The sequence below is a fragment of the Coregonus lavaretus genome (genome assembly GCF_964263955.1).
Source record: "Coregonus lavaretus genome assembly, chromosome: 10".
Classification (NCBI taxonomy): Eukaryota; Metazoa; Chordata; class Actinopteri; order Salmoniformes; family Salmonidae; genus Coregonus; species Coregonus lavaretus.
This window is the reverse complement of record NC_139997.1, coordinates 42,384,648-42,456,736: the sequence shown is the minus strand read 5'-3', so window position 1 is coordinate 42,456,736 and position 72,089 is coordinate 42,384,648. Positions and strand designations below refer to the sequence as shown.

The following is a 72,089-nucleotide window of genomic DNA, read 5'->3' as shown; positions in this document are numbered from 1 at the left end:
TTCCTTCCTCGTGATGCCATCTATTTTGTGAAGTACACCAGTCTCTCCTGCAGCAAAGCACCCCCACAGCATAATGCTGCCACCCCCGTGCTTCACGGTTGGGATGGTGTTCTTCAGCTTGCAAGCCACCCACTTTTTCCTCCAAACATAACAATGGTTATTATGGCCAAACAGTTCTATTTTTGTTTCATCAGACCAGAGGACATTTCTCCAAAAAGTACAATCTTTGTCCCCATGTGCAGTTGCAAACCGTAGTCTGGCTTTTTTTATGGCGGTTTTGGAGCAGTGGCTTCATCCTTGCTGAGCGGCCTTTCAGGTTATGTCGATATAGGACTCGTTTTATTGTGGATATAGATACATTTGTACCTGTTTCCTCCAGCATCCAGCACTGAGTTTGAAGGTAGGCCTTGAAATACATCCATAGGTACACCTCCAATTGACTCAAATGATGTCAATTAGTCTATCAGAAGCTTCTAAAGCCATGACATCATTTTCTGGAATTTTCCAAGCTGTTTAAAGGCACAGTCAACTTAGTGTATGTAAACTTCTGACCCACTGGAATTGTGATAAAGTGAATTATAAGTCAAATAATCTGTCTGTAAACAATCGTTGTGTCTTGCACAAAGTAGATGTCTGTCACGTCCTGTCGTATGGAACTCTTGTATGTTGAGTCAGGGTGTGGGAATCTATGTGATGTTTTCTAGATTCGTATTTCTATGTTTGGTCGGGTGTGATTCCCAATCAGAGGCAGCTGTCGCTCGTTGTCTCTGATTGGGGATCATACTTAAGTAGCCTGTTTACCTACTATGTTTGTGGGATCTTGTTCTGTGTTAGGCTTGTATTGTGTATAGCCTTGGACTTCACGTTGGATTGGTTTGGTTTGTTGTTTTGTTTTGTTTTGTGTTTATTATTTAAATAAACATGTTTGCATACCACGCTGCACCTTGGTCTGACCCGTCTCTCAACGATCGTGACAGAAGATCCCACCAAAAACGGACCAAGCAGCGTGCCCAGGAGCAGCAGACACCCTGGACACAGGTGGGGAACAGTTTTTGGACATGGGAGGAGATTTTGGCAGGAAAAGGACCATGGGCGAAGGAGGAGGCCCAGGCAGGAGAGGAACACAGAAGGCGTCGGCCGAGGAGGAAGCCCGTGAGACAGCCCCAAGATAATTTTTGGGGGTGCTAAAAGGGTGGTCGGGGATCGATAGAGAAGAGCCCCGACCACTGCACTCGTGGGGGCTCAAGGAGGAGTCCTCACTGGAGGAGGACTGGGCGCGGAGAGTAAAGGACTGGTACAGTCGTAGACCTCCAGCGTCGGTTCCCAGTCCGGTACGGCCCGTACCTGCTCCCCGCACCAAACCAGTGGTGCGTGTCGTCAGCCCGGTACGCCCCGTACCTGCTCCCCGCACCAAGCCAGTTGTGCGTGTTCCCAGTCCAGTACGGCCCGTCCCTGCTCCTTGCACCAAACCAGTGGTGCGTGTCGCCAGCCTGGTACGCCCCGTTCCTGCTCCATGCACCAAGCCAGTGGTGCTTGTTCCCTGTCCAGTATGGCCCGTCCCTGCTCCTCGCACCAAACCAGTGGTGCGTGTCACCAGCCCGGTACGCCCCGTACCTGCTCCCCGCACCAGGCCAGTGGTGCGTGTTTCCAGTCCAGCCCGGCCCGTGCCTGCACCTCGCACCAAGCCAGTGGTGCGCGTCCCCAGTCCGGCCCGGCCCATTCCTGCTCCTCGCACCAGACCAGTGGTGCGTGTTTCCAGTCCGGCACGGCCCGTGCCCATTCCACTGGTGCCTGGTCCAGCACCAGTCAGCTGCTCCACTCCGGAGCCAGAGCAGTCCGCTCCACCGGGGTCCAGTCCAGCTCCGGTCAGCTGCTCCACTCTGGAGCCAGAGCAGTCCGCTCCACCGGGGTCCAGTCCAGCTCCGGTCAGCTGCTCCACTCCGGAGCCAGAGCAGTCCGCTCCACCGGTGCCCAGTCCAGCTCTGGTCAGCTGCTCCAGTCCAGAGCCAGAGCAGTCCGCTCCACCGGGGTCCAGTTCAGCTCTGGTCAGCGGCCCCAGTCCAGACCCAGACGTCAGCCCCTCTCCAGGTTCGGGGTCTCCCACACCAGGGTCCAGACAGGGCTTGGTGCATCATGGGAGGAAGGAGAGGGGAAGTATCGCGCCGAGGTCCAGAAAAGACCAGGGGCGCAACGGGGAGGCAGAGAGGGAGAGGTCGTCACGCCCGGAGCCGGATCCGCCTCCAAGGCGGAATGCCCACCCGGACCCTACCCTGTTATGTCAGGTTTGTGCGGTCGGAGTCTGCACCTTTGGGGGGGGGGGGGGGGGGGTACTGTCACACCCTGACGTATGGAACTCTTGTATGTTGAGTCAGGGTGTGGGAATCTATGTGTAGGATCTAGATTCGTATTTCTATGTTTGCCGCGTGTGATTCCCAATCAGAGGCAGCTGTCGCTCGTTGTCTCTGATTGGGGATCATACTTAAGTAGCCTGTTTGCCTACTATGTTTGTGGGATCTTGTTCTGTGTTAGGCTTGTATTGTGTATAGCCTTGGACTTCACGTTACGTTGTTTTGTGTTTATTATTTAAATGAATATGTTTGCATACCACGCTACACCTTGGTCTGACCCGTCTCTCAACGATCGTGACAATGTCCTAACCGACTTGCCAAAACTATAGTTTGTTAATGAGAAATTTGTGGAGTGGTTGAAAAATGAGTTTTAATGACTCCAACCTAAGTGTATGTAAACTTCTGACTTCAACTGTGTATGCATAGATTTTTATGTCAATGTCAATATTTGTTTTTTTTTGCAATGTTCACAATCTCTAAATATTTGATTACTGCTGACACTCAAAGTGTCCGTGGCAGTCATAATGTTATCAGTTGTAAATACATGGTTATTCTCATAAACCATATCTTACTGGGGTTCATCTCTAGTGCTGTCCTCAGTTCACCTCATTGCCTCTAAATTGCCTTAGTGTGATCACATGTAGTCCATGGTCCACTCATACCTCTGAGATGTCTCATGAAGATAGCTATAAATCACTAATGTCAGTAATGCCTTATTTGATGGATTTACAAAACATTAAGAACAGCTTCCTACACTGAACAAAAATATAAACGCAACATGTACAAGTGTTGGTCTCATGTTTCATGAGCTGAAATAAAAGATCCCAGAAGTTTTCCATGCACAAATTTAGTTACATCCCTTTTAGTGAGCATTTCTCTTTTGCCAAGATAATCCATCCACCTGACAGGTGTGGCATATCATATACTGATTAAACAGCATGACAATAAAAGGCCACTCTAAAATGTGCAGTTTTGTCACACAACACAATGCCACAGATGTCTCAAGTTTTGAGGGAGCATGCAATTGGCATGCTGACTGCAGGAATGTCCACTAGAGCTGTTGCCAGAGAATTTAATGTTCATTTCTCTACCATAAGCTGTCTCCAACATCGTTTTACAGAATTTGGCAGTTCGTCCAACCGGCCTCCCAACCGCAGACTACATTTAACCTCGCCAGCTCAGGACCTCCATGTCTGGCTTTTTCACCAGCAGGATCATCTGAGACCAGACACCTGGACAGCTGATGAAACTCTGGGTTTGCACAACTGAAGAATGTCTGCAAAAACTGTCATAAACCGTCTCAGGGAAGCTCATCTGCATGCTCGTCGTCCTCACCAGGGTCTTGACCTGACTGCAGTTCGGCGTTATAACCGACTTCAGTGGGAAAATGCTCACCTTCGACGGCCACTGGCATGCTGGAGTAGTGTGCTCTTCACGGATGAATCCCGGTTTCAACTTTACCGGGCAGATTGCAGACAGCGTGTATGGTGTCATGTGGGCGAGCAGTTTGCTGATGTCAACGTTGTTAACAGAGTGCCCCATGGGGCAGTGGGGTTATGGTATGGGCAGGCATAAGCTACGGACAACGAACACAATTGCATTTTATCGATGGCAATTTGAATGCACAGAGATACCGTGATGAGATCCTGAGGCCCATTATCGTGCCATTCATCCGTCGCCATCACCTCATGTTTCAGCATAATAATACATGGCCCCATGTCGCAAGGATCTGTACACAATTCCTGGAAGCTGAAAATGTCCCAGTTCTTCCATGGCCTGCATATTCACCAGACATGTCACCCATTGAGCATGTTTGGGATGCTCTGGATTGACATGTATGTATATCCAGTAACTTTGCACAGCCATTGAAGAGGAGTGGGACAACATTCCACAGCCTGATCAACTCTATGCGAAGGAGATGTGTCGCGCTGCATGAGGCATATGATGGTCACACCAGATACTGACTGTTTTTTTTTTTAAAGGTATCTGGGACCAACTGATGCATATCTGCATTCCCATTCATGTGAAATACATAGATTAGGGCCTAATTTATTTAAATTGACTGATTTCCTTTTATGAACTGTAACTCGTTAAAATCTTTGAAATTGTTGCATGTTGCGTTATATATTTTTGTTCAGTGTAATGTTGCGTTGCACCTCTCCCTTTTTGCCCTCAGAACATCCTCAATTCATCAGGGCATGGACTCTACAAGGTGTCGAAGGCGTTCCACAGGGATGCTGGCCCATATTGATTCCAATACTTCCCACAGTTGTGTCAATTTGGCTGGATGTCCTTTAGGTAGTGGACCATTCTTGATACACACGGGAAACTGTTGAGTGTGAAAAACCCAGCAGCATTGCAGTTCTTGACACAAATCGGTGCGCCTGGCACCTACTACCATATCCCGTTCAAAGACACTTAAATCTTTTGTCTTGCCCATTCACCCTCTGAATGGCACACACACACAATCCATGTCTCAATTGTCTCAAGGCTTAAAAATCCTTCTTTAACCTGTCTCCTCCCCTTCATCTACACTGATTGAAGTGGATTTAACATGTGACATCAATAAGGGATCATAGCTTTCACCTGGATTCACCTGGTCAGTCTATGTCCCTCAAACTCAACTCTGGACCTCGAAGCCAGTTTTACTCCCTTTTCTCATTGTATATATTGCTAATTTGTCTTAACAGGAAGACTCTTGATTTATTCTACAAAGTTTGCAAAAAGGAAACACACATAGTGTTTATACAGTGTCCGTTTATCAAGTAAACCCTATAAATTATGTCTCTCAACAAGCACAGCAAATCGAGTTGGCATTTTTTTCCACCTTTATTTTATTTCCCAGTTTCCTTTCATGTGCTTGAGGCACAGTGTCTCTTTGTAAACAAGTGATGTATTCCTTTGCTAAAATAAGCTGGCAAAAAGCTGCCTATATTTTAAAGGGCCTGAAATGATGTATTAAGTAATTCATATTGAAACCCTGAAGGGGAAGTCTGCCATGCTGACGATCCAAATGTTTTACTTGTTTAGGAGACAACAACAATGTTTCTTTCCCCCTCCTTAAGTGAACAAGAGGTCTTTTGATTTTTCCTTGAAGGGCCGATGGAAGTTTCTCTGGCCTATGTGGCTATGAGCTGGGAGGTCACGAGGCCCTAATGCTATTAGCATCGACTGGCTCCTCTCGCAGCGCGTCTATTAGGCCCTGATTTGATTTGTCCCTATTCATTTGCAGTCCCTGCAGCAGCAGCGACTTGGCCCTCTCCCTCTAATTGGTTCTGTCTCTGCCTGGCTGTCATTAGATTAAGTCCGACTCCCGGACACTTGTAGTCTGTGCTTGTCCGTCCATTTATACAGGCCTAATGTAACACAAAATTCATTACTGATCACATTACGCTCCAGTCCCAGACGAGAGGGCTCTCTCACACACATTAGGTGAACCCTCCGCTGATGGAGAGAGCAGGGAATTGGGTGAGAAAGCACAATGAAGAATAAAGGCATGGAAAAAGATCCAAATACAAAACACTACACGAATCAGTAGGAAAAGCACTGCCAAAGATACATTTAGAACAGTATGAAGAGTCCTAGAAACTCCTTCTCCATTTGAAATCCCAGATGACCCTTGTAGTTTCAAGTCTCAAGTTTTAATGTCACATAAAGAGGTACATTGAAATGCCTTTCTTGCAAACTCAAAATCCAACAATGCACAATCAATAACAATGTAATTCTAGAAATAACACACAATAATTATGATGAACACAATAAGTAAGTAAGTAAGTAAGCATTCTATATACAGGGTCAGTTCCAATACTATATTTACAATGTGCAGGGATACTGGAGTGATGGAGGTAGATATGTATAGGGGTAAGGTGACTAGGCAACAGGATATAAGATACAGTGAGGGAAAAAAGTATTTGATCCCCTGCTGATTTTGTACGTTTGCCCACTGACAAAGAAATGATCAGTCTATAATTTTAATGGTAGGTTTATTTGAACAGTGAGAGACAGAATAACAAGAAATAAATCCAGAAAAACGCATGTCAAAAATGTTATAAATTGATTTGCATTTTAATGAGGGAAATACGTATTTGATCCCCTCTCAATCAGAATAATTTCTGGCTCCCAGGTGTCTTTTATACAGGTAACGAGCTGAGATTAGGAGCACACTCTTAAAGGGAGTGCTCCTAATCTCAGCTTGTTACCTGTATAAAAGACACCTGTCCACAGAAGCAATCAATCAATCAGATTCCAAACTCTCCACCATGGCCAAGACCAAAGAGCTCTCCAAGGATGTCAGGGACAATATTGTAGACCTACACAAGGCTGGAATGGGCTACAAGACCAGCGCCAAGAAGCTTGGTGAGAAGGTGACAACAGCTGGTGCGATTATTCGCAAATGGAAGAAACACAAAAAAACTGTCAATCTCCCTCGGCCTGGGGCTCCATGCAAGATCTCACCTCGTGGAGTTGCAATGATCATGAGAACGGTGAGGAATCAGCCCAGAACTACACAGGAGGATCTTGTTAATGATCTCAAGGCAGCTGGGACCATAGTCACAAAGAAAACAATTGGTAACACACTACGCTGTAAAGGACTGAAATCCTGCAGCGCCCGCAACGTCCCCCTGCTCAAGAAAGCACATATACATGCCCATCTGAAGTCTGCCAATGAACATCTGAATGATTCAGAGGAGAACTGGGTGAAAGTGTTGTGGTCAGATGAGACCAAAATGGAGCTCTTTGGCATCAACTCAACTCGCCGTGTTTGGAGGAGGAGGAATGCTGCCTATGACCCCAAGAACACCATCCCCACCGTCAAACATGGAGGTGGAAACATTATGCTTTGGGGGTGTTTTTCTGCTTAGGGGACAGGACAACTTCACCGCGTCAAAGGGACGATGGACGGGGCCATGTACCGTCAAATCTTGGGTGAGAACCTCCTTCCCTCAGCCAGGGCATTGAAAATGGGTTGTGTATGGGTATTCCAGCATGACAATGACCCAAAACACACGGCCAAGGCAACAAAGGAGTGGCTCAAGAAGAAGCACATTAAGGTCCTGGAGTGGCCTAGCCAGTCTCCAGACCTTAATCCCATAGAAAATCTGTGGAGGGAGCAGAAGGTTCGAGTTGCCAAACGTCAGCCTCGAAACCTTAATGACTTGGAGAAGATCTGCAAAGAGGAGTGGGACAAGTACAAGTGCCACCAAGTACTAAGTCATGTTTTGCAGAGGAGTCAAATACTTGTTTCCCTCATTATTTTTATTTTTATTTTATTTCACCTTTATTTAACCAGGTAAGCCAGTTGAGAACAGCTTCTCATTTACAACTGCGACCTGGCCAAGATAAAGCAAAGCAGTGCGATAAAAACAACACAGTTACATATGGGGTAAAAAAACATAAAGTCAAAAATACAACAGAAAATATATATACAGTGTGTGCAAATGTAGCAAGTTATGGAGGTAAGGCAATAAATAGGCTATAGTGCAAAATAATTACAATAGTATTAACACTGGAATGCTAGATGTGCAAGAGATTATGTGCAAATAGAGATACTGGGGTGCAAAAGAGCAAAATAAATAACAATATAGGGATGAGGTAGTTGGGTGGGCTAATTTCAGATGGGCTGTGTACAGGTGCAGTGATCGGTAAGGTGCTCTGACAACTGATGCTTAAAGTTAGTGAGGGAGATAAGAGTCTCCAGCTTCAGAGATTTTTGCAATTCGTTCCAGTCATTGGCAGCAGAGAACTGGAAGGAATGGCGGCCAAAGGAGGTGTTGGCTTTGGGAATGACCAGTGAGATATACCTGCTGGAGCGTAGACTACGGGTGGGTGCTGCTATGGTGACCAATGAGATAAGATAAGGCGGGGATTTGCCTAGCAGTGATTTATAGATGGCCTGGAGCCAGTGGGTTTGACGACGAACATGTAGTGAGGACCAGCCAACAAGAGCGTACAGGTCACAGTGGTGGGTAGTGTATGGGGCTTTGGAGACAAAACGGATGGCACTGTGATAGACTACATCCAATTTGCTGAGTAGAGTGTTGGAGGCTATTTTGTAAATGACATCGCCGAAGTCAAGGATCGGTAGGATAGTCAGTTTTACGAGGGCATGTTTGGCAGCATGAATGAAGGAGGCTTTGTTGCGAAATAGGAAGCCGATTCTAGATTTAACTTTGGATTGGAGATTCTTTATGTGAGTCTGGAAGGAGAGTTTACAGTCTAACCAGACACCTAGGTATTTGTAGTTGTCCACATACTCTAGGTCAGACCCGTCGAGAGTGGTGATTCTAGTCGGGTGGGCGGGTGCCAGCAGCGTTCGATTGAAAAGCTTGCATTTAGTTTTACTATTGTTTAAGAGCAGTTGGAGGCTACTGAAGGAGTGTTGTATGGCATTGAAGCTCGTTTGGAGGTTTGTTAACACAGTGTCCAATGAAGGGCCAGATGTATACAAAATGGTGTCGTCTGCGTAGAGGTGGATCTGAGAGTCACCAGCAGCAAGAGCGACATCATTGATATACACGGAGAAAAGTGTCGGCCCAAGAATTGAACCCTGTGGCACCCCCATAGAGACTGCCATAGGTCCAGACAACAGGCCCTCCGATTTGACACACTGAACTCTATCTGAGAAGTAGTTGGTGAACCAGTCATTTGAGAAACCAAGGCTATTTAGTCTGCCAATAAGAATGCGGTGGTTGACAGAGTCGAAAGCCTTGGCCAGGTCGATGAAGACGGCTGCACAGTACTGTCTATTATCAATCGCGGTTATAATATCGTTTAGGACCTTGAGCGTGGCTGAAGTGCACCCATGACCAGCTCGGAAACCGGATTGCATAGCGGAGAAGGTACGGTGGTATTCGAAATGGTCGGTGATCTGTTTGTTAACTTGGCTTTCAAATACTTTCGAAAGGCAGGGCAGGATGGATATAGGTCTGTAGCAGTTTGGATCTAGAGTGTCACCCCCTTTGAAGAGGGGGATGACCGCGGCAGCTTTCCAATCTCTGGGGATCTCAGACGTTATGAAAGAGAGGTTGAACAGACTAGTAATAGGGGTTGCGACAATTTCGGCGGCTAGTTTTAGAAAGAAAGGGTCCAGATTGTCTAGCCCAGCTGATTTGTAGGGGTCCAGATTTTGCAGCGCTTTCAAAACATCAGCTGTCTGAATTTGTGTGAAGGAGAAGCGGGGGGGGCATGGGCAAGTTGCAGCGGAGGGTGCAGAGTTGGTGGCCGGGGTACTGGTAGCCAGATGGAAAGCATGGCCAGCTGTAGCAAAATGCTTGTTGAAATTCTCGATTATTGTAGATTTATCGGTGGTGATAGTGTTTCCTAGCCTCAGTGCAGTGGGCAACTGGGAGGAAGTGCTCTTATTCTCCATGGACTTTACAGTGTCCCAAAACTTTTTGGAGTTAGTGCTACAGGATGCAAATTTCTGTTTGAAAAAGTTAGCCTTTGCTTTCCTGACTGCTTGTGTATATTGGTTCCTAACTTCCCTGAAAAGTTGCATGTCGCGGGGGCTATTTGATGCTAATGCAGTACGCCACAGGTTGTTTTTGTGCTGGTCAAGGGCAGTCAAGTCTGAGGAGAACCAGGGGCTATATCGGTTCTTAGTTCTGTATTTTTTGAATGGGGCATGTTTATTTAAGATTGAGAGGAAATTACTTTTAAGGAACAACCAGGCATCCTCTACTGACGGAATGAGATCTATATCCATCCAGGATACCTGGGCCAGGTCAATTAGGAAGGCCTGCTCGCTAAAGTGTTTTAGGGAGCGTTTGACAGTGATGAGGGGTGGTCGTTTGACCGCGGACCCGTTACGGACGCAGGCAATAAGGCAGTGATCGCTGAGATCCTGGTTGAAGACAGCTGAGGTGTATTTAGAGGGTATGTTAGTCAGGATGATATCTATGAGGGTACCCATGTTTACGGATTTAGGGTTGTACCTGGTAGGTTCGTTGATAATTTGCGTGAGGTTGAGGGCATCTAGTTTGGATTGTAGGATGGCCGGGGTATTAAGCATATCCCAATTTAGGTCACCAAGCAGTACGAACTCTGAGGATAAATGGGGGGCAATCAATTCACATATGGTGTCCAGGGCACAGCTGGGGGCTGAGGGGGGTCTGTAGCAAGCGGCAACAGTGAGAGACTTATTTCTGGAAAGGTGGATTTTTAGAAGTAGAAGCTCAAACTGTTTGGGCACAGACCTGGATAGTATGATAGAGCTCTGCAGGCTATCTCTACAGTAGATTGCAACTCCACCCCCTTTGGCAGTTCTATCTAGACGGAAAATGTTATAGTTGGGGATGGACATTTCAGAATTTTTGGTGGCCTTCCTGAGCCAGGATTCAGACACTGCTAGAACATCAGGGTTGGCGGAGTGTGCTAACGCAGTGAATAACTCAAACTTAGGAAGTAGACTTCTGATATTTACGTGCAAGAAACCAAGACTTTTGCGATTACAGAAGTCAGCAAATGATAGCGCCTGGGGAGTAGGAGTGATACTGAGGGCTGCAGGGCCTGGGTTAGCCTCTACATCACCAGAGGAACAGAGGAGGACTAGAATAAGGATACGGCTAAAGGCTTTAAGAACTGGTCTTCTAGTGCGTTGGGTACATAGAATAAAGGGGGCAGATTTCTGGGTGTTGTAGAAAAGATTCAGGGCATGATGTACAGACAAGGATATGGAAGGATATGAGTAAAGTGGAGGTAAACCTAAGCGTTGGGTAACAATGAAAGAGATAGCATCACTGGAGGCATCAATTGAGTCGGTCTCCGCGTGTATGGGGGGTGGGACAAAGGAGCTATCTAAGGCAGGTTTAGCTGGGCAAGGGGATCTACAGTGAAATAGTACAATTAGAAATAACCGAAACAACAATAAGCTAACCATGTTTGGGCTGAGGCTAAACATAAACAGGATGTAGTACCGTAAAAAGGAACAGTCCAGCAGACATCAGCTGTATAGCTGAGTTATCATAAGGTCCGGTGAACAGCAATAGGATAGTTCGGAGGCTGCTAAAGCACTAGCGAGTAAGAGGCCACGGCTAGCGTGTGCTAGCGGGCCGGGGCTAGCAGATGGAATCTTCGTGGTCGACGTCGTAACCACATCAGACGATTTCGTCGGCAGACCAGTCGTGTAGGATCGGCGGGGCTCCGTGTCAACACTAGGTGGTCCCGTCCGGTTGACAGAGAGGTAGATAGCCGGGAGATGGGCCTAGCTCAGGATGATTAGCCAGACCACAGCGTCCATTTTGTTGCAGCTAGCTGGTAGCGATGAATCCGGAGTTAAAGGTCCAGTGATTCAGTGATTCCGGCAGAAAAACTGATATGTTCTGGGTCGATAACGCGCTGTGCAGACTGGCCGAATATCCGGTGATTAATGTCCAGTGATTAAATTAATCCCGCAGAAAAAAAATCCAATGTTCTGGGTGAAATACCGCTAACTGTGGCTAATAGCAAGTAGCTAGTTAGCTGGCTAGCTAGTTTCAACTGGAGATTCTAGATAAAAGGTAAGTCAATAATAGAATCCGTTCCACATTGAGTGAGGCGGGTTGCAGGAAAGTATATTTTGTAGAAGGATGAAAAGTCTGATAGGGAAATATGTACGAAAAATACAAAAAAACAGGGTATTTACAGGCTATTTACAGACACACGACAAAAACAGAACTGCACTACTACGCCATCTTGGAAGAGAAGCAAATCAATTTATAACATTTTTGACATGCGTTTTTTTGGATTTTTTTGTTGTTATTCTGTCTCTCACTGTTCAAATAAACCTACCATTAAAATTATAGACTGTTCATTTCTTTGTCAGTGGGCAAACGTACAAAATCAGCAGGGGATCAAATACTTTTTTCCCTCACTGTAAACAGAGTAGCAGCAGCTTGTATGTGAGTGGGTCTGCGTGTGTGTAGAGTCAGTATAAATGTATGTGAATATTATGTGTGCGTGAGCAGATGATGGCGTGTGAGTGTAGGGCCATGCATAGAGACAGGGCAAAAATAAAAGGTCAATAAGATACAATTTTAACTCAGATAGTCCGTGTAGCTACAGTTGAAGTCGGAAGTTTACATGCACCTTAGCCAAATATATTTACACTCAGTTTTTCACAATTCCTGACATTTAATCCTAGTAAAAATTCCCTGTATTAGGTCAGTTAGGATCACCACTTTATTTTAAGAATGTGAAATGTCAGAATAATAGTAGAGAGAATGAATTATTTCAACTTTTATGTCTTTCATCACATTCCCAGTAGGTCAGAAGTTTACATACACTCAATTAGTATTTGGTAGCATTGCCTTTAAATTGTTTAACTTGGGTCAAACATTTCGGGTAGCCTTCCACAAGCATCCCACAATTAGTTGGGTGAATTTTGGCCCATTCCTCCTGACAGAGCTGATGTAACTGAGTAAGGTTTGTAGGCCTCCTTGCTCGCACACGCCTTTTTAGTTCTGCCTACAGATTTTCTATAGGATTGAGGTCAGGGCTTTGTGATGGTCACTTCAATACCTTGACTTTGTTGTCCTTAAGCCATTTTGCCACAACTTTGGAAGCATGCTTTGGGGTCATTGTCTATTTGGAAGAGTAATTTGTGACCAAGCTTTAACTTCCTGACTGATGTCTTGAGATGTTGCTTCAATATATCCACATAATTTTCCTTCCTCATGATGTCATCTATTTTGTGAAGTGCACCAGTCCCTCCTGCAGCAAAGAACACCCACAGCATGATGCTGCCACCCCTGTGCTTCACGGTTGGGATGGTGTTCTTCAGCTTGCAAGCAGCCCCCTTTTTCCTCCAAACATAACGATGGTCATTATGGCCAAACAGTTCTATTTTTGTTTCATCAGACCAGAGGACATTTCTCCAAAAAGTACAATCTTTGTCCCCATGTGCAGTTGCAAACTGTAGTCTGGCTTTTTTATGCCGGTTATGGAGCAGTGGCTTCTTCCTTGCTGAGCAGCCTTTCAGATTATGTCGATATAGGACTCGTTTTACGGTGGATATAGATACCTTTCTACCTGATTCCTCCAGCATCTTCACAAGGTCCTTTGCTGTTGTTCTGGGATTGATTTGCACTTTCGCACCAAAGTACGTTCATCTCTAGGAGACAGAACGTGTCTCCTTCCTGAGCGGTATGACGGCTGCGTGGTCCAATGGTGTTTATACTTGCGTACTATTGTTTGTACAGATGAACGTGGTACCTTCAGGTGTTTGGAAATTGCTCCCAAGGATGAACCAGACTTGTGGAGGTTTACAAAAATAATTCTGAGGTCTTTGCTGATTTCTTTTGATTTTCCCATGATGTCAAGCAAAGAGACACTGAGTTTGAAGGTAGGCCTTGAAATACGTCCAGAGGTACACCTCCAATTGACTCAAATGATGTCAATTAGCCTATCAGAAGCTTCTAAAGCCATGACATCATTTTCTGGAATTTTCCAAGCTGTTTAAAGGCACAGTCAACTTAGTGTATGTAAACTTCTGATCCACTGGAATTGTGATACAGTGAATTATAAGTGAAATAATCTGTCTGTAAACAATTGTTGGAAAAATTAATTGTGTCATGCACAAAGTAGATGTCCTAACCGACTTGCCAAAACTATAGTTTGTTAACAAGACATTTGTGGAGTGGTTGAAAAACAAGTTTTAATGACTCCAACCTAAGTGTATGTAAACCTCCGACTTCAACTGTATATTGTTAGCTATTTATCAGTCTTATTGCTTGGGGATAGAAGCTGATCAAGACCCTGTTGGTGTCAGTCTTGATGCACCGGTACCGCTTGCCGTGCAGAAGCAGAAAGAATAGTCTATGGCTTGGGTGGTTGGAGTCTTTAACGATTTTCCGGGCCTTCCTTCCACACCACCTGATATACAGTGGGGGAAAAAAGTATTTAGTCAGCCACCAATTGTGCAAGTTCTCCCACTTAAAAAGATGAGAGAGGCCTGTAATTTTCATCATATGTACACGTCAACTATGACAGCCAAATTGAGAAAAGGGATATAAAAAATAGGATTTTTAATGAATTTATTTGCAAATGATGGTGGAAAATAAGTATTTGGTCACCTACAAACAAGCAAGATTTCTGGCTCTCACAGACCTGTAACTTCTTCTTTAAGAGGCTCCTCTGTCCTCCACTCGTTACCTGTATTAATGGCACCTGTTTGAACTTGTTATCAGCATAAATGACACCTGTCCACAACCTCAAACAGTCACACTCCAAACTCCACTATGGCCAAGACCAAAGAGCTGTCAAAGGACACCAGAAACAAAATTGTAGACATGCACCAGGCTGGGAAGACTGAATCTGCAATAGGTAAGCAGCTTGGTTTGAAGAAATCAACTGTGGGAGCAATTATTAGGAAATGGAAGACATACAAGACCACTGATAATCTCCCTCGATCTGGGGCTCCACGCAAGATCTCACCCCGTGGGGTCAAAATTATCACAAGAACGGTGAGCAAAAATCCCAGAACCACACGGGGGGACCTAGTGAATGACCTGCAGAGAGCTGGGACCAAAGTAACAAAGCCTACCATCAGTTACACACTACGCCGCCAGGGACTCAAATCCTGCAGTGCCAGACGTGTCCCCCTGCTTAAGCCAGTACATGTCCAGGCCCGTCTGAAGTTTGCTAGAGTGCATTTGGATGATCCAGAAGAGGATTGGGAGAATGTCATATGGTCAGATGAAACCAAAATAGAACTTTTTGGTAAAAACTCAACTCGTCGTGTTTGGAGGACAAAGAATGCTGAGTTCCATCCGAAGAACACCATACCTACTGTGAAGCATGGGGGTGGAAACATCATGCTTTGGGGCTGTCTTTTCTGCAAAGGGACCAGGACGACTGATCCGTGTAAAGGAAAGAATGAATGGGGCCATGTATCGGGAGATTTTGAGTGAAAACCTCCTTCCATCAGCAAGGGCATTGAAGATGAAACGTGGCTGGGTCTTTCAGCATGACAATGATCCCAAACACACCGTCCGGGCAACGAAGGAGTGGCTTCGTAAGAATCATTTCAAGGTCCTGGAGTGGCCTAGCCAGTCTCCAAATCTCAACCCCATAGAAAATCTTTGGAGGGAGTTGAAAGTCCGTGTTGCCCAGCGACAGCCCCAAAACATCACTGCTCTAGAGGAGATCTGCATGGAGGAATGGGCCAAAATACCAGCAACAGTGTGTGAAAACCTTGTGAAGACTTACAGAAAAAGTTTGACCTGTGTCATTGCCAACAAAGGGTATATAACAAAGTATTGAGAAACTTTTGTTATTGACCAAATACTTATTTTCCACCATAATTTGCAAATAAATTCATTAAAAATCCTACAATGTGATTTTCTGGAAAAAAAAATCTCATTTTGTCTGTCATAGTTGACGTGTACCTATGATGAAAATTACAGGCCTCTCTCATCTTTTTAAGTGGGAGAACTTGCACAATTGGTGGCTGACTAAATACTTTTTTCCCCCACTGTAGATGTCCTGGATGGCAGGGAGCTCGGCCCCAGTGATGTACTGGGCTGTCTGCGTGCGATCGAGGGCGGTGCTATTGCCATACCAGGCAGTGATAAAGCCAGTCAATATGCTCTCAATGGTACAGCTGTAGAACCTTTTGAGGATTTGAGGGCCCATGCCAAACTTTTTCAACCTCCTGAGCGGGAAGAGGCACTATCGTGCCTTCTTCACGACTGTGTATGTGTGTTTAGACCATTTTAAGTCTTTAGTGATTTGGACATCGAGGAACTTGAAGCTCTCGACCTGCTCCACTGCAGCCCCGTCGATGTGGATGGGGGCGTGCTCGCCCTCCTCGTTTCCTGTAGTCCACGATCAGCTCCATCGTCTTACTGACGTTGAGGGAGAGGTTGTTGCTCTGGCACCACACTGCCAGGTCACTGACATCCTCACTGTAGGTTGACTCATCGTCGCCGGTGGTCAGGCCTACCACCGTCGTCTCTTCAGAAAACTTGATGATGATGTTGGAGTCGTGCGTGGCCACGCAGTCGTGGGTGAACAGGGAGTACAGGAGGGGACTAAGCACACACCCCTGTGGGGCCCCAGTGATGAGAGTCAGCGTGGCAGAGGTGATGTTGCCTACCCTCACCACCTGGGGTTGGCCGGTCTGGAAGTACAGGATCCAGTTGCAGAGGGAGGTGTTCAGACCCAGAGTCCTAAGCTTGGTGACGAGCTTGAAGGGGACAATGGTGTTGAACGCTATGCTGTAGTCAATGAACAGCATTATCACATAGGTATTCCTCTTATCTAGGTGGGTGAGGGCAGTGTGGAGAGCAATTGAGATTGTGTCATCTATGGATCTGTTGGGGGGTTATGCAAATTGGAGTGGGTCTAGGGTGTCTGGGATGGTGGAGTTAATGTGTTCCATAACCAGCCTCTCAAAGCACTTCATGATTACAGAAGTGAGTGCTACAGGGTGGTAGTCATTGTAGCATTAATCCTTCGATTTCTTGGGGAGAGGAATGATGGTGGTCATCTTCAAACATGTGGGGATTACAGACTGGGACAAGGAGATGTATGCTTGCTTGTGGGTAGAATAACAGTGGTCTAAGACTTTATCACCCCTAGTGGCATTTGAGACGTGTTGATGGAAGTTGGACATCACGTGTCTTAGTAATGCGGAATTAAAATAGCTGGCAACCAGAAAAGCAGTCTCTGGATGTAGGTTTTCTTGCTTGTTTATAACTTTGTACAGTTATTTAAGTGCCAGCTTGTTATTTTTCTTGTCCTGCGGTGGGCTTTCTCTGTAATTCCCAAACCCTGGTCGAGTCTGCTTCGCGAAGTGTTCCAGGAAGTATCGCAATGTTGAGCCTCTGGGTCAATGCAAGAACATGGATTGACATGGTGAAGGTGACTGAATTACCCCGTAGGTCAGTCTGACTGTTTTCAGAGATGCCTGAGATGTCTTACTCAGCCCTGCCGGAAGTCAGTGACATGTTCCTCTTCCCCTGTCTCTGTCTGACTCTGTCCTCTAACTTCAGCAGTTGAGGGGATTGATAGCCTCTGTGGAAGGAGCTTAAAGCAGGTGGTAAGGTGCTCACTGGAAGAGGGTCTTTGCCAGAGCAGCCGGCCGATGGGTGTCCATTCCTTAACAGGATGACATCTTGTCCGAGGGTGATGACCTAGAGAGTTTGGTTTGTCTAACACACAACATAAAGTGGTGTGTGAGATCCCTCCATTCTACAGGCTTATTGAAAGAGCTTGGTGCTTGTAACACCAGGGTAGTGGGTTCGATTCCCGGGACCATCCATATGTGTCTACTAAATGGCATATATTATCTATACACTGAGTGTACAAAACATTAGGAACATCTTTCCATGACATAGACCAGGGGTATTCAACTCTTACCACACGAGGTCCGGAGCCTACTGGTTTTCTGTTCTACCTGATAAATAATTGCACCCACCTGGTGTCCCAGGTCTAAATCAGTCCCTGATTAGACAATGAGAAAAGGGAGTAGAACTGGCTTCGAGGTCCAGAGTTGAGTTTGAGGGACATCGACTGACCAGGTGAATCCAGGTGAAAGCTATGATCCCTTATTGATGTCGTGTTAAATCCACTTCAATCAGTATAGATGAAGGGGAGGAGACAGGTTAAATAAGGATTTTTAAGCCTTGAGGCAATTGAGACATGTATTGTGTATGTGTGCCCTTCAGAGGGTGAATGTGCAAGAAAAAATATTTAAGTGCATTTGAACGGGGTATGGTAGTAGGTGCCAGGCGCACCGGTTTGAGTGTGTCAAGAACTGCAACGCTGCTGGGTTTTTCATCCTCAACAGTTTCCCATGTGTATCAAGAATGGTCCCCACTCAAAGGCCATCCAGTCAACTTGACACAACTGTGGGAAGCATTCGAGTTAACATGGGCCAGCATCCCTGTGGAACGCTTTCGACACCTTGTAGCCCATGCCCCAACGAATTTAGGCTGTTCTGAGGTGAAAAGGGGGTGCAACTCAATATTAGGAAGGCGTTCCTAATGTTTTGTACACTCAGTGTATGTTAAAGAGCTCTGTTTTTCATGACTAACTATCATATTTACATTGGAGTAGGTTCATTTTAAACAGCACCAATGGGATAACATGCAGTGTTTAGTAGATTAAGCAATCAGGGGAGCTACTTGCACTGCTCCCTCTTTAATTGCCTCTCCAGAGTGTTAACAAAGGATCTAGACCCTTGTTATCCCACCCGCCGAAACAGACAGAGCCTCAGCCCAGTGGAGTGAGTGGTGCAGAGAAGGTGATGGTGCAGAGAAGATAAGCCTCACTTCCAGGGAAAACTGTAATGTAGTCCTTAAATCAGATTTCCGTCTCTGCAAGGCAGCATAATGATGCTAATTAATTTTCAATTATCAGTGCTAAACCCAACACAAATCTTTTTTAAACAGCTTGGAGACAGAGGCTAGACTAGACCCGGTCACACACACTAAATCCCACTACCATCAGAAGATTGTGCACCTATGTCACAGAGTGTGTCAGTACTGAGATGGAATGCTCTTGTTGTGTATAATGTATAATTCAATGTCCTGTGTCCAACCTCTGTTAACATGGACTAATAAGCACATGCAGGATACACACACAAACGCACACACACAAACACACACACACAAACACACACACACACGTTCAAATAATGAAAGGCAATTGTTGAGTAGAAATGTTTTTTTCAGGCATTTGAAATGCAAAAGTAAATAGTGTGTCATATATTACGAGGCCACTAAGCCACATGCAGTAATTATTAATCAAATGACCAAGTTGTTTTCCTTATGGTTTTATGATTGAGTAAAATTACTCCACATGCTGAGCCTCACTGAAGCGTAGCTCTCCTCATTGATTTGTTAGGTGCAGGCTGTGGATTTTGGAAATGTTCACTAATCACCTGATCTTATCTTGCAAGAAAACATTTCTGAATTCAAACCAAAAATATTTTGATACAGTAATGAAGAAAGTAATACATGTGTAATTCCTACTGAACTGAACCGACTGAACTCTAACTAAAGGTTGAATAACTTCTTCAGACTTCTCAGCTATGACGACTTCCTCTCTGTACACTACTAGGGGTCGTTTTAGGCTGGCCATTTAGAATCATGGGTCTAATGGGGGCCAGTTAGGGACATATAGTGCCGGGGGGGAAAGAGAGTGGAGAGAGGGAAAATTAGAAGGAGCTGTGTGAGTGGTGATGGACTGATGTGATTGGCTTTATGGATCCTGCCACTCACACCTGAGAGAGATCAGATAAGGAGGAAGGAGTATTTTCTTTCTTTTAGAAAAATATTATAATCAGAGTTCGTAATAGTTTGATTAGAGCACATTATTTCCAATTCAATTTGAATGACAAAATCAATCAATTTCTCAACTGGAATTAGTTATCCAATATTCTCTGCCACTAACATTTAGTAATATTACTGCTGGATAATCACAAATCGTATTGACTCTGATCTCTGATGTCAAGTGGCGATTTTAACATGAAAATATTGGTGGGGAAAACGCAATCAACAAATGTCATATGCATCAAAACCAGTACACTACTACACAGTACTGGATACACATTGAATGCACTAATAACCAATTCCAGAATTTAGTTTTGAGCCACACACACAAACGTTATAACATTTGGGTTATGATCAGTTTATGGCTACTTCCCATATCTTTTGCTCTTATTATACGGAAGATCACGGTAGTCGATCATACTTTTATATAATAAACTAGCTAGTAATCGGTCTGCAATATTGCCACACTGCGTACGTCTGCCTGCTTGTTACAAACGGGTCCTGTTAACAGTATGCAATGTTTATAACGCAATCCCTCACTTCATCTATTGCACAATTACAGTTACATAAAATATATTTATAACTAACCCTTCCTTTACATGTGGTTCCATGGGTATTACAGTCTGCCATCAAACATCAACAATAACACATGTAGCCTATAGGATATTATAGCTAGCCTACCTCAAAACAGATGTTAGCCACTGCTCCATGATCCACCACCAACCACACGTGTATCTTCTTTTCCAGCTTGCTTTATTTTAATGGTTGGCCATATTTTTTAGTTTTGGTGGCTAATGAGCACCGAGATGTTTTATTATTTCCTTCATAATGATAAGTTTAGAAGATTATTTGCTACGATATAGCTAAGCTAGTTGACATGTTTTAGCTAGCTAAGCTACCTAGCTTGTAGACGTGCTAACAGTGCATGTTAAACAACTAGCTAGCTATGCAGTCCAATCAAAGTTACCGGGCATAGGCATTGATTTACTGTATCTGTGGCCAATGACAATGAGCCTTCTTGGGCGGGCACTTCTACTGTAAATCAATGGCTGGCAAGCTCCCCCAGCAGGTGCTGCAGTGACGTAGTGTTCCCATGAGTGACAGCACCCTGAGCCAATCACATGCAACCAGAGGAGATCAATGACCTCTATGCTCTGTAATTTCTCTGTCTGCCCCTCCACCACAGAAAGCACTGAGCAAGGCTGAAACAGTTGCATTTTGGAGCTGCCTTACTCAATGAAAATGTACTAAAACAACAATACAATGGGAATGTCACGCCCTGGCTCTGGGAACTCTAGTATGTTGAGCCAGGGTGTGAGTTTTCATTTGTTTATGTTCTAGTTGTTGTATATCTATGTTGGCCAGGGTGGCTCCCAATCAGAGACGGCTGTAGCTCGTTGTCTCTGATTGGGAGTCATACTTAGGTAGCCGTTAGGCATTCATTATTTGTGGTTTCTTGTTCCGTGTTGGTTTGTTTATGTAACCAGGGACGTCACGTTTCGTTTTGTTGTTTTGATCATTCTAATAAATAAAATGTTCGCATTCAACGCTGCGCCTTGGTCCTCCTCTATGAATGACGATCGTGACAGAAGAAACCACCAAGATGTGACCAAGCAGCGTGTCCAGGAGCCATCGCCAGGGAGATCCCTAACAGATCTCCTTCGCCTCCTCGACTGGGTCAAGCCGAGTGAGGAAGAGAAGGGCTTGACATTGTGGCAGAAGGGCGAAAGGCTGGCGAGGGACATGGAGACCTGGTCCACGGGTAGGGGAGACGCCCAGAACATTTTTAGGGGGGGGCTAACGCCGTGGACGACGGGCCAGCAGGAGACCGCGGCAGAGCGGCCCAGTGGATTGGCAGAGGAGGCCGCCAGGTTACGGGGGCCACTGGTCGAAGAGGGGGTGGAAGATGTAGAGGCACGGCGAGAGGTACTGGCGTGTGTTGCCAGTCCGGTCCGGCCTGTTCCTGATCCCCACGTAGGGCCAGTGGTGTGTGTTCCCAGTACGGTCCGGCCTGTTCCTGCCACTCGCACCAAGTCTACGGTGCGCATCGCCAGCTCGGCCAGGCCCATTCCTGCTCCCCGCACCAAGTCAGTGGTGCGTTTCGTCAGCCCTGTCCGGCCCGTTCCTGCTCTCCGCACCAAGTCTGTGGTGCGCGTCGCCAGCCCAGTCCGGCCCATTCCTGCTCCCCGCACCAAGTCTGTGGTGCGTTTCGTCAGCCCTGTCTGGCCCGTTCCTGCTCTCCGCACCAAGTATGTGGTGCGCGTCGCCAGCCCAGTCCGGCCCATTCCTGCTCCCCGCACCAAGTCAGTGGTGCGTTTCGTCAGCCCTGTCCGGCCCGTTCCTGCTCCCCGCACCAAGTCAGTGGTGCGCGTCGTCAGCCCGGCACGGCCCGTTCCTGCTCCCCGCACCAAGTCAGTGGTGCGCTTCGTCAGCCCGGTCCGGCCCGCTCCTGCTCCCCGCACCAAGTCAGTGGTGCGTTTCGTCAGCCCGGCTCGGCCCGCTCCTGCTCCCCACACCAAGCCAGTGGTGTGCGTCGTCAGTCCGGCACGGCCCGTGCCTGTTCCACCGGTGGCGGGTCCGGCACCGGTCAGGTGCTGCGTCACGCCGGAGCTAGAGCAATCCGCTCCACCAGTGTTCAGTTCAGCTCTGGTCAGCAGGGCCAGACCGGACCAGGGGTACTTTGGGGGGTTAGAGAAGGAGTGGGGGTCATGTCCGGAGCCGGATCCGCCGCCGAGGCGGAGTGCCCACCCGGTCCCTCCCCTGTTGTATTTGGTTGGCGCGGTCGGAGTCCGTGCCTTTAGGGGGGGGTACTGTCACGCCCTGGCTCTGGGGACTCTAGTATGTTGAGCCAGGGTGTGAGTTTTCATTTGTTTATGTTCTAGTTGTTGTATATCTATGTTGGCCAGGGTGGCTCCCAATCAGAGACGGCTGTAGCTCGTTGTCTCTGATTGGGAGTCATACTTAGGTAGCCGTTAGGCATTCATTATTTGTGGTTTCTTGTTCCGTGTTGGTTTGTTTATGTAACCAGGGACGTCACGTTTCGTTTTGTTGTTTTGATCGTGTGATCATTCTAATAAATAAAATGTTCGCATTCAACGCTGCGCCTTGGTCCTCCTCTATGAATGACGATCGTGACAGGGAACGCAACCACATATGCTTTATTAGATTAAACAATTTTTTAAATAAAATGTAGTTGTTTGCTAACTGATATGATACAGTATATTATTGTGACATTAAATAACAGAATTGCATGCAAATCTCCTGCATATTGGTGGGGATTGCCACTGCTGATGTCTACATTTTCAGTGACATTGATGATTATAAAGCCAAGCATATTTCCAGTTGGCATTGCATCTCGCACGCACACTCACAGCCTTCAGAATCAAAATAGCCTGTAGCTCAGTTGGTAGAGCATGGCGCTTGCAACGCCAGGGTTGTGGGTTCGTTTCCCAAAGGGGGCCAGTATGAAAAATGTATGCACTCACTAACTGTAATTTGCTCTGGATAAGAGTGTCTGCTAAATGACTAAAATGTAATGTAAATGTAATAATCATAACCCTCTCAGTGAGATACATCCACACTGTACATCCACATGGCACTTCTAACTCTACAATGTAGCACTCAGTAAATCGTACGTTTCTGTAGCCAAGCCTTCATTGTGGAATTCTGAACTTGCTTCACATTAAAACAATTTTATGAAAACCTATTTTGTTAGTAGCCTGTAACGTAGGCCAGTGATGAAGTGTTGTTAATTTCCTTCATGTTTGAATTCGCTGCTGCTGCTCATATTCCTCCACTGAGACCAGCTGTGATTGTGTGAGTGAGTGGCTGGTTAGTATGGCCTGCCTGTCGTAACACTGGTATCCATCTCTGGTGCAGTCTACCATGGCTGGGTGCGCTTGGCTACTAGGCTCAGCCCTTGTTTCCTACAGGGGTTGTTCATTTTCCTGCCCTCGCTAGCTAGCTAGAGTAATCATACCCTTATTCCACCCATTTCTGCGCATGAGCGATACATCACACTAACAGGAGTTCTCAGCAGAGAGAGATGTTTTTCTAAGCAAGGGAATAGCAGGCCCTTTCCACACAGTGATTTTCAACCACCTAGCCGGAACGAGCATGGGGAGGTGGGGACTGTCATGTGGTGGTGTTCAGTACTGGTGCTCAGTAACCTTACAACTGACTTCCTGATTACATCGGAAGATGGACCTCAACTAGACCTGATGTGCATGGCTTAGATACACAGCATTACTGTTTACTGATATCATCACATATCTATGTTGCCATATTAGAAAAACTTTGAGGACTTGCCATGACAGAGACACAAGGCTGTAATAATATCTCCTCGGTCACATGGTGTGCAACCAGGGAGAGACACAGGGAGTCACTGGGAGAGAGAGGCACCATGACCATGATCTTAGTGCTTTAAAAGGAACATTGGTCTGAAGTGATGCTGAAAGGTTCCCTCCTCCATGTTCCTCTCATTCTAACAAAGTATTTAGATACTTTTCACTGACATATTTGTCTACCACTTCGCCCCTCAGGGGGTCTGCTTGTGGTTGCAGAGTGCACTCTAGTACTGAGAAACACAACACAGAGCTTCTAAAATAAGAATGTGAGGTGACCTTAGCACAGGCTTGGCGTGTACAAAGCTGTGAAAATCAACTCGAGAGTGTAAAAGCGGGATGCAATTATGATTTTTTTTACCCCCTTAGCACTAACCCATTCATTCCAGGGTCGCTCTCCTTTGGCGAGCTAAGAGCTTGAGCGTAATGCACAGCGACAGTGCTGTGACGATGAAAAATAATTCCTGTATGCAAGGCAGCCACTTCCCTCCCCATCCCACACCCCTCTCTGACACATCAGCCCTGCATGTCATTGTATCATTAATCCCCACTTCCCCTCTGCCACTGAGCTCACTAGCATGGGCAAAGTGACGCCTGTAGAAGGATGGAGATGGAGATTGAGTGAGAGCAGTAACCCACAGCGATCAGCTCTTCTGTGGATGACTTTAGACAGTGCACTTAATAGCATGCTTCAAGCAGATTGTAGGCTTTCAATGTCAGAGAAAAGGGAACAGAGTGTTTGTGCCTGCTAGGGTGTGTGTGTGTGTGTCTGTGTGTGTGCGTGTGTGTGTGTGTCTGTGCATGTGCCTTCTTTACAGTGCATTCATTCATTGTAGGTTTGTTTTGTTTAATGTTTCTGCTCTTACAATGTTCCCACACACAAAAACCAGCCATATGCACCATGTTACACCCAAGACTGCATGTAGGCTCTCTGCCGATACAAACCAACTCACAGCCCATTTCTCTGTGTTTACTATGAAGCATTTCAGGGTATACAACACAAAACTGTGCAACATTAATGACTGGAAGAGATAAAGGGAAGAAATTGATATGGGTATAGTTCATTATCAGGTGCTATGTGAGGGTTGATGAGAAGCTGATCAGGATTCCTATTGGTCCTGAGGGGCTGAGCTGGGTAGCAGTAGGGTTTTCATTAAAGGTAATTGAAAGCAGTTCCGGTGCTGGGGTTTGGAGTTCCGCCACCTCCAGGTGCAGTGCTGTCTGAAAGCGTGTTTTAATGACAACGATACGTTAAGCCACCAGACTTATTAATGCCCCCTACTCTGGAAGAGCTGTATCATTTCTCCCTGTTTGTTTTTCCCAGTGCCCTGGCAGCTGGGTGATGCCTCTGTGCTCCTTATGCAACATATTTTTCAGTGCGGACCCATCACACCTTTTATTTGTCTGAATTCATGTGTTTTACGCACCAGCCAAGCTTCTGGGAGAGCGCCATGGTCCCCTTTTGATTGGATCCCTGACACAGACTGCCCATTACCTCTGTCAAGGTGGGGCAACCGCTGATGCCGCCTATCACAACAGAGAGGGAGGGATCAGGAATAATAATTGTCAAGGTTATTTAACACAGGTGGCAGACTCTTACTTTTAGTTCTAATACCCCCTCTACTGGCTCTACAGCTCATGCTTTAAAACAGCTTTGGGTTTATAATACTATAGGCTACAGCACTATGGCTGCGCAGTAAGATTAACCAGAATGCATGTAACTGTTTTAGGAACACTGCCTGTCTGCAGTCTTTTCATAGTATAGTCCTATTGTTTAGTGTGCTGTAAATGTTTTATTCTGGAGCCAACTTTTCTCTGGTTATCTTAAAATAGGACGACAAAGAACTTGGTTGTAATTCTATCGAGCAGACGAGCAAAATATATGTTGGCAGGACCTTGCGTAATATAGAGGTGTGTGTGTGTGTGTGTGTGTGTGTGTGTCTGTGTGTGTGTGTGTGTGTGTGTGTGTGTGTGTGTGTGTGTGTGTGTGTGTGTGTGTGTGTGTGTGTGTGTGTGTGTGTGTGTGTGGTGTGTGTGTGTGTGTGCTTACATGCGTGTGTGCGTGTGGGAGAGGGGAGACTGACAGAGCGTAACACAGAGAGGGGGTATTTCCTTAATGAGCCCTGATTGGGTATCAGTCGTCCTGGTTGGTTAGGGCAGTGTGGTGGCAGGCAGGCAGGGCGGTGTGTTTACGTAAGAGCCCTAACCGGAGACAGCTGGGAGACAGACCATGGTGGGATTACCATTTGAACAACATAACAAATCAGAGGGGATAAGTGTGGAACTGGTGTGGGTTTCTGCCTTGGTCTCTGGTCCCCAGGGCAGCCTCTCTCTCCCCTAGTTTACCCAGGCTGAAGAGGGTGAAATTGGGCTGGGATTGGACCGCTCCCTCTCCCTCTCTCCTCATGTTGAACACTGGCGCAGAATTACTGATTAAGAGGCTCTTTGTTTTCCTTTGATCCACATTTCGTTGTGAGTTCAATGTACTGTATCTCCATCAACACAGGCCTTTGGTTTTCAGCAATATGTTCTGAATCAGCGGGTCATCTTAGTGACTACAGATTCATACACGCTCTCAAGTCACTTTCTCTGGGTTTCACTTCTTAGACTGACCAGCAGACTCTGTCTGAATCTGTCCTTACATCAGTGGCAAAAAATAAAGCTTACATCAGTGGCAAAAAACAAAGCAATTTTCTATCACGTGAAATCACAGGGTTTATATCCCTGAGCCAAAGCCAGCCTAAAGTGAGAAGAGAAAACATAAGCGGCTTACAGCTATTCACAGAGAAGCACTAAATCCATCCATATCAGGGCATTCTAGTGTGGAATAGTTTAGAAGGTACACTATATATACAAAAGTATGTGGACACCCCTTCAAATGAGTGGATTTGGCTATTTCACCCACACCCGTTGCTGAGAGGTGACTGCTGACAAAGCCATGCAATCTCCATAGACAAACATTGGCAGTAGAATGGCCTTACTTAAGAGCTCAGTGATTTTCAACGCAGCACCGTCATAGGATGCCACCTTTCCAACAAGTCAGTTCGTCAAATATCTGCCCTGCTAGATCTGACCCGGTCAACTGTAAGTGCTGTTATTGCGAAGTGGAAATGTCTACGAGCGACAACGGCTCAGCCGCAAACTGGTAGGCCACACAAGCTCACAGAACTGGACAGCCAAGTGCTGAAGCGCTTAGCACGTAAAAATCGTCTGTCGGTTTTCCACTCTCACTACCGAGTTCCAAACTGCCTCTGGAAGCAACTTCAGCACAATAACTGTTTGTCGGGAGCTTCATGAAATGGGTTTCCATGGCCGAGCAGCCACACACAAGCCTAAGATCACCATGCGCAATGCCAAGCGTCAGCTTGAGTGGTGTAAAGCTCTCCACCATTGGACTCTGGAGCAGAGGAAACACGTTCTTTCGGTGTGGAAGAACTTGACTGGCATGCACAGAGCCCTGACCTCAATCCCATCGAACACCTTTGGAATTGGAACGCCAACTGCGAGTCAGGCCTAATCACCCAACATCAGTGCCCGACTTCACTAATGGTCTTGTGGCTCAATAGAAGCAAGTCCCCGCAGCAATGTTCCAACATCTAGTGGAAAGCCTTCCCAAAAAAGTGGAGGCTGTTATAGCAGCAAAGGTGGGACCAACTCCATATTAATGCCCATGATTTTGGAATGAGGTGTTCGACGAGCAGTTGTCCACATACTTTTGATCATGTAGTGTATTTTACATTGCCATAGTCTCAACTGTTAACACTTTGCTGAAAAATGCTCAACTTAAAACATACAGTATAAATATCCTCAAATGTATAAATAGGGTGTAATGGAGAGTTTGAGAGACCTTGTGAAAATCTGTTAAATGTAGAGAGGATTGAAAATAAGCACACTTACCGTAGACACCACCAGAAAAGTTTTTTATTTTTAAGAAAAAACTATTTTGCAACTGTTCATACTGGTCTGGCATCTGAAATAGGGACAACAAGACACATGTGGGTGCATTAAGCTGCAGAAGAAAGCCTTTAGGTCTTTGGTCGAGTACATCAGCTTAAGTCCTTTAGAATAATGAGCCACACTCACATTCCTCTGGGAGCTGAAGCTCAGAGAGTAGTACTGGGGCCTGATGCTTTGGCCGGGAAAGTGATATCATTATGGATTACTCCAGATAAGTCTGCACGACCTCTGCATGTATGGAAGTTTGTGTGTGTGTGTGCGTGCGTGTGCGTGTGCGTGTGTGCGTGTGCGTGTGTGCGTTTCAATGAGAGATAAATCGAGCCAGTATAGGAAGGATGGATTAGATTAAATGACATGTCATTTGCAATAGAAAATAAAGTCCCTATTGTTGCAATGCAATATGCATGGGTATGAAGCTATCCTGTATAATGAGAAGAGAATAATGTGTACACAGTAAAACCGTCTTGATAATGACTGTAAACAGATATTGTATGTACTTGCTTTGCCTTTGATCTCCTGAGAATAAAAGGGTCCTGCTGTAGAGTTACTTCAGCTATAACTCCAGCCTGAGCTCTTTCTCTTATTTCTTATCACTGAGAGAGTCCACAGCCTTCAGATGTGATTTCTACTTTACAGTTTCGACCTCAGGATGACTCGCCTGGAGCCCTGTGTGACCTAACATTCTGCTGAATGTGTCCCAGGTGTGGACTGTGACCGGAGAGGTGAAAGCCGTGCGCCGTCGCTCAGATTGATTGCCTCCTTCCTGCTCCAGCGCACCTCTGATGTGCTGTTGGCTTGGGCTGGGGCTGGGGCTGGGGGGGCCGAAGGGGGTGGACCATCCTGCCTCAGCAGCAGTGAATGAGGAGAAGCAGACCCCATCATCATCCTGCCTCCCTTCACTTCAAACCCTACTGTACAATTTACGTCTGCCTGCCTGCCTGTCAGACATGTGGCTCTCTTTCCATCCTGAGAAAACAAACAAACACCCTTAACAGTCATCTGCACCTCATGAAACGGGAGCGGAGAGGTGCGATTAATGTCCTCCTCTACGTCCTGACCCAACCTCCCCAGCCCATACCCGTCTCATGGCTTTGATTACAAGTTATTACCCCCTGCATCTAGGGAGCCATTCGTCTTGTGCGGGACCACTGAGATCACTTCCTACCCCAAGCCTTTCCTAACATCCAACTCCCCTCCAGCTCACCAGTTCACTCTGAACTCTCTACACTGGTTTGCCAGCCAGCTAGCCCATAGTGCAGCACAGGGACAGAATACAGACTATTCAGTGAAGAAGAAAAAATAGAGAGATATCAGAAGAGGATAAAACATGGATTTGAAGGGATAGATCCCCCAAACGTAATATAAGTGTGTGTTATGTTTCCTATCACCCTGGGCAGCAGATTGTGGTATTGTGACGTTACTGGGGTTTGAAATTATGTTGAGAATTTGATATGATTTGAGCATGCAATTAAAAGCATGCTAATGGTTTCCCATTCACTCCCATTGCTTTTTGGTCATCAATGCTAATGTTAGCCGTTGGAGGCTGTAGCTGAGTAAACAAACCCAAAGCGTAGATTGCAGCGTCTCTGTTAAGGAAAGGAAACATTTAAGTAATTTTGTCATTTGAGACAACTTTGCCTTTAATATTATGAGCAAATTGTTCCCAACATCTTTACACATATTTCTGGGTCTGGAGATAATGCATTCCAACTGACAGATACTGATAGTTTCTCTCTCCAGAGCCTTTGACAAATACATATTGTTAACACACCTAAACTTAACAGCCTATATCAAACACCTTCAACAAGCGATGGAGAGAGTATATCATTTTTTAGGATCAGTGTCAGATGGTAAAGCTGGTATACCCCTCCCACCAAGGTTGGGGAGTAACCAATTACATGTGATCTGATTACAACAAAACTGTAACTAATCAATTACATTACAAGCAAATATATTGTAATCAGATTACAGATACTTTAGAAAAACCAGATGATTACTTCTTGGATTACCTTTAAATTCAGAAAGGATGTTTGTGAAAAAAAAAATATATATATTATGACACCTTTCTGAATTCTCAATGACATTCAATTCAGCATTAAAAAAAGGCAAAGGTTTAAGTTAAGGTTGTTCCCCATGAGTGAGTCCGACCACAAGTCAGAGACCACTATGATGATACAACAAACGCGTTTGATGGATCCTTTTTGTCTTTTTCTAATGCCCCTAAGTGGAAAGTAATCCAAAAGTAACTTAAAATAATCTGATTAGGTTACTGAGTTTGGGTAATAAAAAAGTTATGTTACTGATTACAATTTTGGACAGGTAACTAGTAACTATAACAGATTACATTTAGAAAGTAACCTACCCAACTCTGCCTCCCACATAGGCCAATCCCTTACCTGACCCTGATGTGAACATTCCACTGGTCAGTGTGGCAGTGTTGATGTGGGGAGATGCTGACCTTTCAGGTTATTGCATCCACCTTACAGTCCACAACACAGGAGGTTAGCTAGCCTCCCCCTCATGCTCTGCTAGGCCTTTGATCAGGGGAGAATCACTGAGCCAAAACAGACCCACGAGATGACCAACCAACACAAAGTTTGGAAAACACTGAACAACCAAGAAAACAACAAAGTACCCTGCAAAATGGTTCACATAGATTTGTAAACTTCTTTATATGATTATATGAATTATATGATTATTGCTTTACCAAATGCCAAATGAATGGGTAATGTAATGGATGTTGCGCTAAAGCAGCAGCATCAACGGCACAATTTAGTCCAAAGGCCATCACATGTGATGGTCAGATGGTTTTCATTTCATATCATATGATAAATCACACTTTGTTGACAATCATGAAGCATGCCAATAGTTAATGAAGGTTTCATGAATCATTATTAACCTGGACATGCCCTCTAGCCTGGTCCAAAGGCAGCTTCATAGTGCTTACAGCAGATCATAGAATGCCCCTAGCATGACACTGCCCTTGACACCTTCAATCACAATCAGTGTGGTAACGATGATACTGTATTTGTTGAATTTTTTAGGACATTTTTCTTTTTTAAAGTTTGTGTTTTTGGCACTTTCTGCTTGCTGTATAACCTTGTGAACAGTAATGCAGCAAAGTTAGTTCTGTATTAGGTCTAACCTCAGTGATGGTAACTCTGAGTTTAGTGTAAAAAGGCTTATATTCATTGGACAGTGATTCCTCATTAAATTAATCAGAAATTGTTATGAGTCTGCTGTTATACTGTCAGTACATATGACTTGTTTCAAGTGAGCATTGATAAAGAGACAATATAATTTCTTCAGTGAAAAAAGTTGTGTCTGTTTCAAATGATGTCTTCAAAAGAAAACCTTGAACCATATAATTAATCAGCTAAACAGACTTGTTTCTCTGCTTCAGGGTTCAATACGAGGGATTGTGGACATATAACAAAGTACAGACAAAACAACTCATTAAGTGCTCTTTTGTAGCTGGAACATAACTCATATGGGAGGCAGGATGAGAAAAAGGCCAACTGTCGTCCTGAAATGGTCTTTATTGAAGGAATGAAAAACAGATACACAAACACACACATATCCTTTGTATCAGGACTCAGTCTGTATAGTGATTCACTGTTACACAGATCTCTTAAAGCAGTGTCCTTCAGGAGTAATAGGCAAGAATATAATGTATATCTTTGGCATTACTTGACCCCTTTGGCTGGCATCATCCCTCACTGACAACAGCCTCAAAACAATATTGGTTACCATGTGTGATATTGGGCACAAATTCAGATACTGTATACATTTTTCTATGACCTTATTGAGTAGTACTATAGGCACTACACTGCTCTGTAAATATCAATTTGATATAGTTTTACAAGTATCTGGCTGGCAGTTCAGTTGTTAAGACACACCCATGGATAGTGATCAAATTGTGGCTTTCATTAGACATTGTCAGCTACAAGAAATATGTCAAAAATATGATATGTCACATTTTCAGAAATGTTATTGAATATTGACATGGCTATTTTAGAGAGATTATACAGAGTTTAGCATTAGGATAGCCTACCTGAAAAAGTCCTCCATTCCCTGGTATTTTCCATCAGTCTTCAGATGGAAATGTTTAATATTCTTGCAATTCTTGCAGTGATAGTTGGAATACTTGTTTATAGTAGATTAATATATATTATTATATGTAACAAATGTTTCATAAATTATAAACTAAAAAAAACAATATTTGTATTCATAATTTATAATTTAGCTATTAAGAGAAATATCTGTTTAGAATGAGAGGCTTTAGTGTAAATGGTATACAAACCATCAATGTTTCTAATAAATATATATATAGACTAGAGCACGTGGTAGCCTATTAATTGTTGTTTCAAGTGTGTTTTTTAATTTCCAAAAAATAATAAGGTAAAATGTATCAAAGTCATGCATATTTCAATAATAATCTGGGTTTTAACTTTTAATCAACAGGCCATTTGGCATTTCTTTATTTTACATTTTTGGTGGTCATCCAGATGAATTTATCAAGTTAATTCGTTAATTGAGTTAAGTTAAAATACTTAAACCTATGTAGGCTATATCATATGTGACTGATCGTCTGCACCTATCATAGTAGTAGCACAGGTAAGCCTACAGTAAGCCGTTAAGATATCCAAGTTTGGTGAGCTGATAAGATGTGTTTCAACAATGGTGTCTTTTAGTTGTTCTACAACAATGTGTAATACGGGGGGATGTTGGATATGTAATTGTAAATAGTTAATGGCCCACTAAAATGTTGTGTCCATGCAATAGGCAGGTAGTTTGGGCGTGTGGGAAACACTGGTGTAAGATTCTCAAACAAGATCGAGCCCTGCTATACCATAACCACAAAAGTAGATTTGAAAGGTCCCTGTTGACTTTATTTTTATTATTCAAAAAAGCTGTAGCTACTGAATCAATTCTCTGTGAAGATGGCATTCAAAGCATCCACTGTGGGCCTATATTGTCATCATCAAAACGTTTTAGGTTTAAAATAAGTAAGTTGATATTAATTCCTCTAACCAATAAAACGTGTCTTTGATCAACGAACCATTTCGTGTTTTCAACCGGCTCAGTGGTGCGGCAGGTGAGTCAAGTCTTCAATTAAAGAGTGAAAGTGTATCCCTCCCTATGAAACAAAAAACGAATTGTTAGGTCAACCACTGTAAAATACATGGTGCACATAACTAGGTTATGAACATGGATATAGACAGGCCCACAATTCCACTCTAAAGGTAATGATGACTGTAAGTGGTTGCCTATAAGGCAATGCAATCATTATAAAGATGGCAATGACAGCGTCCCTGCAGGGGGCTATAGCATAGGACCGTTTTTAAGAAACAAATGACTTACCTTAGTCACTCAAATTAAATCAATATACATACTCGTTTAGTCTTAATAAAAAAAATGGTGGTGAAACATCGGATTAGATTGAAAAAACATATTTCTTCTCAATTCCCTGTCGGCCCTAAATTTGGCGCCCCCGCCTGTTACCTAAGTGAAAGGTGCTCTTCGAATTGGCCTTAATTCCCTCATCCCAGGATCCCAACGGAGCCAGTATCCTCCAGCAGACATGATTAGCCTACCTAATGATAGTCTAAGTCTTCTGCCAAGATCACCTTATGGAGTCCATGAGTGTGCAGTAATTGGCTCAGGTTAATTAGTCCATATTCCATTTCATCTCCAGCTGAAATAGCATGTAGGCTATTATGGACAAGGCATATGGAGGGTCCTATATTTAACACTTGCTTCTATAAACATGCAGTAGCGTAAATATATTTAGGCCTATTAGATAATAAGCATCCGTCTGAATAACTGATATTTAAGAAGAGTAGATCGATATGAGAAGGCATGGGGGCATCATCAGGAAAACTGTGGCAAATTTGGGTGAGGAGTGCGCGCCAACGATTGTTGCTATGAATAAGTTATGATAGTTATCAACAATCGGTTAGACTTTTTGAATTAGCGGGGGTAGGGAACTGGACGGCGGTCTCACTGACTGGGGTCAATGAGATGAGACAGCCACAACGAAGAGCAAATTGCTAAACCCCCAAAGACTGACGCGATGCAAGGGGATTAAAACCAGATTTGAACGAATTAATGAATGTCTGAATGGATGGATGGATGGATGGATGGATGGATGGATGGATGGATGAATGAACGAACGAACGCAAAGGGTGAAGTGAGGGAATTGACCATGACCAGGGGTTAGAGGGGCGAGAGGGGATTGGTTTAGTTTTTTAGGCTCGGATACTTTTTGCCTTGGCTATGTGACCCGGGAATATGAGGGACTCTGACAGGTCTTAAACGGTCTGGCGCCAAGACCTCAGTCCTCGGGATAAATATAGCCAAGGAGCAGTTGCAGAAAGTGAGAGAGATGGAAGGGGAACGATGAAAAGATTCAAGGGAAATGTAGAGCACATTTATAACAGCATATAGTATCGCAGGGGGACACACGTGTTGTATCCGATACATTTTAAATAATTTGTGTTTCTTTACTGGATATACTCCCTCATTTAAAGTGTAGGCCCTACACCACACATGTAGGCTATTTGGCAGGCTATACGCAGCTAGAACATTTGGTTCCTTGGAAGTTGTGAGAACATATGTTTTTGGTTTCACATTGGTTGTGGGAAGCAGCCATACGTTTCCTGACTAGTAAAATTGAACTTTTTCTAAATGTTCTGAGAACAGAAGTAAACATTTTGCCTGTTCTGTGAATGTTTATTTTTTAGGTTGCAGGGAGATTCTGAGATCGTTTTACTCTGGTTCCTTGAAAGTTTTCCTGGGAGGTTTTATTAACGTGTTGAAAACTGAAATTATAGGTTATTTTGAGGTTTTTAAATAATTTCCTTAAAACTTTTACTGAATGTTTCAATAACACTGCTAGCTTATTTTGGGTAAACCTTTTTGAACTTCAAGCCCAGATAAGACACATGGAAATTCATTTTCTCAGGCATTAATAATGCAAACACATTCATTTTTTATTGTGACATGGCATCAGTGAGATTTGAACCAATAATCTTTGTTTCTCTATCCATGGAATTAGTCCACTGCGCCACCAGGATGGTTTATGCATACAAAGCTGTTTAAGTCTATTCAAACATACCTCATTTAAAAGGAAACAAGCACTCATTAAGATCATGTGTGGCCAATTAGTGGGTGCGGCCAACACACCTGAACACATTAAACAAGATAGAGGATAGAGAGATTTTTGCTGATGCTGAGAACGTAATGTATAGGTTTTTAAATAACATTCTTAGAATGTTCTCTGAACGTTACTAATGTTTTCTTGTGGTTTTTATGGAAAGTTTTCTTAACGTTCTTTGAACAAGTTGAGAACAATACTTTAAATAGAACCATGAGGAAACCTGTAGGAAATATTATGCTGAAGTACTGAAATTCTCACAGAAGAATGTTGTTTCATAACGTTCTCTGGACTATTTGAGAACATTCTCAATGTCTAACCAGTTGGAGAACGTTCCTGGAACGTTACCAAAAAGGAAATTAAATGTAGCCATTTTTGAACTTTTAGGAAATGTTCTGTTAAAGTAATGAAATACCAAGAAAATAAAAATAAATTGTCAAGTTCCTTAAATGTTCTGAGAATGTTCCAGAGCCAAGCAACTATCCTGCACCATTCCCAGAAAATTGTGGGAAGGTTGTATGCAAAATAACCATCGGACAACCATGCTCTCGCCAAGCTCTAAGAAACATATGGTTCTCAGAACGTTATGTGCTAGCTGGGTAGACTATAGCACTAGTGACTTGTGCACCTAATTCTGTGTCATGTCAACAAATACAAATTGACCCACTGATTTCGCTCAACAGAAGAAATTATTTAGGTTGAAGTTGAAGTTAAAAACAAAAGTAAAGATAAATACAATGGTCCATGTGCACTCACCGAGCTAGGGCTAGGCCTATATAAAACCACAACATCAACTAGGCCTATATGCGCATAGGCTTACTGTGGAAGCCCTAAAATAAATAAATTGAGCATAATGTCTGCCTTGGTTTATGTAATTAGTTGAATGATATTTACATGGGAAATCATTATCTGCCTCCGTGTGGGTTTAACCTTTTGCATTTCAAATACTTAAAATATAAGTAGTAGTAGTCTATATGTAGCCTTCCAAATGTGTTACTGAAAAATAATAATAGCAAAATAGTGTTTTTTCTTTTACTTTATTTCAGCAACTGCGGTCAGACTGTACACTAATTGTCCATTACCATTGCTCAAACACTGCCTAATTACAACGTTCTTGGTCTGGGAATTGCAGACACAAACACCCAGAATTGGCCTCGTGATTATATGGGTTATATTGGTAGGCTTTACCTATAGGTGTGGGGACCTTAACATCAACCAACTCTATAGGCCTATGATAATCAGTGTAAAAATATTAATCATAATAAAGTATAGGCCTAATGGTTTTCAGGGGTTGTATTTTTTCGTTCTGCAAATGACGAATTTTCTTTAATGTTTGAACTTGACTGGTCGAATAGCCTATTGCATTTTGTGAATAATATGAAATTATATTCTACAGTTTACGTAGGCTATGAATGTTTGCCATGGAAACATTTTACAAGAAAATAGGCCTATATGCACCTTCAACAAGAAAATATACATTCTATCAAATAAAATAAAAATCAACAATGCCTTTCACTTTACTGACCTTACTGTTTAGTCTATTAGTCTATGATTGGTGTAGCTTCACTATTAGCGTGCTAATGTTGGTTTTATAGATAACCCGATATTGCGCATCAGAATGGCAAAAGTCCGCAGGCCATTCTGGTGTTTTTTGATAGTTCTACAAGGTTATGGCATACAAAATTACCAAATACCAAACACCTTTCAAAAATGTCAATGGACTCTTCCAGACACACCATTATCGACACCTAAGGTGTGTAGGCCTACGTTCCATATTCCACTTCTTCTCCCCTAATCGTTTGAATGATCTGTAAATGTCATATAATGTAAATGACATTACAGCATACCACTGAATATGCATTGTTAAAAGTTAAAACAACTTTTAGTAATATATTATGTGTGACTACATGTTTTCAAAATAAGATCCTCGTATAATTTTCTTCAATGCTAACAAGTGACAATTCGTTCAAGATTAGATAAACTCCAAAACAGAAAGAAAATAACAGAAAGAAAATATAATGTGAAAACATATTGCATTATAGGGTTTATGAGGGTATAATTATGAAGAGTCTCACCATTGTGACAGAGGTCCGGTGTATTCAGCTGGATTTTTGAATGTTTTAAGCTTGGCTTGAGTATGTGAACTTTACCGACGTCAGCGCGCACTAAACTTGCAACTGCACCTCTTCATTCATTCATTAAGAATTCTGCATTCGAATAAATAATTATAGCCAAACTATCGCCGATATCTGGCAAGTGCAGGAAATCCGAAGTTACAGATATATCATGGGCTGCAGCCTTAGAGGGAATGCAGAGAAGATTGGAGCACGCTGTTTGAAGATTTGGGGTTAAATATGAAGTGACAGGAAAGGGTTCTTATTGTGGGACGCCAGCAGACTGGCGCCAAGCGCTCCTTAACAAACGTAGCCCAACTCAATCAAGGATCTGCACAAGGACTTCTTAAAGGTATACACAATGGTATTTCGAGAAATTTATATTGCTACACAGGAATCACACATAACCTTTGGTAGCCGATAGTATGAAGTTTGACAAATTCACCAGGTTGCATCTTGCATAACGCACGTGCCATGTCTGATGAGCAGTAGCCTATTGAGAATCCCTACAAACGGTCAGGCATAGCCTACCATTGTCTACTCATGAACCCTTGCCGCTGTAAATAATATGATATGCTATTGTTTCGAATAGTCAATAATTTTCTGTCAATTTTGGATACATTTGATATTTAATGTATGGTAAAGAACTTTGCTGAAAAAGTAGGTTATAATACATCCATAGATTCGCAATAATAATACAAAATCGTAGGCCTATCCTTATCTTAAATCCGTCTGTTTTGAAGATGTAAGACATTCCGTTGAATTGAATAACTCTTGAATAACTCCTCGAAGGTATAAGCCCACTTCGCCTCAGCTCAGTTGTAATCGGGTGTAGCTCTTCAAATCTCTCTTCTTTCTGTGCTTTGATATGGCATCTGGAGTACATTTCCGACAACAGGGATATGATTCCATGAAACTAATGTATTTGCTAGGCTAAATGTCTAGCTGTTAAATAATACATGTGTACGTTTTGATAGGCACATATCAATAGAATAGTTATACATATGATGTTATGAATATGAATATAGCCTATCACAACGTTACAAAAGTGCAACAACAGCGCATCAAAAGACACCATAAAGTAAAAGTATTTTAAAAACACAACCGAATTCTAAGCCAGGTACCAAGGCGTTGTGTAGTAGCCTAGTCTGTTTACCAGCCAGAGAGACATTCGTTTCTAGGCCTACAAAAAGTTTTGTAGGAATAAAAGCTGCTGTTTTATAAACTCATTCATTAGTATGAATACCATTATTTCAAGTGAGGCTTTACTGGACGAATAATTTGAACCAGTCGATATTAGAAATAGGATGTATAGGCTAGTTCTTGCGTGGAGTGAAGGCTTCACAAAACGACTAAGCAGACGGAGGATCCGTCCTCTTCACCGGCCATGCAGCAAAAGCCAGCTGGTGTTCCATTCGAAGTTTGGGGGAGGGATTTCCAGATCTTTACTCTGTCATTGGTTCATATTTTATTCTGTTTACATGTTTTCTTACAGCTAATGCTTCCGACACCTTTTAGCCCCCCCTACCGATCTTGGCCGGAGCTGTCAAAACCACGCCTATAGAGCTCCACAATTGGTCCAGAAAGCGTAAAATCGGCAATCAAGCGGGCTTGGTTCATTAGTGTCTGGATCCAGGGAGGAGGGACATGTTAGGCAGTCACAATTCCAAAGTGGTCAGAGCAAGACCTCTCAATTTGAACTCAGTACACAGAACTATATCCGTGTAAAGAGTGATTTTATTTTTCCGAAAGTTACTTGGTTGGATAAGAAGTGAAGCCCAGCTCTGCTCTCGAAGTGTCGATGCCGTCTCTTTGACGGATATTATCACGGTGCTGTGTGGGAACGCAGCATCAGGAGTAGCAGTGCACTCAAGCCTCCCTCGGTCTGTTGGAGGCGTCTGAGACGCGTTCGCTCTTGGTTACGCACGCGAAACTACTTTTATATTTCTACTCGAATAAGACATCTGTCTTTTGGATACACACACACCAATACTTCTACTGAGAGTGGACATAATAGCGTATAATAATTTTACATCGATGTTTTGGATGCACAGATGAGAGATCCAGTTTACACAGGGACTGCCATGGCTTATCACCCTTTCCACGCTCACCGGCCGGCCGACTTTCCTATGTCAGCCTTCCTTGCAGCTGCACAGCCTTCCTTCTTTCATGGACTTACGCTGTCTCACGGCGCTCTTACCAAACCCCTATCCGACCATCCTCTCTCTGGAGCCGCGGAAGCGGGACTCCACGCTGCGTTGGGTCATCACCACCAAGTGGCTCATCTCCGCTCCCTCAAGAGCTTGGAGCCGGAGGAAGAGGTGGAGGACGACCCAAAAGTCACTCTGGAGGCCAAGGATTTATGGGACCAATTTCACAAAATAGGAACCGAGATGGTTATTACGAAATCAGGAAGGTAAGGACCTTTATTTACTGTTACGTGTGCATACTGCTGCATAAGTTTATTTGATTAGGAAATGGTCATATAAATGAATCACTCAAACAATAGTAATATTCTGGATCAAGCAATAGTAATCCAAAAGGTGGTGGCACTGAATATATATATATATATATATATATATATATATATATATATATATATATATATATATATATATATATATATATATATATATAGAGTGAAGTAGGTTGTAGTATATATATATATATATAGCATAGTGTTTATACATTGGGCCTTTAGACTTTAGGGCCTTTAATTACCAAATTCAATCAATCAATCAACCAATGCATGCATGTGTCGAAACAAATGTGTTTGAAGAGGGAAAAGGTTAAGTGGTTTGGTTAGGCTGTTGAACTTTTGTGCTGAATTCCAAGGCCTGCCCTTAGAATTATTGGTGTAGCCTACATCCCCCTTGGTTTCAGTGTTTTTGCATAATCTTTATCACTCTCGTTTTACTCTATTGCAGGAGGATGTTTCCCCCATTCAAAGTTCGCGTCAATGGCGTTGATAAGAAAGCCAAGTATATCCTCCTTATGGATATAGTCTCTGCTGACGACTGCCGCTACAAGTTCCACAACTCGCGTTGGATGGTAGCTGGGAAAGCTGACCCGGAGATGCCCAAACGAATGTACATCCATCCGGACAGCCCTGCCACAGGAGAGCAGTGGATGGCGAAGCCTGTTGCTTTTAATAAACTGAAGTTGACGAATAATATATCGGACAAGCATGGATTTGTAAGTATTTTGTTGATTTAATTTTATAATGTATCGATGAAAGATATGAATTAGGCTTTTTAGTCAAACCAACCTGGCTGTTGAAAATGGTTCAATGCTGATATTCCTATCAGGCCATTTTGTAGACGCAATCAATCAATGCATATTATAATGAGGTACGTATGCCTAGAATAATGCATATGTAAAGTCGTTGGAAGGTATAACACCAGTTGATCAATTATTTAACCTTCATTGATAAGCAACAACAATGAAAAGAAAATCACAAAAATATTGGTAACACTGTAGTAATCCACCATGCATCTCTAAAGGAGTTTTAAGGCTCAACAACAGTGGTTGAGATTTTATTTATTGTTTTTTTTAAAGTATTACATTCGTGGTATGTTTTGGTGCGTAGCAGAGTGTCAAAGTATGGGATTAAGTCAAGTATAGCAAGAACCAGGTCGAAGACAAGAGGACATACTTTTTCCATCTCTTGTGTTGGATTTGTGAGTCTCTTCAGGCGACCTTATACATCTTGTTTGACCTATTTTAGTACGATGCTATGCCTTGAGCTCAAGAGCAAAATTCATAGATGTTTGATCCCAAGGTGTTTCATTTCAGTACAATTTGGATAGAAATATTGCAAGAAGGGCACGTGGAAATGTTAGCAGATACTCAACGCTTACATGCAATAACAACTACGTATCCCAAATGCTTTCCAATAGGTTATTGCCCATGTCGGCATATAGGCCAGTATTTTGAATATGATTTGAATACAGTTTTGATTTTACGGCATTGTGCTAAAGTAATTCAGTTATTGCTGCCTGCTATTGTCGTTTTTCTCATGTCTAGTGCAGGTTATGCCAATCCAAATTAGTCAAGCGTTACAAGAGCTGTTAATTTCATAACCATGTTTAGGCTACACCTTTATGAAAGTCCTTGACACATTTTCAAATATGTTGCAAATGCTTCATACTTCTTTACATTAATTGACAAGTGCAATAAAACATTTTAGAAAAGTTTATATAAATGCATAATCCCACGTAACCGTTTTATATAGGACTGGCTACATGTAATAACATCAGTAATAGGCTAATGATAAGGCATAATCATAATTGTGATATATTCTTACAAATAACAAGTTCCACAATAGAAGCTGGATGGTAGGCACCTACTCGGCCCCAATGCAAAACATTCGGTCAGTCTTCATTGTCAGTAGGCTTATAAACGCTCGAAATAGTTGACCAACTTTTGTCATGCTTGTTTGTTGTCTACGTTTGTTACGTAAAATCATGGTTTAAGGAAATCATCGGCTTTTACAAATTAATAATGCATTATGAAACACAGTGTGTGTCTCTCTTTGGTGGGGTGTATAAATTCCCTGGAATAATACAATAATATATTGTCATCATCATCTCAGTTCAAACCAAAACGTGTATCACCATGATCACCTTATAACATATTTTCTGTTTCTTTGCAATCTCAGACTATCCTGAATTCGATGCATAAATACCAGCCCAGGTTTCATATCGTGAGGGCCAACGACATTCTGAAGCTCCCTTACAGCACCTTCCGGACATACGTTTTTCCAGAGACAGATTTTATAGGTGTCACTGCATATCAGAATGACAAGGTAAGCTTCACTAGAAAGTGTGTGCGTGTTGTTTCATAATTTCACAGTTGCATAAGTTCTCAAAAATCTAAATATAATGGGGATATATGCTTTAAACAGTTGGACCAGTCAGTTATCTGGACTTCGTTAGGAATCTTTACTCAATAACCTATCTTATGTTGATGTTAATTAGAGTACATGTTGAAGTGGCCTGGTGGCTTGATGGTAGGCTTGTGTAAAGTTTATGGTACAGAGTCACAATCGATTAGAAGGCACTTATCTTCACTATGTCCTCGGGCTACTGCATGGAGACTCCAAAGCAGTTCTGAACAATCAAAGCATGCAATACACTAAGGCAAAGCATGAACACAGCTTGGAAAGACTCATAGGACAGACGAAAATTAATATATGAACGGATAGTATTGTTCCTAAATGAACAAGGCCAGTATAGGTGTGCCACGAAAGTTTAAATAGTAGCATTCAGTCTCTGAGAATTACATCAGCATATAATAGTCTAAATGTTAGGTATAGCACTTTCCTTTTAGAAGAATTATGAATAATTGATCGGCTTTAGTAATTACACATCATCAACAGAGATGCTTGTCTTGCCTCTCCAGAGGGCACGAGCTAACAAGCGCAGCAGTCCCCAGCACCATACACTTGCTATTGTTACTTACAATTATTATTCCATCAATAATGCCTGTTGAATTAATGGTATTATTTTGCTCATCAATGGCATTAGTATTATTAGTGGTAGTACGCCAAGCAATTTAAGAATAGTTCATTGGTACTTTTCCATGTAATACATTTTACTATTTTAAGGATACCATTGTTGATTGCCATGCACTCTAATTTTCTCTACAGATCACACAGCTCAAAATTGATCACAACCCCTTTGCCAAAGGGTTCAGAGACACGGGAAATGGACGACGAGAAAAGAGGTATATTATTTTCTTCGATATTGAATTGAATGACCCTGAAAATATGATAATGAGTTGAGAATACTTGTCTCATTGGGATAACAACAATTAGCAGACTGAGCAATACTGTGTAGTAGACTGCTTGCATGATCAAAAGTGATTCGATCACACAATACAGATGCATTAACTAATCTCAGTTCGGTCTGCAGGAAGCAGTTAACCCTTCCATCGCTGCGCATGTATGAGAACCGGGACCTCATAGGGCACCGGGACTGTGCCGACTCGGATGACTCCTCCTGTGAACAAACCACCGGAAGGGACTCGGTTCATTCTCCACTGGGACCTGTTACCAGTCCACTGAGGTTCAACCGAACCAGTCGAGGTAAGTCCTCTCATTAAGCATGTGTTTACATTCATTTGCATGTCCACTAATTGGTCATTTTGAAGATGCCAGTAATTTAATAAGACTCGATACTGAAGGTATGTTGTTATTATGTGTCATTAAGCTGAGCAGAATGTTTTCTGGATGATTTACAATTGGATGAGAGAGAAATATAAGAAGAAAAAATAACAGAGGATAAGTGGAGAAATCTGCATGCTGTGTGATCTTAGTTGTGATAGGCTATTGGTTTAGGGACAAGTTATAAAGGTGCTGTAGAACAGGAGAAACAATAACATACAGGAAGATTTCTTTATCCAGGGTATAGTATTTCCAGGGGCGCAACTTTGTTTTTAGAAGTGGGGGGGACATAACTATATATATATATATATATATATATATATATATATATATATATATATATATATATATATATATATATTATCCAGTCAGTTAAACACTCCAAACAGCCTACCCGTTCGCTCGGAGGCGTCCACATGGTCCTAAAGCAAACCATTGGCTCGTTTTGTATCACATTCCAATGATACAACTGGGGGGGACAAAAATACAATTTCAGAATGTGGGGGGACATGTCCCCAGTGAAAGTTGTGCCCCTGCCCATATCCATTGCTCTATAAAACATGTAGGCTGGGCCTCATGCATCAGTGTGACAAATGCGCCATCTACTGACAGGTCCATAAACATTCAGCCCCTTGATTACTGTAGTATGCATGGTATTCAGATTATTATTCGATAGTTACGCATTAGATAAGCAACCAAGCACTAAACGTTGGCCTAGTTCAACTGCGGAAGCTTTATAGAACGACTTTAAACAAAATGTATGCTAACCTCACCAACGAACCATGCATTTTTACACGCGGAAGGGAAGTCGTTAGGAATGTTAACACTAAATCACGACTCCTTCCTTGAAATAATATATAAGGTAATGCTACGCATGTACTGGTTGTGATTTTAAATGGTTGTAGCACACTGGAAGCTATGCAAATGCTACTCACATAGCCTATAGTTATTTTTTCTCTGTGTCATATGGGTAGGCTATAAGTTACTGTAGGGGTTTTAATCACATTATGTTATATTCTATCATTTCATTTCGATATTTTAATGGAAGTTCGGAATAATGTTTTACAGACGACAAGAACTGCACTGACAGTGATCAGGAGCTTGACCCACAAGAGGAGCGCTCCATCGCAGCCAGCAGCCCACGGCCTGAACCAACCTCTCCTTTCAGCCCTAAAGGCGATGACAGCGTGAGAGATAGGCCACTGCTGGAAAAGAAGAGCGACTACCTGGATTCAAGGAAAGAGAGCGACTCTGTGTTCAGTATTCGAAATCTTGAAAAGGACAAGTTAGATCATAAGCACCGCAAAGAGACGGATCCTACAAAGAAAGACACGGAAAGTGGGGGCATCAGTGGGGTCAACGATGGGTTTTCTCCTCTGATGGTACAGACAGAGAGCCCATCACACTTCAGCGCGAGTCACCTGCAGAGTCTGGCCCTTTCCGGTTTCCACAGTCAACAGTTCTTTAACCCTTTGAATACGGGACAAATGTTGTTCCACCCCGGACAGTTTTCGATGGCACCAGGGGCATTCTCCAACATGGGTATGGGGCATCTGTTGGCCTCTATGTCCGGAGCTAATGGCCTGGAAAACGGAGGCCTCTCCTCTCAAAGTGCGGGCCCTAGTCCCTTCCCATTCCACCTGTCACAACACATGCTAGCGTCTCAGGTAAACATTTACTTTAACTCTAATATCTAGGCTACAGACAAGCTTGCATGAAGGTAGCAATGCATATAGACCAAATAATAGTAATGTCCTCTTAACAACGAATTAGCCTACATTATGTAGCCTATGGAACACAATAGGCTATTTCTATACGTTTTCCTGCACAAACTTCTACAATTAAAACATATTTTTAGCATCACTTTCAAGTGCATTCATAATAAATGATTTCAGTAGGCCTATGATCAATTTAATGTCGATTTATGACTATATAGTTTCACTGGAGAATGACTAAAGTCTAGTTTATTGTCTAGTTTATTGGGCTATTCAAAACAAAATTGGGATCTTGTGTATAACATTTTTGATTTAATTGAGAACATGATAATATACTTTCTTTTAATTATGGATAGATATAGGCCTACTTTTTTAATCGTAGTAGATTAGATTATTTTAATAGCCTATAACACAGTGTCGTTTAAACATCAGAAACAGAGAGACAAAAATGCAGCTAAGAATCCAAGAAGTACGACAGGCCTGGAATTCTGTTTGTATAGCATTTGTACATGTATAATAACGCGATTATTTTTTAAACACAGGGAATTTCGATGCCACCTTTTGGAGGATTGTTCCCGTATCCATACAACTACATGGCAGCTGCTGCTGCTGCGGCCTCTGCCCTCCCCAACTGCACTGCAGCCTCCACATTGGGCAGAAACCATTTCCTCACCACCTCCCGACAAAGACTGCGATTCAACCCTTATCAGATGCCCACGTCTATTCCTCCAAGCACTAACCTGCTTACAACAGGGCTGCCGGGCAGTTTAAACGCAGCATCCGACCTGTCCAAATCAGGCAGCAGAGAAACAAGTCCTGTATCCGAGCACCACAGCCACAAAGCGTCCAGCCAGACGACAGCATCCCCCAAAACATCTGTGAAGGATTCCACTAACGAACTGCTAAATATACAGAGGCTGGTCAGAGGACTGGAAAAACCCAGAGAAATGTCTCCTGCCATTGACTCTCAAAAGTGACGAAAATCACCTGTTCAATCAAGGTGTCTTTGAGGTGATTCTTTCGGGCTATACACAGTTGTGCTGAGAGTTCGATGGGTGGGTGATGTGGGCTGAAGAGGTGACCAACAGGGGAGTTCATCAAACAAGATACTATATCGGTGATATAGATCCCTTAACGTCAGTGTATAACTGTGTATGGAGAGCATCTAGGCCCCTGAAGGAAACAGAGGATATTGGTAGGCTATTGATAAGGAAAAAGCTACATCCAAAAAATACATTACAATAGATTTCAAAAGGGATGGAAAGCAACACGTCCGGTTAAACTGATTTCTGAAGCTGTTTTGGAAAAACGTTTGTAACTCATAATATGAAAGATTAATCTGATTGAATTATTTATGTTTCCAAGATCCTGTAAGTATCAAATAATATGCAACTTGTTATTAATTTATTCAAATCTGTACATTGGCGTGTATATACTACTTAGATTTCAACTTGTTGCATTTATAATTTCCCTTTTTACATGGAAATATAGGCTATTGTACATTAACACTATTTAGCGCTTGTTGTTACGAAACCGAATGAGTTTCAAATGTTTCTGATGCATTGCTGTTTATCCTGCCATTGAGATGATATATGAAGGAAATGCGTGCCACCTGCATACCTTTTTCATATGCTATTGATCAAACATTGTTATGCGATATAACGCGCAGCACTGTGCAATTGGCAGGGAAAACTCAGGTTTCTTTTTCACAAGCACTGAAGACTATCAGAGGTAGCTGAATTGGCATCTTTTGTGCTGGTTTATTCGGGTAAATTAATATGTTTTTGTTGAGTTCCTCACACTTTAAATAAAAATGAATGTGTCCTTCAGATGTTGTTTTGTATCATTTACTTTATTTGATTTGTGTATTGTTGAGCTTGCCTCGTGAAATAAGATATTTGAAAGGCTCGATTAAATAAAAACGTAATGCCTTACAGGCCCTGTTCCTTGATAATGAGAGCAAATATAATTTTTCTTTCAACGGTTTCTGCATGTAGAAATCCAATAATTTTTTATTTAAAAGCGTAAACGGAAAGGCATAGCCAGCCTAGTATCTTTATCTTTCAATAGTGTTGACAACCATAACTGCAATAGCCTATCAAAGCGAACTTCTGACAAAATATAGAGTTTAAGTGATAAGGGTTAGTTCGTTTAAACAATATTTATACTTTTTGGAACAATAAAAAATATGTTGACATTTTATTATTTTAAACCAGGTCCCTCTTTTAATGGCCAATATGTCCCTTTATTAACAGTTGGCTATAACATTCGCATGTCAGGTTCAAACCAAACCTAGGTTTCAGTTGTTTTGACATGACAGGTTTGATCAAAATCAAAATGGTGTAATCCGTATTTCTATAAAGAAAAAAATTAAAGCTTTTAATATTATGCCTTATGTGATGAGTTAGCCTAGGCAACAGATCTGCACTATTGTCTAGGCTTGATGTGTATTCCCGGCACAGGAGGTTGGTGCGACCTTAATTGGGGAATGGTATCAAATATATTCACTCCATTCCAGCGATTATTATGAGCCGTCCTCCCCTCAGCAGCCTCCACTGATTCCTGATAATACACTCCTGTCCCCTGTGGACCCACTCGTACATAAAGCATACTCCATTAAGGCTGCAAAGGCATCATTTTCCTCCTTAATTAGCTGTAATGGTGAGAAGGTCGGGGAAAAAATTGGGGAAATATGCATACTTCCTTTATAAAACACCATTTTCCACCACCATGCTAGAGTGGCTAATGCCTAGGAATGCTACTTGCTGATGTTGAGCCCTGTGTTCTGCCAGAGGTAATCAACAGACTGCTGCAACCTGATTGGCTGAATGCGATACGCAATTTCATGAATAGTCACTGAATAAACTAGCTATGAGTTGAACATATTTGGCTGCAAATGATCTAGTAGCCAATTGTTGTTGCCCATGGTGGAATCATATTTAACCCGCTGGCTCCTGAAGCCTATGTCCCCATGAGCTCCCGAGTCTAGCTAAAGTTAGCTAGCTAGCGTGACGAATTAGCAATATCCTGAATATTCATGATATTGCCCCGCCTTCCTATGAAAGGAATTCTCGCATCAAAGACTAGTGATCCTAGGCATTAGCCACTCTAGCATGGTGGTGGAAAATGTTGTTTCATAAAGAAAGTATGCATATTTTCCCATTTTGTTCCGCCTTCTCTCCATTAAAGCTAGTTAAGGAGGAAAACTATGCCTTTGCAGCCTGAATGGAGGATGCTTTATGTACGAGCCAGTCCACTGGGTACATGAGTGTGTTACCGGGAATGCACATCAAGCCTAGATGACAGTGCAGATCAAGAGCCCACTATTGGCTGCCTAGGCTAGTTATGGGCATATCGAATCAAAGATACATCTTAAAATGTCTCATCATATTCATCAAGACCTACCAATAAAATGTTCAGGAACCTTTCGTAAAAACCCAAACAAATAACATTGCACAAATCAAGTGCTGCATCGTTGTTAATAAAATAGTAGGCCCTCCGCATAAAATAAACAAATGTAAAATTATTTTACAAATGTAGGGCTAAATACTGAAATCCAATGGCTATTAAAAAGACATAGCCTAGGCTATATCATAGTTATTTTACTCTCTCACTCCAGATGCTCCCAACCATATAGCCTAAATAAACATCTCTATTCTAGCCTAGCTCAATGTTACAGTACAAAAACATTGTTGGAAAAAATTACAATTTTGACATGCAATAGCCTCTTGCTAAAATAAAATGTCTCCTGTTTTATTGTTTCGACATCTTGAGCAAACATTTCCAAACATTCTAGATATTTTATTTACCTGAAAGAAAGGAAAGTTATTTTTCTAGGGTTTTCATTATTCCCTCCATGTAATAGCCTATAATTTCTATATATTTTTATCAAACTCACGCATATTTATTTATTTGGAAAAGTTCTTGAGTTTCCGCCTTCTGCATTGTATTATTCCATATCTGTAAATGTTTATATATTCATGGATTGCACCTCTGTCACTCGGTCGCATTGTACTTGGTCGCATTGTTGCCATTGTTATCAACTTTCTACAGATGATGCAGCATATTGATGTCCAACTGATGGTTAATGCTCAGTCTTTCTGAATGGGGGCTACTGACTGTTTCGTCAAAATTACACTAGTGGCCTGGACATATGATGAGATTACTAAAGTAGACAAATAATTAGTAGAAAAAAAAACGTCTCCATCATTATGATGTTGTCAAGTTTACTTTAGAGAGATGTCAATGTTGCCATAGCTAGCAAAGTTAATCATAACTAGCTAGCAATGTCAAGCTAAAATGTCAGTGCTCTCCCGTCAATCTTAGCTAGCTAGCTAAAGTTATACCAGTGGTGTAAAAATACTTTAAAGTACTACTTAAGCAGTTTTTTGTGGGTATCAGTACTTTTACTTCCCTACATTCCTAAATAAAATAATGTACTTTTTACTCCATACATTTTCCCTGACACCCAAATGCTTAGCAGGACAGGAAAATTCACACACTTAAGAGAACATCCCTGGTCATCCTTACTGCCTCGATCTGACTGACTAACTAAACACACATGCTTCATTAAATGATGTCTGAGAGTTGGAGTGTGCCCCTGGCCAATCTGTAAATGAAACAAAAAAATGGTGCCTTAATATAAGGAATTTGAAATGATTTATAGCCTACTTTTGGTACTTACGTATATTTAGCGATTCAATTTACTTTTGATACTTAAGTATATTTAAAACCAAATACTTTGAGTTTTACTCAAGTAGTATTTTACTGTGTGACTTTCACTTTTATTTGAGTAATTTTCTATTAAGGTATCTTTACTTTTACTCAAGTATGAAAACTGGGTACATTTTCCACCACTGAGTTATAGGCTACTGCATTTAAAGTCAATCTGGCAACATCACAAGGATGACAAAAGCTTGCCCTACTAATCATTGACCTCCGTTTGAAATGTCATCATGTTTCCAAGCCACATTAATTCACTTTAGACTAATTCTTAATCAGTTCTAAAACGAACGGTTAAAACAATATTGTGAGGAAATGTGCAACCCAGGAATAGGCCTATTGGCTGTAGGCTACTCCTACAGTGAGGGAAAAAAGTATTTGATCCCCTGCTGATTTTGTATGTTTGCCCACTGACAAAGACATGATCAGTCTATAATTTTAATGGTAGGTTGATTTGAACAGTGAGAGACAGAATAACAACAAAAACATCCAGAAAAACGCATGTCAAAAATGTTATAAATTGATTTGCATTTTAATGAGGGAAATAAGTATTTGACCCCTCTGCAAAACATGACTTAATACTTGGTGGCAAAACCCGTTTTGGCAATCACAGAGGTCAGACGTTTCTTGTAGTTGGCCACCAGGTTTGCAAACATCTCAGAAGGGATTTTGTCCCACTCCTCTTTGCAGATCTTCTCCAAGTCATTAAGATTTCGATGCTGACGTTTGGCAACTCGAACCTTCAGCTCCCTCCACAGATTTTATATGGGATTAAGGTCTGGAGACTGGCTAGGCCACTCCAGGACCTTAATGTGCTTCTTCTTGAGCCACTCCTTTGTTGCCTTGGCCGTGTGTTTTGGGTCATTGTCATGCTGGAATACCCATCCACGACCCATTTTCAATGCCCTGACTGAGGGAAGGAGGTTCTCACCCAAGATCTGACGGTACATGGCCCGTCCATCGTCCCTTTGATGCTGTGAAGTTGTCCTGTCCCCTTTGCAGAAAAACACCCCCAAAGCATAATGTTTCCACCTCCATGTTTGACGGTGGGGATTGTGTTCTTGGGGTCATAGGCAGCATTCCTCCTCCTCCAAACACGGCGAGTTGAGTTGATGCCAAAGAGCTCGATTTTGGTCTCATCTGACCACAACACTTTCACCCAGTTCTCCTCTGAATTATTCAGATGTTCATTGGCAAACGTCAGACGGGCCTGTATATGTGCTTTCTTGAGCAGGGGGACCTTGCGGGCGCTGCAGGATTTCAGTCCTTCACGGCGTAGTGTGTTACCAATTGTTTTCTTTGTGACTATGGTCCCAGCTGCCTTGAGACCATTGACAAGATCCTCCCGTGTAGTTCTGGGCTGATTCCTCACCGTTCTCATGATCATTGCAACTCCACGAGGTGAGATCTTGCATGGAGCCCCAGGCCGAGGGAGATTGTGTTTCTTCCATTTGCGAATAATCGCACCAACTGTTGTCACCTTCTCACCAAGCTGCTTGGCGATGGTCTTGTAGCCCATTCCAGCCTTGTGTAGGTCTACAATCTTGTCCCTGACATCCTTGGAGAGCTCTTTGGTCTTGGCCATGGTGGAGAGTTTGGAATCTGATTGATTGATTGCTTCTGTGGGCAGGTGTCTTTTATACAGGTAACAAGCTGAGATTAGGAGCACTCCCTTTAAGAGTGTGCTCCTAATCTCAGCTCGTTACCTGTATAAAAGACACCTGGGAGCCAGAAATCTTTCTGATTGAGAGGGGGTCAAATACTTATTTCCCTCATTAAAATGCAAATCAATTTATAACATTTTTGATATGCGTTTTTCTGGATTTTTTTGTTGTTATTCTGTCTCTCACTGTTCAAATAAACCTACCATTAAAATTATAGACTGATCATTTCTTTGTCAGTGGGCAAACGTACAAAATCAGCAGGGGATCAAATACGTTTTCCCCTCACTGTATTAGTTAGGCTGTCCAGTTATTTTAAACATATTCTATTAGGCCTACTTCTATTACACACAACAACCTATTTGCACATTCCTATTTCTCAAGTTAAAACTGTAGCCTACAAATTAGAAGTCATCGTTTATATTCAAAAGTGATAGGCCTACTTATGTTCAAATAGGCCTAACGGTGTAATGCATCACTTTCTTTTTTGTCTGTAGGCCTGTAACATATTTGTATAATTGTTTTAATGTTGCAAGCACGTTGTCAAATGTTAACATAATCCTGAGCCTGATCATAAAAGTGTACAAATATGCTTGTGTGTTTGTGTGAGAGAGAGAGAGATAGAGAGAGAGAGAGAGAGGTGGTGGGGGGGGGGGGGGGGGGTTAAGCGTCGCGGCAGGGTATTTCGCAGGGACTGGGGCCTGGGAAGCCTAGCAACCCAGCAGCAGTCCTTTGTCCGGGCACCGGCGCCTGTCGCCTGCCTGCCGGCCTCACAGCCTCTACACCTGCGCACAAAGACTGACTAGTATCTGGAGTGCCACAGCTCCTAATTAGTGAGCCTTGTCGCCTTTTCCTTTTCTTTCTACAACGATAATCAGAACTCATTTTAGTTAAAGCCCATTGTTGGCCTACATTCTGTTATTTCGCAATTACAATAGAGATAATCCTCCTCCTCTTGACCCCCGAGTCATTACTAGGAGGAAAACTGTTTGTCTTACACAATTAGTCAATGACTAGTCAATTAGTACCTCACATAAATCCCCAAATGAGTAAAGGGTCATGTCTATGTCCATATGAGTATAGGGGGCAAAAATTCACACCGGTTTTCTGACCCACAAGCCTAATCGTGATACCCATGAGACCCATGCATGCTAATGCCTTCACTTGGGATTTGAGTTTTGAAATAAATGCAGATGAATTTGCTCTACTGCTATTGAGCATTGTTCTATTCTTTCATGTAGGCCATCTGCATGGAATTTGTGGTCCTGCAGACAATGAAAAAGTGCCTACAAGGAAAACAAACCTCTCTAATATTTGTATTATGCATTACAGTATTCTCAGCATGTGTTTTTGTCAGCCTGAGAATATTCATGCAGTTTCAGCTCAGGCTGGATGTTGTACAAAAGTGTTGTGTTGTGCTGGCTGGTGTTTTGCGCTCTTTTATCTCGGAAGCTTGGCTCACCCAATCTCCACTCCCAGGAGCGGCGGGTCCTGGGTGAGAGTAGGCCTATCGGGAAGGCTATAGTGTAGGCTAGACCGCGGTGGCGCACTCGACTGGAGCCAGATCTCCTGACAGAGATAACCTACACACAGGAAGCCCACAGTCGCCCTGCACGAAGATCCACTTATGCGGAGGGAAGAGAGCAAACAACTATAGGCCTACAGCTCCTTTGAACTACGATTAAATGTATCTTCCTTATAGCCTACTATGTGCATTTGTAGCATTTTAACAAACCAATCTTGTAGCCTGTACAGGATTGTTTTGCTCCTTCATGCAGAGAGGCGGCAGTTCTGGCTGTTGCCTATGCATCGCCCCCTCCTGGACCCACAATTCTTCTAGAGGTCTGTGGATAAATGATCATCATGTTTAAGACGGTATACAGACGAAGCTGTAAAGAGTATACTAGAAAATTCAACAGAACTCTAACAGCAAAGGGGATGACATGCAGTGTCGTGTATTCATGGATGCCAAGGGAAGCCAGGCTTCCCCAAATATTTTACCAATAAAACAAACAAAAATTATAAAATAATTTATGTTTCATCTCTCTCTGTGTTTTCATAATTTTCCATCAAATTGCAAGTGGCTGAATCTCACTTGAGAAATCATCTGAGGGAGGGAAGCAGCGCCCCTCTGTCTCAGTACCAAAAGAGTATAACATGTTGCCGCAGTAGCATTTGATTGATTGATGTCAGCAAGCATTTGACCTCCCTTGATTTAAAAAATTATAAAATCATTAGCCAATCAGCTTTGAGCTGAGCTCAACTGTGGGTTGTGCTGGTGCAGCAAAATGTGCCCCCAAGGGAGACCAGTTTGGATTTGGCTTCAGACCAATCAAATCACTTCCTAAGCAAAACATAATTTTCAGAAAATGGTGTCTGTTTCTGGTCCGCTTCTGTTGATGTCCTGTAGTAGCTAGATTGCTAAATTGTCCCTTTCCTAAACCATGGATAGAGATGGGGATTTGGACTTGTGGTTTTGACTTCATTCTCTGTACAGGCCAATGATTATGATGGCGATTCTGATCTAACCATAAATGAATGTGTTGTGCCACTGGCCTGAGATGATTGAAGTTCAATATGTAGCCTAGATGTAGCGTAGTAGGCTCACGTTAACTAGCCATCTAGCTAACTTAGCTGGTTTATTGTTGCCCATGCCAGGAAGTTAGGCTAGCAAGCATTTTAGCTAGGTAGCCTATGACAACAAAAACTAAAAAGTGTAGTGTATGACAGAGCTATAGATCATTTTGCCAACATGAAAGAGAGGAGGATGGCATTGGCATTCAACTAGTCTAAAAGTAGGGTGAGTAAAAAAACGTGTTTTACTTGCGTGCCTACGCACACATAAATCAGTCCATGGACAGCTACAAGATATTAACATTGATTGGACTAAATCACTAAATTGTTTTTGGTATCGTTACGTTTTTTATAGTGTATTAAACTAAGCATATATAGCCTTTTTGATTGATGTTTAAGTTTAAATGGTGCAGGAACAGTGGAGGCAGTGCTCCTGTTGTCTTCGTGCAGACTTGAGGTAACTCCATGGTTCTAAATCAGTAGTTGTTTATTTAGTAAACTGTCAAAAACATTAACTTGCTTGACCATGCTGCAGGTGATATAACTGTTTGTTACATGCAATATTTGCTTTGTGGACTTCACCGGAGAGATGTTGCTCTCGGGTTTTGTGATGAAACAAACGTATGTGTAGTTGAATTAATTCCGCCACTGTGTGACTGTAGCCTTTTTGTTGTCACAGCCTTATTGTATATCATGGTGGCGTATGAACAAATGGGTTATAGAGCAAACAATGCAATTATCACAACGCAATTATCATTGACTACAGCTCAGCGTTCAACACGATAGTGCCCTCAAATCTCATCACTAACCTAAGGTCCCTGGGACTAAACACCTCCCTCTGCAACTAGATCCTGGACTTCCTGACGGGCCGCCCCCAGGTGGTAAAGGTAGGCAAAAACACATCTGCCACGCTGATCCTCAACACGGGGGCCCCTCAGGGGTGCGTGCTTAGTCCCCTCCTGTACTCCCTGTTCACCCACGACTGCGTGGCCAAGCATGAGACTCCAACACCATCATTAAGTTTGCCGATGACACAATGGTGGTAGGCCTGATCACCAACAACAATGAGACAGCCTATAGGGAGGAGGCCAGAGACCTTGCAGTGTGGTGCCAGGACAATAACCTCTCCCTCAACGTGATCAAGACAAAGGAGCTGATCGTGGACTACAGGAAAAGGAGGGCCAAGTACGCCCCCATTCACATCGACAGGGCAGTAGTGGAAAAGGTAGAGAGCTTCAAGTTCCTTGGTGTCCACATCACCAACAAGTTATCATGGTCCAAACACACCAAGACAGTCGTGAAGAGGGCACTATCCTCAGATCCTCAAAAAGTTCTACAGCTGCACCATCGAGAGCATCCTGACTGATTGTATCACCGCCTGGTATCCAAAAAGGCTCCTTAACAGCTTCTACCTCCAAGCCATAAGACTGCTTAATAGCTAATCAAATGGCTACCCGGAATATTTTGCATTGCTGCTACTCGCTGTTTATTATCTATGCATAGTCACTTTACCCCTACCTACATGTATATATTACCTCAATTACCTCGACTAACCTGTACCCCCGCACATTGACTCGGTACCAATACCACCTGTGTATAGCCTCGTTATAGTTATTTTATTGTGTTACTTAAAAAAAAAAAAAAAGGTTAGTTTATTTAGTAAATATTTTTTGTAAACTCTTATGTTTCTTAAAACTGCATTGTTGGTTAAGGGCTTGTAAGTAAGCATTTCACGGTAAGGTATACACCTGTTGTATTCGCCTCATGTGACAAATTAAAATGTGATTTGAACATAGGTTGTAATATGGCTTTTTTATTAGCTTGCCTTGGCTTCCTCAGTGATTTTACCCACGCAATGCTACTGATGATATGTCAGATGCCTATAGGGCAACCAAATGTGAGCTACCATTAAAAAGCACTTAGGTTTTACAAAGATCCTGGCCCTCATGCCTTATGGCTACATACACAGACAGAAAGGGTGAAAAAGCTGATGTGATTCAGAGGGAGTTCATCAAAGGTAGCTCAATGTATGTGCTTTATGGCCTTGTTTCTAATATTAGCATGTAGTGTCTGTCATTGTGGCTTGACTTCTCCAGTATAGAGTCTGAGGAACGATCCCACATTATACTGTCATGTGGCCCTCAGAAAACTACTGTTAAGGCCAAAACATGTGCCTTCGAAAAGCTAAGTCAGTGCCAGACATGAAGATACAGGATTCAAATCAAATCAAATTTTCAAATCAAATCAATGTTTATTTGTCACATGCGCCAATACAAGAGGTGTAGACCTTACAAGCCCTTAACCAACAATGCAGTTTTAAGAAAGAATACCAAAAAAAATAAAGTTATAAATAATTAAAGAGCAGCAGTAAAATAACAATAGCGAGGCTTTATACAGGGGGTACTGGTACCGAGTCAATGTGCGGGGGCACCGGTTAGTCGATGTAATTGAGTGTAATATGTACATGTAGGTAGAGTTATTAAAGTGACTATGCATAGATAATAAAGGGCAATGCAAATAGTCTGGGTAGCCAGTTGATTAGATGTTCAGGAGTCTTATGGCTTCGGGATAGAAGCTGTTTAGAAGCGTCTTGGACCTAGACTTGGTGCTCCGGTACCGCTTGCCGTGCAGTAGCAGAGAGAACAGTCTATGACTAGGGTGGCTGGAGTCTTTGACCATTTTTAGGGCATTCCTCTGACACCACCTGGTATAGAGGTCCTGGATGGCAGGAAGCTTGGCCCCAGTGATGTACTGGGCCGTACGCACTACCCTCTGTAGTGATGTGAGCCATGACCAGCCTTTCAAAGCACTTCATGGCTACAGACGTGAGTGCTACTGGTCGGTAGTCATTTAGGCAGGTTACCTTAGTGTTCTTGGGCACAGGGAATATGGTGGTCTGCTTGAAACATGTTGGTATTACAGACTCAGACAGGGAGAGTTTGAAAATGTCAGTGAAGACACTTGCCAGTTGGTCAGCACATGCTCGGAGTACACATCCTGGTAATCCGTCTGGCCCTGCGGCCTTACTCACATCGGCTACGGAGAGCGTGATCACACAGTCGTCCGGAGCAGCTGATGCTCTCATGCATGTTTCAGTGTTACTTGCCTCGAAGCGAGCCTGGAAGTAATGTATCTTGTCTGGTAGGCTCGTGTCACTGGGCAGCTCGCGGCTGTGATAGTAATAGTTTGCAAGCCCTGCCACATCCAACGAGTGTCGGAGCCGGGGTAGTATGATTAAATCTTAGTCCTGTATTGACGCTTTTCCTGTTTGATGGTTCGTCGGAGGGCATAGTGGGTTTTCTTATACGCTTCCGGGTTAGAGTCCCGCTCCTTGAAAGCGGCAGCTCTACCCTTTAGCTCAGTGCGGATGTTGCCTGTAATCCATGGCTTCTGGTTAGGGTATGAACATACAGTCACTGTGGGGACGACGTCATCGATGCACTTATTGATGAAGCCAGTGACTTATGTGGTGTACTCCTCAATGCCATCGGAAGAATCCCTGAACACATTCCAGTCTGTGCTAGCAAAACAGTCCTGTAGCTTAGCATCTGCTTCATCTGACCACTTTTTTATTGACCGAGTCACTGGTGCTTCCTGCTTTAGTTTTTGCTTGTAAGCAGGAATCAGGAGGATAGAATTATCGTCAGATTTGCCAAATGGAGGACGAGGGAGATGTGGTCTAGAGTTTTTTTCCCTCTGGTTGCACATTTAACATGCTGGTAGAAATGAGGTAAAACGGATTTAAGTTTCACAAGTAATTTAAGATTCACAAGTAATGCCTCAATATCTTTGGCCATGCATGTGGGAGAAACAAGCATGATGTGCCAGGCTCATTTAAGAGGAAGGAATCGTCCTGACCCTGAGCAGCAGCATTCATGTATTATACGAGCTGTACTTGACCACACCACAGACAGAGTTCATGTCGTTAATGGGTGCTGGATACTAAGGTTTTTGGTCAGGATGAGGAGATTGTTTAGTTTGAGTGACTGTCTCTTTAGTTAACGTTCCACTCCTTGCCACTCCTTGTCATTGCCAAGCAGAGTAGGCCTACCGGGAGTGGATTAGCTAAAGAGACTGGTACCCAGGCTAGAAGTAGTTACCTTTGACAGATAAATACTTACTTTTGGTACTATATGACATATTTCACCACTCTAGCTGCAATCAGTACATTAGATACATTGTTTTTGGCACAGGTTGATCATCCCTTGTTGGTTTAAACCTACTGCCCCTGATTATCACTCCTCCACAGTTCTACCAGGTTTCGGTTGGCACTGTGCTGACAAAACTCTGGCTATGCCAAGAAAAGTCCAGTGCTATGCCTCAAAGACTCACACGCCTCCATTTCCTTGCCATCTGTGGGAACGGCTCAGTGTAACCCTCTGCCAGGGCTGGCTCTGGAGTTCCTCAGCGCCACCTTGGTGAATTACATGATCAAAAGCAAAGCTAAGGTCACAGGCACCCTCCCCCGTACTCTGTAATCATTCCCTCTATACTATGAACCGCAGAACCACTCATGCTCTATGTCTATCATTAATGGACATGTGTTCTCCATTTAAAAAAGCCTGCCTCACAATAGCCTGTCACTGAACCTTGCTGTTGGTTGCGTGACAGTGAAAAGCTGTCCTGCATGTGGATGTGCTGGTGCATGGTGCAACACTGGGACTCTGTAATCAGAGATGCAGTCTAAAGAGCATTGCAGACAGAGACTGGCAGCAGACAGCACAGAGGCCTGTGGAGAGCTGTAGAGAGAGTTGCTGGGCAACCGCTGGAGAGGAAGTCTCCACTCTGAGGCCCACTGGTCTTACGCACACACACACCAAGACACACACCAACACACACAGGCACACACACTTTACTCCAGGATGCACCAAAGTATAACAATTCTGGATCATATGTTTTTATAGAATATGTAGCATAAATTGGCATGTTCTCCAGTAACGGTGAGACTCTAAATTCTATATTTACTGTATGTGCAACAGAGCCGCCCAGAAAGGGGGGCAGTCTGCCTTCTCAGAGACACCCTGGGATTGCTGTCCAAAGGCATCATGTCAGAGGAGAGCTCATTAGGTCCATAGCCCTTCCAGCCCCGAGGCTTGGTCAACTGTCAACTTCACTGGAGTGCCTGAGAGATGATAAGGGTGAGTAATGAGGGCAAAGGGGCAGCTAGGCCCCCCACCTCACCCACCCCACCTCACTTCACCCCACTATGGCTACTCAGGCTGGGGCAGCTAAGCCCTCACACCCACCTCACCCCACACCACCATGGCTTCTCAAACTGGGGAACAGGGACAGAGGCCCCAAGTAAGTCACCAATCATGGTGTCCTTGAACACTCTTCTAGAAGACAGTATACTTTCATCCAAACAGCTGCTACACTTTGAGCTTGTGTTTCACAGCCTCACTGGGAGCATGTGAAGGAATCCAGGCTGATCAACATGCCATCAGAATGAGGCTCACAGCTGACTGGCCAGATAGGATTTGGCCCCACTATTTACCTGCTCCAGTACCATAAACATAATGAGAACATGACCCTCAGATGGAAACCAGTCAACCAGACAAAGGTCATGTTCACTTGTAGCCACCTCTCTCCCCTTCTCTTCCTCATCCATGTCTCCCCTGACTCTCTGTGCCCCCGCAATTCTCTATAGGTGCTAACCTCAGGTTGACCCCTACCGCCTGCCCTGCTGCTCCCAACCCCTTCGGTGTGATCCTCATCCCAGATGGCAGGGGTGCTGGGGAAGTAAAGAGACTGAGCTCCACCTCTGGACTCAGAGGCCAACATTCACTTGTACTCCACCACACCACAAGACATTCCAAGTCACAAACAACAGCTAATTGATGTAGCCAGACCTGATATTTAACAAATGAATGCATGTAATGTTAGTCTGTAATTAGAAAACATATAATAGTGTAATCTAGGTGCAGCATTCAAGGGTAAAGATGCAGCATTAGAGCAAATCCATAGCATACCATCAGTAAAGACATTAATAAGGAGGTTTACATTACAGTCTGTGGTTGTGCCCTTTGATTAATGTGTATGGTCTATGATTTACTTCATCATCGCATTCTACTTTAGCTGCTCATATTAAAGTCAGTCATAGAGCAATTGTGTGTACTTGAGCCAATGGCATGCTGTGCTTAATGGTGTGTGTGTGTGTGTGTGTGTGTGTGTGTGTGTGTGTGTGTGTGTGTGTGTGTGTGTGTGTGTGTGTGTGTGTGTGTGTGTGTGTGTGTGTGTGTGTGTGTGTGTGCGAAGATGTGCGTCTGTCTATGCAGTTCTCCATTGTAGACAATTCTCTAAATCCCAAACAAAGTCAACGCATATTTAGCCCTATGGCCCATGCAGATTCTACCAGCTTGTGTACTTCCATTGCATTGGTGTGGGGCTGTTTTATTTATTTATTTATTATTGTCTAATGAATTAAACAAATTAATCAATTAATTAATCAATTAAAAATTTAACTGTGTCATTTGCTAAATTCTTCGACCAATTTGAGTAAATACATCCAATCAGATCAACTTAATTTGAAAGGTTTTATGCCATTCTCAAACCGGGTTAAAATAGTACGTATTCGGCTCCTTTAAATCAGAATGGATCTTAGTACCTGTCCTGTGGTTAGGTGGCCAACTTATCCCACTCTCCCCATCACAGGAACCTGGGCAGAAAGACAGCCAGTGAGCCACATTAACATGAACTTAAGTGAAGTAAACAGCTTGGTGGGATGATGTCTTTGCAGATGTACATATTATATGGGTGGAGGGTGAGCAGGGTGGGGGAAATCTCAGGATGAACTCTGAAAAGCGACTGTAAATCTGCAGATTTACAAATCCACCAGAAAGGTACTTATCTGGCCACTTGCAGCTCACCTCTTGGCCAATGGTCAATACAGATTAAAGGCTCTATTTTAACAAACCTAACGCAATGGAAAATCTTAGTGCTGGCGGTAACGCTATAGGTTCGGTGGTGTGTCAAAATATTTTGGATATTTTCACAACCGGACATATTGGCGCAGTAGCTGGCGGTGGCTGCGGAAGGACTGGGTTTTTATGAATAAACCCAGCCCTTCCGTTGCTTAAAGTTGTGTACTGTCTTTTATGTATTGCATTGTCATGAACTCCAATTTGAATGTTAGTCCGTTATAGCCTAGTTTGTTGAATAGCCTACAGAAACAAAATAACAAAATGTTTGTAGGCCTATCCCATCATTGCTAAATATGTCGAAAATGTTGGCTTCAATTTAGAAATATATAGCATTCACACTGATATAGGGGCTAGGCCTACTGTAAATTGCATTATGTCTGCCATGTCTGAGCCATGGACATGCCGACCGTTGTCAATAAGCAAGATTAAATTCACAATTGATAAGGTTTAAAAAGAGAGTAAATCATTCTAATCAAATTTGAGTCAAAATGAAACAACAACTGGTTTTAAAATATAGTTGCAGGCACCATAATTGCTCCCCGTGGGCATACACCACATTACCAAATGTATGTGGACACCTGCTTGTCGAACATCTCATTCCAAAATCATGGGCATTAATATGGAGTTGGTCCCCCCTTTGCTACTATTCTGGGAAGGCTTTCCACTAGATGTTGGAACATTGCTGCGGGGACTTGCTTCCATTCAGCCACAAGAGCATTAGTGAGGTCGGGCACTGATGTTGGGCGATTAGGTCTGGCTCGCAGTCGGCGTTCCAATTCATCCGAAAGGTGTTTGATGGGGTTGAGGTCAGGGATCTGTGCAGGCCAGTCAAGTTCTTCCACACCGATCTCGACAAACCATTTCTGTATGGACCTCTCTTAGTGCACGTGGGCATTGTCATGCTGAAACAGGAAAAAGCCTTCCCCAAACTGTTGCCACAAAGTTGGAAGCACAGAATCGTCTAGAATGTCATTGTATGCTGTAGCATTAAGATTTCCCTTCACTGAAACTAAGGGGCATAGCCCGAACCATGAAAAACAGCCCCAGACCATTACTCCTTCTCCACCAAACTTTACACCACTCCAGCCGACGCTTGGCATTGCACATGGTGATCTTAGGCTTGTGTGCGGCTGCTCGGTCATGGAACCCCATTTCATGAAGCTCCCAATGAACAGTTATTGTGCTGACGTAGCTTCCAGAGGCAGTTTGGAACTCTGTAGTGAGTGTTGCAACCAAGGACAGACACATTTTAAGCACTACGTGCTTCAGCACTCGGCGGTCCAGTTCTGTGAGCTTGTGTGGCCTATCACTTCGCGGCTGAGCAGTTGTTGCTCCTAGACGTTTCCACTTCACAATAACAGCACTTAGAGTTGACCAGGGCAGCTCTAGCAGGGCAGAAATTTGATGAACTGATTTGTTGGAAAGGTGGCATCCTATGACGGTGCCATGTTGAAAGTCACTGAGCTCTTCAGTTTTACTCAAATCCAAAATAATAACAGGAGCTGGCTAAAATAATGATAAAAAGGGGATGTCCTCTCACTGTTTTGCTGCTCCCATACTTGATATTTGAATAAAGCTTTGTTGATTAATATTTATTTAATCGAGCCAAACCTTTTATTGATAGGCTGCTATTTGGCGAATGCATTGGGCAGGACTAAAAGGAGGGGAGGATATTCTTGGAATGTTATCAAATGAAACGGAAAAACAAGTAATCGTTTTTTAAAAACAATATTTTTAAATAGGATGGGGTCAAAAGCATGATATCATAAATCACATCTCTCGTTCCATGGCACTATGTGCACACGTAGGCCTAAATGTCTTAACACATAACATTTGCACGTCTGTACAAAATACTAGGCTCCTGTCAATTGTATCATTGCCTATATGCGAGGCACATAAAAAAAATAATCAGCGGTTGATATGGCATTATAGGACTGAATAGTTTGGAGGACCGCATCTTTGGTAATCGGACGAGGGGCGCACTTTGCAACTGGGGATGGATAGCCTACTTCATGTAGTATGCAGATATGTCTATTATGAAGAAAAAAAATAGGGCAGAAAACAAAATATTTTAAGGCACTCTCAGTAGAAAATTTAAAAACCCTTTATTCATAGGCTACTTGGCTAATGCATGGCCAGGATAAAAAGACGCACCTATGCCAAGCTGCTAAACCAGCCTTGATTAAGGGGAGGGGTTGCTATGCTTGGTTTTTAATCAAATTAAACTAAATGGGGAGAAACCAATCGTATTTTATGTTTCTAAATACGAGATTCATCACCAGCACAAAAGGCACATCTCTCATTGCATGGGCACTGTGCATCACGGCTGGATAGGCTGCACTTCTTTCTCAAAATGCATGCCATTAGCAACTGCGTTACGGTTAAGACCTGTTTTTGGTGGGTTTTAAAACTTCGCTTTAGCGCTGCATGAAATTGTCACTTTTGCGCTTGTTTTTAAGGACACACCTCAGATATTGCCATCCTTCCCACCTCAGCGGAAGCGAGCTGATGTTAGACAGGGCCCGGTTTCCAAAAAGCATCTTAAGTTCATCGCTAGAACCTTCGTAGGAGCGTCGTTAAATCTCTGAGCTGTTTAAAAAAACACATAGTTTTTAACATTGCACTTGAAAACGCTCGTAATCTAACGCCTACCTCAGACCACTCGTAGAACAGCTAAATGCGTCGATAGATACTTTTTCGCCCTTCATAATACATAGAAGATCATGGTTTATACGCCTCTCTGTGACCACCGATAACTTCAGAACAAAGTTGACTACAAATGCAAAGTTGCCAATGTCTTTGCAATTGATTCAAACCAGCGACGTATAAAAAGATGCTTCAAATTAATTAAAACTGAGATTACTGCATTAAAATACAAATACAGTAGGCATATTTCAATCATATTTAAATACATTTAATGTTCAATCAATTTAGTTATATTTCGCTACTTGTAGGCTACTGTCTGTAGTTTGTGTCAATATATATGTATTTCATGATGTGTAGCCTACCATGTGCGCAATGATGTGCCAAATCTTGATTTAGTGCATTATTAAAGGGTAAGGATTAGAATAAACCGCCTCAATATTTGCCGCCATAGGTGATAATATCTTTCTAGGAGCTGATTCGTCATCAGTATTGTGGAATAATTATAATGTTGAAGTAAGATTTTAATGGAGAAAGCTGATCCAAGAGCAGCGTTGCCTTTCTTTCGATCCTCAGTATCGACACCTGCCTCAACGACGCACTTAGTGAACGTGTTTTGGGAAACGTATGTTACATCTTCGGCCATTGTAGAAAAGATGCATCATTAAAACACTCCTAAGATTAAGTTCCATGGCTATCGGGAAACCAGGCCCTGGTAAATAGCCGAACCTTGCGTAAGGGGTGGAAAAGGCCTGTGCCCCAGTTGGCAAATTGCTAACTAACGTGCGTTTGACACACGCAAACTAACCTGCACATCCTTAGCACCAGCCGAAAATAGAGCCACAAGTGTTAATTTGATAAATACAGAATGGCAGGGATTGGATGCATTGCCTTGATGAATGACAGACTGCTACAAGGGATCAGGGCAGCAAAAGATGATTATTTGGATGAAGAGAGACGACAAAGTGCTCTGGTCATCATTGTTTCGTAGCTAAGCTCTCTTTAGCCTGGTAAATCCCATTATGTTAAGTCCAAGATCTCCTCTGCAAATAAAACAAAAACTAAAGTAGTAAAGAAGCTTCTATTAGATAACGATGCAGAGTTACCTCTGGACAGGTTTGAAGAGGTAAGTGTGCAATACAGAGAAACAACCAAGAGCTTAAAGGGAAATTTCACCACCACTTTCACTGTATAAGTCAACTAATATGATATTAACATACAATATGTGTAATAAAAATCGATAATTTCCTCACTACACGCAAATACAAGCATTTCTGCATCTCACCAGTAGAAAAGGGCCATCTACATTTCCTGGTTGTAAGCAAATCACAATATCCAGAATTTAAAATCAAATAAAATCAAATAAAAAAAATATAATGCCACATGCCGGAATACAACAGGTGTAGACCTTACAGTGAAATGCTTACTTACAAGCCCTTAACCAACAATGCAGTTTTAAGAAAAATAAGTGTTAAGTAAAAAATATATAAGTAAAAAAAATAACAACAATGCAGTTTTAAGAAAAATAAGTGTTAAGTAAAAAATAAATACGTTTAAAAAAAAAATGCAAATAGTCCGGGTAGCCATCATTAGCTGTTCAGGAGTCTTATGGCTTCGGGGTAGAAGCTGTTAAGAAGCCTTTCGGACCTAGACTTGGCACTCCGGTACCGCTTGCCGTGCAGTAGCAGAGAGAACAGTCTATGACTAGGGTGGCTGGAGTCTTTGACAATTTTTAGGGCATTTCTCTGACACCCCCTGGTATAGAGGTCCTAGATGGTAGGAAGCTTGGCCCCAGTGATGTACTGGGCCGTACGCACTACCCTCTGTAGTGCCTTGCGGTCGGAGGCCGAGCAGTTGCCATACCAGGAAGTAATGCAACCAGTCAGAATGCAGAATGCTCTCTGTAAAACCTTTTGAGGATCTGAGGACCCATGCCAAATCTTTTCAGTCTCCTGAGGGGGAATAGGCTTTGTCGTGCCCTCTTCACAAATGTCTTGGTGTGTTTGGACCATGATAGTTTGCCGGTGATGTGGACACCAAGGAACTTGAAGCTCTCAACCTGTTCCACTACAGCACCGTCGATGAGAATGGGGGAGTGCTCAGTCCACTTTTTTTTCCTGTAGTCCACAATCATCTACTTTGTCTTGATCACGTTGTGGGAGAGGTTGTTATCCTGGCACGACACGGCCAGGTCTCTGACCTCCTCCCTATAGGCTGTCTCATCATTGTCGGTGATCAGGCCTACCACTGTTGTGTTGTCGGCAAACTTAATGATGGTGTTGGAGACATGCCTGGCCATGCAGTCATGGGTGAACAGGGAGTACAGGAGGGTACTGAGCACGCACCCCTGAAGGGCCCCCGTGTTGAGGATCAGCGTGGCAGATGTGTTGTTACCTACCCTTAACACCTGGGGGCAGCACGTCAGGAAGTCCAGGATCCATTTGCAGAGGGAGGTGTTTAGTCCCAGGGTCCTTAGCTTAGTGATGAGCTTTGAGGGCACTATGGTGTTGAACGCTGAGCTATAGTCAATGAATAGCATTCTCACGTAGGTGTTCCTCTTCTCCAGGTGAGAAATGGCGGTGTGGAGTGCAATAGAGATTGCATCATCTGTTGATCTGTTGGGGTGGTATGCAAATTGGAGTGGGTCTAGGGTTTCTGGGATAATGGTGTTGATGTGAGCCATGACCAGTCTTTCAAAGCACTTCATGGCTACAGACGTGAGTGCTATGGGTCGGTAGTCATTTAGGCAGGTTACCTTAGTGTTCTTGGGCACAGGGACTATGGTGGTCTGCTTGAAACATGTTGGTATTACAGACTTGAAAATGTCAGTGAACACACTTGCCTGTTGGTCAGCGCATGCTCGGATTACGCGTCCTGGTAATCCGTCTGGCCCTGCGGCCTTGTGAATGTTGACTTGCTTAAAAGTCTTACTCACATCGGCTACAGAGAGCATGATCACATAGTCATCCTGAACAGCTGATGCTCTCATGCATGCTTCAGTGTTGCTTGCCTCGAAGCGAGCATAGAAGTGATTTAGCTCGTCTGGTAGGCTCATGTCACTGGGCAGCCTGCCACATTCGATGCGCGTCGGGCTAGCGGGATTTCTTATAAGCTTCCGGGTTAGAGTCCCGCTCCTTGAAAGCAGCAGCTCTACCCTTTAGCTCAGTGTGGATGTTGTCTGTAATCTATGGCTTCTGGTTGGGGTATGTACTTACGGTCACTGTGGGGACGACGTCATCGATGCACTTATTGATGAAGCCAGTGACTGATGTGGTGTACTCCTCAATGCCATCGGAAGAATCCCGGAACATATTCCATTCTGTGCTAGCAAAACAGTCCTGTAGCTTAGCATTTGCGTCATCTGACCACTTCCTTATTAACCGAGTCACTGGTGCTTCCTGCTTTAATTTTTTAGCAGGAATCAGGAGGATAGAATTATGGTCAGATTTGCCAAATGGAGGGCGAGGGAGAGCTTTGTACGCATCTCTGTGTGTGGAGTAAAGGTGGTCTAGAGTTTTTTTTCCCTCTGGTTGCACATTTAACATGTTGGTAGAAATTAGGTAGAACGAATTTAAGTTTCCCTGCATTAAAGTCCCCGACCACTAGAAGCGCTGCCTCTGGATGAGCGTTTTCCTGTTTGCTTATGGCCTTATACAGCTCATTGAGTGCAGTCTTAGTGCCAGCATCGGTTTGTGGTGGTAAATAGACAGCTATGAAAAATATTGATGAAAACTCTCTTGGTAAATGGTGTGGTCTACAGCTTATTATGAGATACTCTACCTGAGGCGAGCAAACCTGAGTTCCTTAATATTCATAGCAATTTCAGGTCATGGTACCACCCCTGTCGAAGTCGATCCCATTTGAGAATGGATGTCAACAGCTGCCACTTGTTCATAGAACATCAGCTTGCGAATAATTACTTATTTTTTATTTTTGTGTCGACAACATCTGTAAAGTTTAGTCATGGTGTGGTGCTCAGTACATGGATGTGCAAACTACAAGCAAGCACAGGCTGCTGGGGTAACAATTTAATCAGTTACCTTGCTAAGAAGAAAAGCAGAGGTAACGCAACTAACTTAGCTAGCTAACTAGGTAGCGAACTACATTTGTTTATCTAATCCAAAATCTAGCTGGATAGCATTCATAATACGCTGGCTAGACATTCCAAAGCAAATCAAAGCAATTTCTCGCGATGTGATTTGTTGTCGTAGTTGGTGTGTTTATAAGTAAGCTAGAACTTCTACTGTAGTTATCTGTATTATGGAGGCTTAGTTGATTGTTTATGCAAAGCATGAAGTCTAAATTGGAGAAAAGCAGAGTTATTAGTAAGGGGGGGATGGTGTGGGTGGGTATTGTGTGTGTGTGAAGGTTAGTCATCATGGTGGCTATAGTACTGTGTTTGAGTGTGTATTGATGGGGACAAATTAGTAAATGTTGGCTAATCACTGACTAGTGTATGACTTACAGACTAATCCTGCTGCTGATGATGATGACCTTGACCACAGCTTTAGTAGTACAGATCCTGTAGACCCATTGGATGAAAGCTTTCAGACGAGAATAAGCTCAAGCTCAACATCATCTGACTCGGGAAGAGGAAAAGACTGCACAGAGCTGGCAAGAGCCAAAGTACATAGTCTGTGTCAAAGGTCATGGAGCTCGTGAAGTTCTGCCAGACCAGCTGCCATTGCCCAACACAAGACGAGGTTCACCAGCTGAAGAAAATTCCCTACCCTTCCTGGAACATTCAGCCAACACAACATCCAGAATGCATAGTATGCTCACAACTGCATTTTGGTATAAATATTGCTAGCTCTTGTACAAATGTTTATGTTTATAATGGAGTTTCATATCAAATGTTTTATAAAATATGTTTTACAAATGTACACTACCGGTCAAAAGCTTTAGAACACCCACTCATTCAAGGGTTTGTCTTTATTTTTACTATTTTCTACATTGTAGAATAATAGTGAAGACATCAAAACTAGGAAATAAAACATATGTAATCATGTAGTAACCAAAAAAGTGTTAAACAAATCAAAATATATTTTATATTTGAGATTCTTCAAATAGCCACCCTTTGCCTTGATGACAGCTTTGCACACGCTTGGCATTCTCTCAACCAGCTTCATGAGGTAGTCACCTGGAATGCATTTCAATTAACAGGTGGGTCTTCTTAAAAGTTAATTTGTGGAATCTCCAAATTGGAGATTTTTGGTTGCAACCGCTGTGTCTTTGTGAGACGCGGTGTGGGTGAACGGATGATCTCCACATGTGTATTTCCCACCATATAGCATGGAGGAGGAGGTGTTATGGTGTGGGGGTGCTTTGCTGGTGACACTGTCTCTGATTTATAAAAAATTCAAGGCACACTTAACCAGCATGGCTACCACAGCATTCTGCAGCGATACGCCATCCCATCAGGTTTGGGCTTAGTGGGACTATAATTTGTTTTTCAACAGGACAATGACCCAACACACCTCCAGGCTGTGTAAAGGCTATTTTACCAAGAAGGAGAGTGATGTAGTGCTGCATCAGATGACCTGGCCTCCACAATCCCCCGACCTCAACAAAAATTGAGATGGTTTGGGATGAGTCAGACCGCAGAGTGAAGGAAAAGCAGCCAACAAGTGCTCAGCATATGTGGGAACTCCTTCAAGACTGTTGGAAAAGCATTCCAGGTGAAGCTGGTTGAGAGAATGCCAAGCGTGTGCAAAACTGTCATCAAGGCAAAGGGTGGCTATTTGAAGAATCTCAAATATAAAATATATTTTGATTTGTTAAACACTTTTTTGGTTACTACATGATTCCAAATGTTATTCCATAGTTTTGATGTCTTCACTTGTAAATTGTAAAAATTGTAAAAATAAAGAAAAACCCTTGAATGAGTAGGTGTTCTAAAACTTTTGACCGGTAGTGTACATGATTCCAGCTGCATCAGAAACCAATAAAGTGTTGACTTCAACTTCTCAATCAATTCATTGCGATATTAATTACATGTATTTGCAAGTAACTAGCTACAATCTTACTGCTAAAACAAATGATGCAGGGAGTTGGTGTATCATTACAACTTTCATTTGTTGGCAAGTAAACATGCTTCAATATAATAGTAGATTAGTCTGTCAACGTAGCAAATACGTAGACATAGTTTGTATTCAAGACAAAGTTTATTGGTGAGTTTACACAGCAGTATGCAGGATCAGTTATGGCAATGTATGACATACACTGTATACAGTAGAATAAAAAGATACTACTAATGCCTGTAAATAAGAAAGTTATACAAAGGGAATACTTGCATATGGTGTGTTTGTGGGGTGCAGTGAGGTGTTCGGAGTCACTTTGATACATTTACATTTTTACATTTTAGTCATTTAGCAGACGCTCTTATCCAGAGCGACTTACAGTTAGTGAGTGCATACATTTTCATACTGCCCCCCATGGGAATCGAACCCACAACACTGGCGTTGCAAGCGCCATGCTCTACCAACTGAGCTACACAGGGCCTACAAGGGGATATCGTTGTCATGGACCTTTCACATCTCCTCTTGAATTGCTCAAATGGCCCCAACAACACACGCAGGCAAGGGGATTCGGTGTCCTGTGCCTAGCTTCTCGACACGTACAACAAACTCCCAAAACAATCTGTAGGCCACCAAGCGGTATTGTCTGTAAGAGAATGACAAAAATGCAATTAGACTTTCATGGGCAATCGTTGTGTTCAGTTTTGTATTCCTACTGTAGCAGTATGATGCAGAATATTACACATCTCACAGACACACGTTAGCTAGCTACAACATACATGTATAGTTACTCAAAGATGAGTCATGAAGCCAAAGTCATTCCTTTACTCTTCGTCATCATCATCATCATCATATTTCTCCAGTTTTGCTCCTAGTCCTAATGAGATGCACTGAGGCTAGCTAGCGCTATAACATTTGGCTAAAGTACATTTAGGGTATAGCAACAAAGCTAGCTAGCTTTCCTTGTAGTAGTACTAGCAAGCCCTGTTATGGCTGAATCGATCACAAAATTATACTGTACTGAACAACACTGCCTTGTGTGAAAAGAGAGCTTAGCTATATTGCTACCCAGCTACCAACAGCAAAACACCTTACTTGTGTGTCTTATGTTTGTATGTAAAAGAACATCAAAACCAGTTTCGTAGTCCAGATCTTCTTGGAAGAGGAATCATGAGAAGCAGCCGTTGTAATTATTTCGCTAGCCATCTCAGATAGTGCACGGTAACATAGCTCCCTGTGAACCTGTAGAAACTAGTACCGCCCCCATTTTGAAAAGCCTGCCATCGAGGGTGGGAACAAGGAAGTAGGGCTCCCGTCAGGCTGTAGTCTTTACAAAGACAGGGAAAATGAGTCAACCTACATATCCTGCATTGTCGTAGCAGACAGGAACATCATTGAGACAAGTCCAATGGCTCTATTGAACAAGGACAACCATATCTACTCGCTGCTAGCATGATCGTGCAATCGGCGAAACACAAATGGCACAATAATTGCTATAAAGCATGACTCCATTCATTTTTAGATCAGACAGCATCATTGGTTGAACTCTCCCAGCGCGAAAAAAAATAATATTGCTATGGTGCATAATTATGTCTGAAACACCTTTCCTCACTGATTATTATGTAGGAAGACTTGGAAAACACCCCAAATAGTGTCTAGCAGTGAAGTTTCCCTTTAAGTAAGTGGTTTATGTTCTTCCAGGGGCAGACTGGATGTTATATACTGTACCACTGTGATTTACCTGGGCCCAGTTTCCCAAAAGCATCTTACGGCTAAATTCATAGTTAGAACCTTCGTAAAAGCATCTCAAAATGTCCGAGCCTTTTACCAAAACCGTCTTTATTAATGTTGCACTTGATATCGCTCTTAATCTAACGTCTACCGCAGACCACTCCTAGAAGAGCTAAGTGCATCGTTAAATTACTGTTTGCCCTCCCGCGTCACTTTACACACAGAAAAGCTCAGCTAAACATAGAATGAAGTTGTTTATAAATAGCCAAAAAAGTTTGCAATGTTACAGTATAAACAAGTGAATCAAGGATAAAAAAATAATAATGAAAACTGAGATAACCTAATTATATAACAGCTAGATTATTAGGCTAAATATTGACATCACTTTCATGCATGTGCAATGGACAGACCTACCTAGTAGCCTATTAAGCCATTAGACTAAATCTGAGCCACTTCAATATTCGTATCTATTAGGCCTATACGCTACTATTATCTAAAAGCTCATGCATTTCACTGAAGCCTAACCAATAATATCAGGTCAATATAGGTCTATGGCAATGTCACTTAACTTGCTACTTCATGGTTAATTATTTAATTATTTAACAGTACAATATATTTAGGCCTACTTGAAGCTCAATTCCTGCCTGCCATTAGGCTACAATGATTTGTTGAGCAATTACGAAAAACCACTGTCATCATATCCTATTTTTAGGTCACGTTGATAGTGAATGAGAGAACTTTGACTTTGGCTTTATTTATTCTTG

At 42.8% G+C, this 72,089-nt stretch overlaps 1 protein-coding gene across 2 annotated transcripts; it reads left to right on the top strand.

The window, feature by feature from the left end:
* Positions 1-39,148: 39,148 nt before the first annotated feature.
* On the top strand, positions 39,149-46,885 carry LOC311135873 (T-box transcription factor TBX2b-like). 2 transcript variants are annotated; one of them, XM_084169897.1, is made up of 7 exons: positions 39,149-39,592; positions 40,104-40,371; positions 41,837-41,983; positions 42,827-42,903; positions 43,092-43,264; positions 44,411-45,009; positions 45,600-46,885. In XM_084169897.1, the coding sequence occupies exons 1-7, from the start codon at positions 39,231-39,233 to the stop codon at positions 46,032-46,034; spliced, it is 2,061 nt and encodes a 686-aa protein (XP_084026023.1). In that variant the 5' UTR covers positions 39,149-39,230; the 3' UTR covers positions 46,035-46,885. The 2 variants fall into 2 exon arrangements, with proteins under 2 accessions (XP_084026023.1, XP_084026022.1); XM_084169896.1 differs by having other exon boundaries at positions 43,080-43,264.
* The last annotated feature ends 25,204 nt before the right edge of the window (positions 46,886-72,089 follow it).

Bases quoted from the DNA above. Each gene is read 5' to 3' on its own strand.
- LOC311135873 (XM_084169896.1), top strand. From the start codon at position 39,231: ATGAGAGATCCAGTTTACACAGGGACTGCCATGGCTTATCACCCTTTC. The intron at 40,372-41,836 runs GTAAGTATTTTG...TTGCAATCTCAG, and splicing joins TATCGGACAAGCATGGATTT to ACTATCCTGAATTCGATGCA. The intron at 43,265-44,410 runs GTAAGTCCTCTC...AATGTTTTACAG, and splicing joins GTTCAACCGAACCAGTCGAG to ACGACAAGAACTGCACTGAC.